Below are 52,956 nucleotides of genomic sequence, written 5' to 3'. Positions count from 1 at the left end.
GTGTTTATTGGGTTGTCCTTCAATTGGAGGCAGCTGCTTCTCGTTGCCTCTGATTGAAGGTCCTATTTATAGGGGTGTTTGTTCTATGGGGGTTTGTGGGTAGTTATTTCCTTGTTTAGTGTTTGTTGCACCTGACGGGACTGTTTGGAGGCATTTGTTTTTGTATACGTGTTTATTTTGTTTTTCCTTCTTCAAATAAAAAAAGATGAGTATACATTTTCCCGCTGCGTTTTGGTCCACTCCTTATGACAATCGTGACAGCATGGAATATAATATAAAAACAAGAAAAGCAATCTAACAGGGAGGCTCAACTTTTTAGTCTTATATCTCATAAATTATAGAAATGCAGAGCAAGGCTGTCCCCAAGTCCTGCCGTTGTTGTTGAGACATCAATATAAAATATTCAGTAGCCTAATCTGATTTACTCCTGAAAGTTCACACTGACAATAGAATATAATATCTTAGAAGCATGCCTTGGGTGATGCATGCACCATTTTCCTAGCCTGGTCCCAGATCTGTGCTTTTGCCTACGACATTGTCAAGCTAAATGTTTGGCATGATAGCGAAGACAGGTCGGCATCCAGGCTACCATTTTCCTATAATTTTCAGAAGAATAGATATGTATTACCATCCAAAACAGTAGCATTGAAATGTAGCCAATTCCTTTCAGTTCTTCTGTTGAGATACCATTTATCCCATTGACAGTTAAAGGGGTCAAAGCCATACTATTAACCACTGTGGAACACTTGCAATGAGCTGGAAGTCAAATCAGTCATAACAGTTGCATAAACAGTGACAGAGAAAGAACATCATGTGTGCGTGGTCAAAAGCCTCCGGAGTCCTCAGGGCATTTAACAGTAGAGGGGAGGTGAGATGTGTGTGTTTTAATAGATTTTATTTATTTGTGCAATTTTGTATTTGAATAGCCTCAACCCCCATGGCTAATGAGGGGTCTAATTACCTCTGATTAGCATTCTGGGGAAATAAAAACACAGAACGTTTCTGGAATTGCCATTTAAACGTCACATCTCCATATTTTTTTTATGAGCGATCATTTTACCACTTAGATTTACAATTTTGCTTTCAGCCTGACATATGAGCGGTCTACAGTAAGTATATTCAAAGATGTAACGGCTGTCGGGAGAGAGAGTAGACCAAGGCGCAGCGGAGTTAGTGTTCATCATGATTTTAATTAACGTAAGAACACTATACAAAACTGAACAAAAACACCACAGCAAAACAGTCCTGTTAGGAAATAATCTAACAGAAACAATTACCCACCAAACCCCAACGGAAAAACAGGCACTTATCAGCTGTGCCTGATTGGAAGCCACACGGCCAAAATCAATGAAACAGACAACATAGAAAATGAACATAGAACGCCCACCCAATGTAACACCCTGGCCTAACCAAAATAAAGAACAAAAAACCCCTCTCTATGGCCAGGGCGTTACAAAACAGTAGGACATTAACAATACATTATTTTTGTTGTTGTTGACAAATTCAAAGTGGGATTTTGATTTCCAGTGAAAAAGATCTCCCTGCTCCGCTCCCTCTGCAACCTGCCCATGGGACATGACAAGCCTGGACCCATCGCTTTCCCCGCTCAGTCCGCATCTCTGTGGAATGATGCAAATGATGACAAATTCCTTCATTCCTCATCATGCATGTGCAGCTAATCTGCGTAACACACAGGGATGGGCAGATCTTGGCACTTGGCTGAGGGCCAGGCTGACTGATTGATTGAATCCCAGAGGGTTGGCTCCGTCCCCTGGACTGTAACATGCTGCACCATCTCCTCAAGCAGGGTTCTATTGACTCTGATGCCGAACCCAAAGCTCCTCTGGTACGGAGTGATGAAAACACATTATTCCCATTAGCCACAGAATACGTCTGTCGATTCCATTCATATTACATTATTGTGTGGTTGGTTGTACATGGTGATTGACATGGCTGGTGATGTAAATCAAATTTATTTATAAAGCCCTTCTTTCATCAGCTGATGTCACAAGGTGCTGTACAGAAACCCAGCCTAAAACTCCAAACAGCAAGCAATTCAGGTGTAGAAGCACGGTGGCTAGGAAAAACTCCCTAGAAAGACTAGAACCTAGGAAGAAACCTAGAGAGGAACCAGGCTATGAGGGTTGGCCAGTCCTCTTCTGGCTGTGCCGAGTGGAGATTGTAACAGAAAATGGCCAAGATGTTCAAATGTTCATAGATGACCAGCAGGGTCAAATAATAATAATCACAGTGGTTGTCGAGGGTGCAACAGGTCAGCACCTCAGGACTAAATGTCAGGTGGCTTTTCATAGCCATTCAGAGTATCTCTACCACTCCTGCTGTCTCTAGAGAGTTAAAAACAGCAGGTATGGGACAGGTAGCACGTCTGGTGAACAGGTTAGGAATCCATAGCCGCAGGCAGAACAGTTGAAACTGGAGCAGCAGCACGGCCAGGTGGACTGGTGACAGCAAGGAGTCATCAGGAGTCATCATATTGTCTGTGTTTGTGTGTTTATATATATATATATATTTTTTATAATTTTTTATTTTTATTGAACCTTAATTTAACTAGGCAAATCAGTTAAGAACAAATTCTTATTTACAATGACGGCCTACCCCGGCCAAACCGGACGACGCTGGACCAATTGTGCGCCGCCCCATGGGACTCCCAATCACGGCCGGATGTGATACAGCATGGATGTGTGTGTGTATGTGTGTGTGTCTGTGTGTGTGTTACTTCATTTAATGTCACATTTTAGCTCATTGAAGTAAACACATGAGACGTATATCTCTTGCCTCAAAGCTTAACCAGGGATGTACAACATGTTTTTTAACAGGCTTTTTAATCCACAGATGAGGACACATATTCATCACCAGGTGGCAGTAGTAAGTCACAGAGCAGTTTGTGCCACATAAATTACAGACAAAGGCATTGCCTCATTCAGAATACTGGAGAGAGGCAATACAATTTTGCACAGAAAGTAACCATCACTTTAGATGCTATTACTGTTACTAACTGTTCAGTTTTGTAGTATTTGATCACTGTCATAGCCAGGGACCATTCTGTAATTGGAAACACAATCACTAATTCAAAATGTATCACGAATACAATTCTACCAAGACAGTAGACAGCTTCACTAGGGACATTTGTTTTGTCCAGGTGCTACCTAGCCTACATTTATCCAGACAGTATCAACTTGTGCTTGTCCCTCCAATTAATTCCTGTCCACGACCGGTCTAATTTCTCCCGACATGGCAGGACAGGGCTTGGCCTGTGATGAATGTGACATTAACAGGAGATGAAGCCGAGGAGATGCGACGCCTCCAGTCCAATAGTGGCATTTGTCCATGGTATGACCATCTTGAAAGAATCAAGGCTTATACTTTTAGGGGTTAAGGAACCTTCTGTCTTATGTAACCATACCAAGCATAACATATCGTTCTAATTACGCTGTCACTGATTTACTTTTACTATGTTACCTCTAGTCCTTGAGGCCAGGCTGGCCAGCGGCAGAGTTGGGGCCACTGACTAAAATGAATGACAACGTTGGCCCCGTCTTTGTTTCTCTGTGTGACTGCCCTGTGCCAAACACAGTCCCCAAACATGACCCATCTCACGTCAATTCAACGTCTGTTCCATGTTGATTCAACATCATTTAATTGAAATGACGTGGAAAATGTTTTGATTTAACCAGTGTGTGCCCAGTGGGACATTAACCCCGACAAATCTGTTCACATTATGCACAATGACATGTGATTATTGGACACAGAGGCCTCATATACCTTGGATTGTTGTTAAGTTCAATGCTAAGGTCATAAAGGCAAAACTGAGGGTGGCTATAATTCTATACCATTTAAAAAGAGAAAATGATTGGATGTGTAGGCTAGGCTATATATTGCTGCTCTAACGGCTAGCTATAGTTTGATTATGTGAGGTAAATTACACACAACATTTGGTCAAGGTTTTGCTATCCTCCCCTACACCAAATGTCTTCCTTTGTTTCCTCACAAACCTTTATGAAACCACACTGGCTACACCAAGGTTACAATAACTGTGATCTGTATACCTCTCTCTCTCTCTGTGTGTGTGTGTGTGTGTGTGTGTGTGTGTGTGTGTGTGTGTGTGTGTGTGTGTGTGTGTGTGTGTGTGTGTGTGTGTGTGTGTGTGTGTATAGCTTAGCCTAGCCTAGAATTTTAGGATCACCACAGTTTGTAATGAAGAAATGAAATAACCTTAAGCTCAATGCACTGCTGCACAGAAAATGGTTTCTATCTGACAAATGAGTTGGCTGTGGCTGGGGCAGGCTCAGATGGGGGGGGGGGGGGGTTAGGCTGCTTGTATCAGGCTGCTGGGATGCAGCTCATTCCCGGGTCATACATCATCCTGCTGACACATCCACTTAAATCAGAACCATTCACATACAGATGGAATCCTCTGTTTGATCATGGATCAGCCTATTGTTATACAATATATGCTCAGTGGAAGAAAGAGTGTGTGTGTGTGTTTGTGTGTGTGTGTGTTTTACATTTCCGCATTCCAGCCTGTGTGTGTGTGTGTGTGTGTGTGTGTGTGTGTGTGTGTGTGTGTGTGTGTGTGTGTGTGTGTGTGTGTGTGTGTGCGTGCGTGTGTGTGTGCGTGCGTGTATGTGTTTTAAAATGAATCCATTCCAGAGTGTTTGTTTGTGTGTGTGTGTGTGCGTGCGTTTGTTTGGTTTAACTATCCTTGTGAAGACCAGAAGTCCTCATAGGATAGTTAAACAAGGAAAATACGGACAGGTGGGGACATTTCGCCGGTCCCAACAAGGAAAAAGGTTATTTTAAGCTCAGGGGTTAGGTTTAGGTTTAGGTTTAGGGATTAAGGTTACTACAAGCTTCACTCCGTTGATTTATGTGTGTCCATGCGTTCATGCAGTGGTGGTAAAAGTTCCCAATTGTCATACTTGAGTAAAAGTAAAAAATATGTTAATAGAAAATGACTCAAGTAAAAGGGGAAGTCACCCAGTAAAATACTACTTGAGTAAAAGTCTAAAAGTGTTTGGTTTTAAATATACTTGAGTATTAAAAGTAAAAGTATAAATAATATCAAATTCCTTATATTATAAGTTAAGAATCATAAATTACCAAACCCGTTCTCAGGAATGGATAACATTAGAGATCCCTTCAGTCTACACAGATTTGGGAAAATCTGCATTTAGATTTTTTGCCACTAATTTCTGGAACAATCTGCAGAGTTCACTGCAGTTAGATGTGCTGGTGCCACTATTTTACATTATTGATTGAGGACCTCTATGTAGTTGAATGTGATTGCTTTTCTTAAATATGTTTATTTTGGTTTATTTTGTGCTGAATTATATTGTTTTATACACATATATGTGTGTTGTTTTATAGTTCTGTTTTTATTGTAATGTATACAGGGCTCTCTTGTAAAATAGATTTTTAATCTCTATGTGACTCCCTGTTTAAATAAAGGTGAAATAAATATTAAGCAAACCAGAAGGTACCGTTTTCAAGATTAAAAAAAAATATATATGGATAGTCAAGGGCACACTCCAACACTCCGACATCATTTACAAGCGAAGCATGTGTGTTTGGATGGTCTGTCAGATCAGAGGCAGTAGAGATGAGGGATGTTCTCTTGATAAATGTGTGAATTGGACCGTTTTCCTGGCATGCTAAGCTTTCAAAATGTAACAAATACTTTTACATGTCAGGGTTAATGTATGGAGTATAAAAGTACATTATTTGCTTTAGGAATGTAGTGAAGTAAAAGTAAAAGTTGTCAAAAGTATAAATAGGAAAGTAAAGTACAGATACCCTAAAAAATGATTTAAATAGGACTTTGAAGTATTTTCACTTAAGTACTTTACACCACTGTGTGTGCTTGAGTTGGGTGGAATTTTTGGAGCAGCAGACACCTTTTGGTAACATGATATCGTCTCCGGTCCCACTCCCATGCACAAGGGGGAGGTAGCAGAGTTCATTTGTTATTTCACTTTGTGAAAGCAAGGAAGACCTTCCCTTGTAGTACTAGCTAGCTGGCAGCCTGGCTAAAAACATAGCAAACTAGTGTATTCACTCTATCAGCTAAAAATAGAATGTCATCATGTTTTGGTCATGGAGAAAATAGCACATGGCTAGCAGGTTACACTATTTCACAATAGCCTATAATCACTAGTTATTACTTCTAAACCAAATTCCTTTTTGGGTGGATTCTTGTTGTTTGGTTTACTGTTTGAACAGTTGCTGAGATTATATATAGTTATCAATGCAAAATAGGCTACTTTGATGAATAGCCTATATAGCCTATAGATTAGATCAAGGAACCAAGCGACAACACGGCTGCGAAAGTAATGATATGGCACGTCTCCATTTTCAGGTAGTATAAAACTATGTACAATTCTGGAGAGTATTACAAGGAGCCGTCCCTTTTGTGACAAAAAAACGCCATTGCGACACTGCGCTATGCTCCGTACCTTCTGTCTCTCTAACGTGTTCCATCTCTGTAGGGAAATAGGATTTTGAATGGGAATCAATTGTTTGTTTGCCACAAGGATAGTGAAACAAACATGTGTGTGTGCAGGTTTAAAACAGATTCCATAAAATCTATGGTGGTCCTCTGTAGCTCAGTTGGTAGAGCATGGCGCTTGCATTGCCTGGATAGGGGGTCGATTCCTGGGACCACCCATACATAAAAATGATATGCACGCATGACTGTAAGTCGATTTGGATAAAAGTGTCTGTTAAATGGCATATACTGTATTTCTTAAGAAAAATCATCCAATATCCCGACGACTCTGGTTTAGTGTCAATACTAACTCGGAGCACAGAGCTCATTACCATCGGTGTATATTTGTAAGTCTCTCATGCATTGAGCCAGCATATCCCAGATGCTGTGGAGTCATCTGTCCTCCATGCCTCCCATGCCCCCCCCTGTGGTGAGGGGAAATCAGCCTTCCCACTGCTGTCACTTCTCTGATCTCTCCTCTCTCCCCAGCCATGTCCAGTCTCCTCCCTAGCCCTCTCCCCAGCCATGTCCAGTCTCCTCCCTAGCCCTCTCCCCAGCCATGTCCAGTCTCCTCCCTAGCCCTCTCCCCAGCCATGTCCAGTCTCCTCCCTAGCCCTCTCCCCAGCCATGTCCAGTCTCCTCCCTAGCCCTCTCCCCAGCCATGTCCAGTCTCCTCCCTAGCCCTCTCCCCAGCCATGTCCAGTCTCCTCCCTAGCCCTCTCCCCAGCCATGTCCAGTCTCCTCCCTAGCCCTCTCTCCAGCCTGCTCCCTAGCCCTCTCTCCAGCCTGTTCCCCAGCCATGTCCAGCCTGCTCCCTAGCCCTCTCTCCAGCCTGTTCCCCAGCCCATTACCCAGCCATGTCCAGCCTGCTCCCTAGCCCTCTCTCCAGCCTGTTCCCCAGCCCATTACCCAGCCATGTCCAGCCTGCTCCCTAGCCCTCTCTCCAGCCTGTTCCCCAGCCCATTACCCAGCCATGTCCAGCCTGCTCCCTAGCCCTCTCTCCAGCCTGTTCCCCAGCCCATTATCATGTTTGACCCTACTGTAATAGATGGATGGATGGATAACCCTAAACCTAAACCTACCTCCAGATTTGATTTGAACTCCCATGCGGTTGATTTGGCTGGGTGACTTTAAGTTGACCGTGTCTCCAGTGTGTTTGGATGAGGGGTGTCTCCAGTGTGTTTGGATGAGGGGTGTCTCCAGTGTGTTTGGATGAGGGGTGTCTCCAGTGTGTTTGGATGAGGGGTGTCTCCAGTGTGTTTGGATGAGGGGTGTCTCCAGTGTGTTTGGATGAGGGGTGTCTCCAGTGTGTTTGGATGAGGGGTGTCTCCAGTGTGTTTGGATGAGGGGTGTCTCCAGTGTGTTTGGATGAGGGGTGTCTCCAAGGTGTTTGGATGAGGGGTGTCTCCAGTGTGTTTGGATGAGGGGTGTCTCCAGTGTGTTTGGATGAGGGGTGTCTCCAGTGTGTTTGGATGAGGGGTGTCTCCAGTGTGTTTGGATGAGGGGTGTCTCCAAGGTGTTTGGATGAGGGGTGTCTCCAGTGTGTTTGGATGAGGGGTGTCTCCAGTGTGTTTGGATGAGGGGTGTCTCCAGTGTGTTTGGATGAGGGGTGTCTCCAGTGTGTTTGGATGAGGGGTGTCTCCAAGGTGTTTGGATGAGGGGTGTCTCCAAGGTGTTTGGATGAGGGGTGTCTCCAGTGTGTTTGGATGAGGGGTGTCTCCAGTGTGTTTGGATGAGGGGTGTCTCCAGTGTGTTTGGATGAGGGGTGTCTCCAGTGTGTTTGGATGAGGGGTGTCTCCAGTGTGTTTGGATGAGGGGTGTCTCCAGTGTGTTTGGATGAGGGGTGTCTCCAAGTGTGTTTGGATGAGGGGTGTCTCCAGTGTGTTTGGATGAGGGGTGTCTCCAGTGTGTTTGGATGAGGGGTGTCTCCAGTGTGTTTGGATGAGGGGTGTCTCCAAGGTGTTTGGATGAGGGGTGTCTCCAGTGTGTTTGGATGAGGGGTGTCTCCAGTGTGTTTGGATGAGGGGTGTCTCCAAGGTGTTTGGATGAGGGGTGTCTCCAGTGTGTTTGGATGAGGGGTGTCTCCAAGGTGTTTGGATGAGGGGTGTCTCCAGTGTGTTTGGATGAGGGGTGTCTCCAGTGTGTTTGGATGAGGGGTGTCTCCAGTGTGTTTGGATGAGGGGTGTCTCCAGTGTGTTTGGATGAGGGGTGTCTCCAGTGTGTTTGGATGAGGGTAAACAGTGGAGCCTGCTTGCCGTAGTAGTAGTGGCCCAGGGGAAGGGGCCTAATGTGGCCTGGGTGGTGATGCAGAGAGCTGCCTCTGGATCCCTGAGGGATATGAATGTTGATTCAACATGTGCTCAGCCTTGGATATTAAGTAATTGGACGTGGAGCAAATGTCAAGCGTTTGTTAATTTCGGTGTCATGCAGCTCCGGGTTTATGGGCTGTGATCAGACAGAGGGGTGAGTGGAGGGAGTGGAGGGAGCGATGGCTAAGGGGCTGATGAGGCGTGACCTTACGGCGGGGTGCTGAGGAGGAGTTGCTGCACACTACGCGGATACACCCCGGATCTTAGAGCAAATCAAGGTCTGCCGTAGTAGTTACAGCTGTATGTACCTGTTTCACACTGTTGTGTCAATCTGAACTGTGCTGACTCGGATTCTGTTTTCACATTGTCCTGTACAGCACTGTTCCAGCAACTATGGTGGATGTGTAACCAGACCAGCGCAGTACAGCTCTACTCGGTTCAGCTCGGCTAAACTCATTAGTGTGAAAATTATATTTTCAGTATACAGTACATCATACAAGGAGAATCTATAGCCAAAAGCCAATTCCACAGCCAATACCACAGCCCCTGATCCATCCATCCATCCATGCCAGGCGAAAGACAAGCTTTACCCTTCTCTATGTACCTTCAGATTATGGAACTGCATGCTTCTCCAGGTTTCTACCTCCATCTTCTCTGTTCAGTGTACTTTGAATGTGAACCCTGGTCTTCCTTTATTTCCCCCAGTTCAGTCTAATGAGTATCATCTCAGTCCCTGGATGCACCCTCTCTCTCTTTCTTTCTTTCTTTCTTTCTTTCTTTCTTTCTTTCTTTCTTTCTTTCTTTCTTTCTTTTTTCCCACCCCCTCTCGCTCTCTTTCTCTCTCTTTTCTTTCTTTCTTTCTATTCTTTCTCTCACTCTCCCTCTCGCTCTCTTATTCTCTCATTCTCTCTCTCTTCTTTCTTTCTTTCTTTCTTTCTTTTCTTTATTTCGCTCACTCTCATTCTCTCTCTCTTTCTTTTCTTTCTTTCTTTCTTTCACTCTCATTCTCTCTCTCTCTCTCTGTCTCTCTCTTCCTCTCTATCTCTCCTTTGTGCTGGCTGGACAGGTGTCTAACTGAATGATGAATGTCCCTGTTTCTCCCCATATAATTGGCTCCTGGCTGTTTGGCCCGAGTCTGGCTCAATGTCTGCCGGGGCGGCCACCTCCATCTGTCAATCACCAACCTGCTGCAGCCTGGCTGGACCTCTGATAGCTATGCTAATAACCAGCCCAACAGACGATTGGTTGGGACCTGCGACGGACCAAACAACCAAGCTAATCCATTACAGCTCTGACAGTAATAATCTCCCCCCAAACACAGGGTCCCGTGTGCTAAATGTTATTTGACCGTTCCTGTCACGTCTGCGCTGTCTGGGGAACCGGGCTGGATGATGGATGACCCGGACCAGAACCCCCTCTCATTCATTAACTGCTGTCTGACGCTGGGGCTCGTCTCGTTTTTGAAATTTGATGTTTCGTTGTGATCTTTAGATGACTTTAATTAAGATGTGTACCCACTATAACACTCACTAGAAGCATTGTAGGTGTGTGTGTGTGTGTGTGTGTGTGTGTGTGTGTGTGTGTGTGTGTGTGTGTGTGTGTGTGTGTGTGTGTGTGTGTGTGTGTGTGTGTGTGTGTGTGTGTGTGTGTGTGTGTGTAAAGCAAACCAGTTTAGGCACCACCTTTGCCCAATCCTGATAAGTCCATAACCAGTGACAAAAACCTTAAGGCCAGAACTACCGCAGCTCGTTATGTCACGCATCCCATGCAGTCCCTGCAGATTATTCTGTCAACGAGAGATTAGTGTGTGTGTGTTAGTATGTGCGTACTGTACATATGTGCATGTACTGTATGTACTGTACCTGTACTTGTGCATGTTTGTGTATTTCCCTGCATTTCATCTTAGCTCTGCCTCACATGTAAAACACGATCATAACAACAGGACATTGGTGTGATGAGTTATCGATGGTTACAATCGAGCAGCCTCGCCATCCTTACAAGTGGCGAGTGGATCGGCGGACATGTTTATTTTGGAGAGTAATTGCAGTACTGTGATAGATGTAATCAGAATCAAATGGCCTCACTTGACAAGGGCAAATCAACAGCTCCTGCACTCTGGGGCACACCCATTAACACCAATGGTTTATTTTATTTTCTCACTCAGCAGCTGTGGACTCTCACACTGGACCTTGGATAGAATTCCACTTCTCCGACAACCTGCATGAGAGAAATGTAATTATATTCATAAAGAGTCTTTGTCGAAAGGTTCAGAAAATCCAAGATTTAAAGAAGAAGAAGACTTTCCATGATCTGAAAATAAAATGTAGAACAAGATGTTAATTCAATAGTCCCAAGTCTTGACTTTTAAGTTGCAATTTTTTTTAACATTAACATTTAACATGAAAAGGGTATTGAGAAATGAAGTTTAAACTAAACCATATCAGAAACATGTCTTTGGAACAAATGCCTGTTTTGTTATGGTGCTCTCTCTGTGAAAAGGGAAAACGACCGTTCTGCATTTCTGTGTTGTCGGCTCCTGTGGAGATTTATGTGATGCGAGTGGTCTGGGCACGTTTCCTCTCTGTGATGACCCTGTCAGATCCCATCGCAGGTGGAGGGCAGAGGCATTTGTCACACGGACACGGCCGTGAGAGATTCTCACCACGGGATTTCATCCTATCCAAAAGAGGGGGAACTAATGTTTTTTGAGAATGGTGGTCACCCCTGACCCCTACCAGAGAGACTCTGTCTTGGGGCAGAGTAACCCAGAGAAGATGTAGAGATCAAACACAGCGGTACAGCACTACTCATCCAGGATCACAGAAACTGCAAACAATCCATGATTCAAGCTTGAGCCAAAATGGAGGAATCTGCTATATAATTTACTATGGTAAATGTAGAGATGAAATAGCCCCAGTCACCAGCATGAACTTGAGGCAAAATGGAAGAATCTACTGTGTATTTCACTATACGTATACACATATTCCTAGTGTCAATATCACCGCAGAGTGAAATGGTGATGGCGATGAACTACTCTGTGGATTAAGAGGGATAAGTTCCTGTTTATAAATACACTCTGGCCCAGTCCTCCTCTGGAGCCTTGTCCTCTGTCTCAACCCTGACTGTTCCCCCGTAGAGGCCCCATGTTACCTCTGTCTGCCTCGGCCATCCGTCAGGCCCGACCCAGACTTTGTCGTTGTAATGGAGAACCAGATGAGCTCAGCGAGGTCACCTGGTGCTCACACTCACTCCTATTTGGGGAGGGGGGGGGTTATGTGTGTGTGTGTGTTGGGGGGGATTGTGTGTGTGTGTTGGGTGTGTGTGTGTTGGGGGGGATTGTGTGTGTGTTTGTGTGTGGGGGGGGGGGGGGGTTGTCCTGCAGGAAGGGGGGGTCCTGGCTCAGTTCAAGAGTGTGCGTTTGTGTTTTTGTGGGAGTGTTAAGTCTTTGCTTCTAATGCATGCTGGGAACATATGGACATTTGATTAATAGTTTAATTAAAAGTCAAATATTGTGTAACACTTGAACTGCAAGGACCTGAAAGCTAGAACATATAGGTATGAAATGAATCATGTTCACCAGGTCAGTAAAACCCTATAGTGACCTAACGTCTGAAAATCTAAATGTGCTTTTTAAAACAACAGTCCTTCCCTGTAGTATTCATTTGTCTTTTCGTCATGGTGCCTTAGACAATATGCCTAAACAAATCTCACTTCTGTAGCTCTCTGCCTCTCAGTGGTTGCCCAATGACTTGACTGCTTGTGACAGTTGTAGCCAAACAGAGGGGCCGGCTAATCAAAATCATGTGTGTGTTTTGAGGTCCCATTGTGACCTCTGACCTTTAATTTCTCATTAATTTGCGCTGACATACAATATCTCATTTGTCAATGCTTTCCCCTATTCAGACTGTTCCGCATGTGCGATTAATTACGTTACACGTTGGTTGCTCATTTAAACATATGTTCAACCTTTTAGAGACAGTTATTAGCCTGCCAATGTATTTTATTTTCTGTTACATGAACATTATATACTATCCAGTGGAGGCTGCTGAGGGGAGGACGGCTCATATTAATGGCTGGAATGGAGTGAATGGAAGGGAATCAAACACTTGACAACCATGTGTTCCATGCCATTCCATTGACTCCGTTCCAGCCATTATTATGAGCCGTCCTCCCCTCAGCAGCCTCCACTGATACTATCACAAGTGTTACCACTGAAGGTAAACATTACCCCAGAAAGGGCAGACTATGGGTTTACTTTTATTATCAACAGAGACGCAAAACATTTAAAAGCTTATAATTGAATTACATACATTGACCTGATAGTACCTGAAGTTAATTCGAAACGAAAACGATAGTAAAGATTTAGGACTAGATATTGTAGTTTTATAGGCTAATCATGAGCTGCTGAGGACAATTAAATAGGTAGTAAATGTGTCTGAATGAAGTAGGGTTCCGATATGCCGGCTACAGTGTGAGAGCCTGTCACAGAGACTGGACAACAGTGGAAACTAAGTTGTCAGGTGAATAACTGGGACGACATCTGTCACTTTGATTGTCAAAGCAGCGTCCAGTGTTGCTAGATCACTGTCCAGCGTGCCTGTGCGACTTCTCCTCTCTCTTACCCTAATCTGAGTGAAGACTCTCATGTCCAAAGATCCCAGACGCAGAAAGACAGGGCTTGAGGGAGAGGCTGGACAGGATGAAAGGAATTCTAGAATATCATCTTAAAATGGAAAGGATGCTGATGTCAACAGACATATACTCTAAATGCAATATAAACATAAACACTTATAACAACAGAGACTGTTGTTAGGTAGCAAATCAATGTGTTCTCATCAGAAAATGTGACATTAATAAAATACCAATATTATGCACTCCTGTCCTTTTTCCCAATCCAGTGGAAAACTTAGCATATACTGAATAGCGAAATTAACAGGACATTCAAGTAACCATGGTGATCACTATTTAGTCCCTGTAGTACCATTCTCTCAAATAAAATGGCTGTTGAGAGATTACAGTAGTGTTACAAGCTGTCTTTCCTCTGAAGGGAAAGTGTTTCATTGGAGATATGAGGTCACCATTCACTACAGAATGATATAATAGTATCTCCCTGCTTAGCGCCATGACACATCAAGGTCGATACCAGAGAGAATGTTTAGAAGAGCTGACACATCAAACATCCCCATTCACCATCCTATAAAAATCCAAGCCCGACCGTCCTATTTCTGCCTTGCTGGCCCCTCTCTCAACTTTGACCCCTGACCTCTGGCATGTATTGCTATAAAACAGATGAGAGGCCTCCTGCTGCCCCACCTGATTTTCCTTGTCCCAAATATCCCAAATTTAAACACCAATCGTTCCCAGACAGGGAATTGAACCGGGGGATGAACATCTATCCATGTTGCAAGGAGTCTCAAAGAAATGCTTCAGAGATTCCGAGAGAGGAGATATACACATATGAGATTGTGTATGACAAGGCTGATTCAGGGGTCTGTAGCTATTACTCAGGTTGCCTTAACTGGGATCAGCGGGTTGGTGAAATGATCCAGGGGGTGAGGAGTAATTATATGCATCTAACAAAAGGTTTACTACTGGTGTTAGCCGAGTATGATTAGCAGGTGAATGTTGTCATTACTGCTCAAATCAATACATCAATCAATAAACCATTAATAAATACTGTCATCTATTGAAATATCCTGCCATGAACATGGGACCTATTTTTAGGGTATTTTAGGTGGATGACAGCGTCTTCAACTTAGAAGAGAAAAACAGAACCATCATCTTTTTTTGGTCACAAACCTGTTTTTTTTTATAACCCCTAACCCTGCACTGTTTTCTATAGCTTACATGTCACCGCAGTAAACGTGTCGACCCCCTGTGGATAATACCACATTTCCCGCCAGCGTCTTCCAGGCTGTATGACTACCAGTATAGGGCCTGAGCCTAGAGACCTCCCCAGCCTGTTCTGGGTGATGTCAGTCTGGATCTGGGACATGTGTGCCTGGCCTGCTGCCTTGACAGGATGAAGACATGACTGAACAGAGGAGTTGGGTGAGTAGGCTACGATTTTGTGAAGTAAAACCACCCGCATCACCTTCCAACCATCCCTCCATTCATTGACTGAGGAGAGAGAGAGGGGGACGTGTGTGTTGGGCAAAAAGGGTAATAGAGGGAGCGAGATCCTCAGATTAGAAATGACATTTGGTGATTTGGAATAAAAACATTTAGAGCCATTTCAGAGGGCACAGTCGCTGTAGCCATAAGAGCATGGCTATAGCGTGCAGAACATGTTGAACAGAGCGTGCACCTACTGTTCACTGTTCAATGTTGTTCTGCACGTGCAAACTTGTTGGAGAAAACACAGTGAACAGATAAACTTGGTGTTCATTTTCTGAGTGACTGTTTTCCAGATTTTATCATGCATCTATCTTTTCGTTAATCTTTGTCAATGTATCTATATGGTATAAATTAACTGGACATTTGGCCTATTAGAATCCATTCATTATTTACTTATTTCGGTTGTAGAGGCGCAGGTACCTTCCATTTAGCAGAACAGAAGAGTTGGCAGTATTCCATGCGCCAGAGAATGGATGTGTTCTGAAAATAAGAGTTCTCTCCCACGTGATGCTGCTTTCTGCGGGAGGAATGACCCATATTTCATGTGGATAGGCGCTTGTTTCCGGCACCCTTCAAAACGCATTTATCTACATCGGCGAAGGCTGCATGCGTTTTAGTCTGCTCTTTGTTTTTATGTACAGTACATGTGGAAAATGCATGGGGTATCTAGACCTATGCAGAGGATGTATCACAATGGGTTTAGCTTGGATGCCGACTCTAAATTTATATTTCTCTATTTTTCTGATGTGGTTTTGAACTCATGATCATCTCTAATTTAAATAATTAATGTCTTGGAATATTCAACCGTCCAAACTTTTTGTTGTTGGAGAAGCAGGTTTGGTTTATACGAATTTAAATAACACGACTATAAAGAAGGCAATGGTTGAACTTGTTTTATTTTTTATAATTTAATTAGGCCTATATGAAGTTAATTTACAGCTGTAAGATTACGAATTAAATAGCCTAACAAATAAATACATTTCCGTATCATGGATTAAACGAAAAACGAAAATACTACAATTTTTTTTATTTCGCATGCAGTTATCAGAGCTACAATATTGAAATGAATTTGATTTTAAAACGCACAAAGCTCTTAAATGCAATCCTACATTTAATCTTAGAAAACCAATGGTATCATTGATTAGTTATCTAAAATATTCACTGATGTGGAGGAATTTCTATTCGGTGAGAGATAAAAATATAGGCTAAATCTAAAAATAGCAACCGTTTCAAAAGGCATGATTATTACAGATTATACCTATAATAAGAGAAATATAAAAAACTACAGAAATAATTAGATGCCGTTCAAATAACACAATAACAATAATAATAATAATAATAATAATAATAATAATAATAATTTAAAGATAAAATATAAAACATATATATGAATAAAAATGAATAGGCCTAACGTGTATGCCTAACTCATAATAGCACATTTACCATTGGCCCATGAGTCTCTGCTCTCTTGCTTATGTAATTCTCCTCATCAATACAGTAGCACACCAAATCCGCACACTGGCTGACATTGATAAATGATCCAAGCAGCCCACAGCATTTTTTCTCAGTCCACCTCACACCCTGCATACAGACAGCAAACTAGTCAAACGAATATATCCTTGAAAAATAAGGCAATATCAACGAGTCTCATAATAAATCCATATACGAACGAATGTTTCTCAATCCACGTTTTGTTTTAGGCTACAAGACCCAGCTTCAAATTAATGTTTTGCTTTTTGCCGGAGGAGTGACATCATACCAATTTATTAGAAAATATATGAAATTCTCGTTGCTTCCACGGTTATTTTTGTGGCATATGCCTATTGTTTTTTTTAAAATAGTGTCTTGATAAAAACGACAGAGTGTGGCTTTGGGATTCACAGTAGCCTATCTCATATGTTTCGAAGCCCGGTAGGTCATCCATCATTCCTGCCAGCCTCAATCAATAAGAAATGGTCGTCTTATATCGTTCTATATCGACCAAAACTGTAACGTGACCTCGTGTGTGAATACGAATTGTTGTTTGTTAATACGAAGAAAAAAAATATTTACAAAGACATGCAATATTTAATAAATGTCACGAGGTAGCTAATATGCAAATGTCGCCCAAACAGCAAACCAAAAAAATGCATTCACTTCAGGTGTTATCCAACTGAATTAGGTCACAGGATCATATTATAGTATCAACTCAAGCTCTAACTTTTCTTTCTCTCCTCAAAAGGTTCTTTCTTTCACAGGAGAAATTGAATATGTGCCGAAAAAAGACTCTGAGGTCAAGTTTTAAAATGTGTTTTTATTTTGGTCTTTAGTGCAGAAACCCTTCTCTTCTTCCTGTGTGCTATAAAACTATTGTAACATGATCTAAATGGAAGTCGGTCCAAGATCCACCTTACCAGTATGACGTCACTCCATCAGCTCTTTAGTCTGATTTCAGGACAACACAGAACAATCCAAATCAAAACAGAATAATACAAATATATGAAATTCATTCAGTGCATGGGCAATAAAAGCAACTGGGCCACATTCAGAATACAAATAAAAAGAGGGCTTGTTTTTTTGTTGGGAGCTGGATGGAGTTGCCATCTGCAGTATCGGAGACAAGCTCCAGGCTGCAGACTCTAAGGCAATCTCTCTCTTTCTCTCTTTCTCTCTGTTCCACAGCACATAGGGGTGGGATTAGTGATAAACTCTCACTCCATAAACTAATGATCACAAAGCGCAAACATGGTTAAAACAGTCAAATGAAAAAGCACAAGTCTATACACCACAACAGTTATTAAAACTCTTTATCATCTTTTTAGATATTCCACAGTGGTTCAAATGGTGTGTTCATAAGATGAAGTGTGTGTATTTGTTTGAGTGTGTGTGTGTGTGAGAGAGAGGGAATGTGTGTTAGTGTGTGTGTGTGTGTGTGTGTGTGTGTGTGTGTGTGTGTGTGTGTGTGTGTGCGGGCTGTGTCAATATATCTCGGGCAAAGACTAAAAAGTTCTTGTCCCCATGGTTCACCATTGTAGAAAAATAAATAAATAATTTAAAAAAGAAAACAAAAAATGTGTCAAAATGTTGTTGAGGTCGTTTTAGCTTCCGTTGTTCATTCAGAAGTCTTTTTTTGTTTTGGAAGATTGTTGTTGTCTGCAAATGTTGTTGTTTCTGTTGTTGTTTATTAGTCTTCCCTCGTCTTCCTCTAGGCGTGGGGTTATTAAAGGTCAATGTGGGCGGCGTTTGTGCAGATGTGGTCCTCTATGTTCCAGTGGGGAGGTGAGGTGGGCGTAGTCAGATGACAGGTACAGGTGTGACTGGGGCGGAGTCACGCGCTCATTGGACCAAGCGGCAGGATTTTCCCTGAGCAAACCATGGAGGCCTGTAACACAAAGAAGGAGCCTGGGTCAGTCTCTTATACAAACATACCCTAACACACGTCAAATACAGAACCAAAATCTTATAAGGTAAAGACAATGCTATACATGACTGAGCCAGACATAGGTCTTACAGCTGGTACATACATTTGGACATTGCTGGTTCAGTGGTGTAATTCTTAAGGGATCTTTTAATTGACAAACGTTATGGCTCTGATTCCATTATGCATGGGATAAGTGCATTTTACTGCAAAACAACCCCACATGGAACCCTGGGTAAATGTACAGCCGTCACAATCAGCATACGGTCTTGCCACAGATTAAATGAAGGGAGGAGAACAGCCTCCTGTATTACACCATTACAGTAACCGGTCAATGATCATTCAATGAGAAATGATTGGATGAAATAGTCTCAAAATTATATTATTATTCAGCTTGAGTGAATAAGATATCTCTATGTGGACTGTATTCTAAATGTTGGCGCTGCACCCTCGCTGCTATCACCCTCATGCTCTTTGGACTTGATTAGCAAAATCAGGGAAATGTCGGGAAGGGAAAAGGGGCTGTGTTGGCGGAACTGGCACCCAGTGAAGATTGAGGCGAACGCGGGGCTCTCTATTTACATATAAAGAGCTCAATTAATCAAGGTAAGTGTCATTATAGCGTGGCTCATTGAGCAGTGGAGTGTGGGTGTTAAATAAAATCTGGTGAGCTCCAGTGCCTCCGGCAGGCAATACGTCTTGATTTGTGAACTGTCAGCAGGGCCCAGAGAGCTGGAGGGGGACCGAGGGAGTCCAGAACCCCACATTCTTAATCAGATTGAGCCCTGGAGAAGGAGAGGAGGATGGAAAGAAAAATTGATAAAAAGGAATGGAGAGAGATAGAGGAACAATGGAGGAGGGGGTGAGAAGGGGAGCAGATGAGGGAGAGAGGGTGAGCAATGTAGAGAGAGAGAGAGAGAGAGAGAGAGAGATGGAGTGATGGAGAGGAATAGAGGAACAATGGAGGAGGGGGGCTTGTGGGTGAAAAATGTAACAGGGGAGTGAGAATGAGGCTGTGCTTACTTCTCCATCTTCTTCTTCAGGCTTGCCTCGGTTGGACAGGGTTTACATGTAGTGCCACTGACCATCCATCCCCATATTCATTCCCATTCCACCCATTGGTCCTGCAGAATGAGTGACAGAGAGGGGAACTAATTACATGGTGCAATCACAGGTTCATATGACAATATACAATAATAACCCATGAATAGACAAACAGAACAGAAACAGATTTTAGGCTACATTGGTAGAAAGGGACAGATAACAGGATGAGAATAAAGGTTGCTTATTTACCGCCAGGCCGAATCCCCAGGTGTTGCTGTCCGTCGAGTACAAAGCCTCCCATTGGTTGCCCGTCAGGGCTGTATGCCGTCCCCTGGCCCACTGTGGATGTAACATTAACAAGACATGGGTCAGTATACTGTATACTACTAGATTATAATTATAATTATATTGGTCCGTATAGAGATATAATACTAGACTGTAATTCTATTTCTATTGGTCAGTATAGAGATATAATACTGGATTGTAATTCTATTTGTACGGGTAAGTATAGAGTTATAATACTAGATTGTAATTCTATTTCTACGGGTCAGTATAGAGCTATACTACTAGATTATAATTATATTTCTACAGGTCAGTATAGAGCTACAATACTAGATTATAATTATATTTCTATTGGTCAGTATAGAGATATAATACTAGATTGTAATTCTATTTCTACTGGGTCAGTATAGAGCTATAATACTAGATTACAATTATATTTCTATTGGTCAGTATGTGTCGAAGCCAAAAGACAGAAGAGATAAAGCATAAGAATACAAGTGGCGTTCAAAACATCCTCATCTACATTACAAAATCATACAGTATAGTACAATTAAAAATGACTATAAAATGACTGAGAAACAAAGCCATTGTATGTTATTAATTTGAACCAATTGAAATTGTGCTTTACCTGATCTGTTAGACTGGTCAATCATAGGCTGTACTATTCTCCTCCTGGCGTTGATGAACCTGGAGAGGAGGAGAGAAGGGAGAGAGAATTCAAACCAACATGGAATATACAGTACATGAAGCTTCTCCTTGGCTTTAGATCTCCTTTGCATTCATCTTCCTGGTCTGCTTAAAGGAAAACTCCACCCCAAAAACTATCTATTTGTCTTTGTTTCATTAGTCCATCTGTCCTTCATACGATGCATCATATGGGCCAGATTTCTGTATTTAGAAAGTTACATATCTTGAAAACTTCATTGTTGACACGCAAAACATTTTGGGACTATATCAATAATGGAGTAATGACATTTTTTTAAATATACAGTTTTTGGGTGGAGTTCTTTAAGATAATCAAAGCATTCAGCAATCAAACAGAATATGACAATTTCCTGCTCCAGTTTTACTAGTATTCCAATGTCTCGTGTCTTCAGGGATTAGGTTAATAATCGCTCTTATTCTTATTGACATGATCTGGGGTATTAGGAGACAGCCACATAGCTTACCAGATCTATTGATTTGGGTTTAGCCCCTTCAGCCTCAGGCTGTAATAAGGCTAAACGTTTGGCCAATTTCGGTCAGAGACGTATCACTGTATCCAACAGGACCCAACAGGACCCAGCAGGACCGGACAGATAGGTAAGCTAAGCATTCGCCTGCTTTGATAAGTGTATTGAAGTAGATCCATTAATAAAACTAATAGAATTCTTAACTCCTCGGGATTAGAGGTGCACGTCTATGTAATTAGGTGTGTTGAGAACCCAATATGGATTCTGGGATGGGGGAGGATTAATCGCGAGAAGCCAAAGTCAAATCATTTATTCCAAACCTGACCCCGTGTAAACTCAAAGTAAAGTGATACCTTTTAGATAACACACCAGAACTGTAATCTCGAAACCAAACCCCCCTGGATCTGTTCCTCTTTCCTCTGTGATCATTACATTGGACACCGCCCCCCTTCCCAAAATGGGATAAGCCATCTACAAAGGGGCCAGGTTGCCGGGCCTTAAATATGCTTTAATCCATCATGTCATACATGTAAAATGAGGCTGAGGGATTGTAAGGGGACGAGAGTGGGTGTACATCTCCCTGTTAATGTTTCCCAAACAGTGAAGATAGATTGAGTATGTTTAACACGCCCATTTTAGTTCCCTTTCCAAAGAGCTGAACATAGAATGTGCAGGCTTCGCCAAAAACATGGCTGTAGCATAGATTTAGATAGGAGCCTATGAGCCAGTCCTGGGAGGAGGTACGAAGGAAAGAAGGAAAGGAATAAAGGAGAGAATGAAGCACAAGGGTTAGGTTTAGGGTTAGCGTTAGGATTAGGGTTAGCGTTAGGGTTAGCGTTAGCTTTAGGGTTAGTGTTAGGGTTAGCGTTAGGGTTAGCGTTAGCTTAAGGGTTAGTGTTAGGGTTAGCGTTAGGGTTAGGGTTAGCGTTAGCTTAAGGGTTAGCGTTAGGGTTAGTGTTAGGGTTAGGGTTAGCGTTAGGGTTAGTGTTAGCTTTAGGGTTAGTGTTAGGGTTAGTGTTAGCTTTAGGGTTAGTGTTAGGGTTAGGGTTAGCTACTCACCAGTTGTTCACTTGCAGGATGGTGAGGCCTGTGTCCTGTGCTAGCTGCTTCTTCTGTTCCTCTGAAGGGTAGGGGTGCTGTGGTACACAGAGGACAGAAAAAACTACATCTTCAGTAAAAAAAAAAAAAACACCCAGCTTGCATTGATTTACAAACGATCATGTCTAGACAGAAACACACGTCACATACGACTAGGGGTTAGGGTTAGGGTTAGGGTTAGGGTTAAGGTTAGGGTTAGGGTTAGACAGAAACACACCTCACATACGACCAGGGGCTTTCCATTCACAACATAAGGGAAAGTCAAACTCAGGAAATGTAATCACGCCCAGTGATAGACTCACATCCACAGTGACCCTTGGCTAATATACACACAAGTCAATCTCTCTCGTTAGCATAAGCACAAGTGAACAACCAAGACTGACCACTGATTGGCCCCCGAACACTTTGGGCTCAAAGCGTGTGGCATTGTTTGACATTATTTGACATGATTTGACAAATGATCAAATGCAATACAAAGGAACACAATGGAGACCTTTGTTAAGGCCTGAATAGGGCCTGGCCCCTGTCCCCCTGTCTCCCTGTCCCCTGCCTCTCTGCTGGCGGTGTGACAGAGGGAGAAGGGCGGCAGATTGCAGACAGAGTTTACCCATTCACAGGGTACAGGGTGGTGGGCGCTGTCAGGGCTGCAGCCACCTCCTATGGTAACCGGGTGAGGAATGAGCTCGAAACAACTTCATTTTTAAACAGGTCTTTCAGTCACACACACACATAGTCGCACACAAAGTCACACACGCACGCACACACTCTCTCTCTCCACACACACACACACACACACACACACACACACACACATCACACACACACACACACACACACACACACACACACACACACACACACACACACACACACACAGTCGCACACAAAGTCACACACGCACGCACACACGCACGCACGCACACACACAAAGTCACACACACACACACACACACACACACACACACACACACACACACACACACACACACAAACACAAACATCTCTCTCACACACACACACACACACACACACACACACACACACACACACACACATAAACCGCAATGGTGGTGACAAAAGCCATTGTTGCCACAAGTGATCGTCATGGTGACCTCCCAGCTTGGTGTCTGACAGTCTAGTGACGGATGGCTCAGTGCTCCTCCCTCAACCCAGCAGAATATCTCTGTCTTCCTAAATAAAACCCTCTGCTAATGTCTCCAGTCCAATCCACAGAGTGTTGTCACATTGGGGCCTCTCTCCAATGTCTAACCCTTATCAGCTATGTTACTTTACTCAGGTCACCTGTCATTGAGCTGTGGTTAAACAAGACTTATTCCTCTGAGCTCCAACAGGGCCTTATGGTGGAACAAGACTTATTCCTTTGAGCTCCAACAGGGCCTCATGGTGGAACAAGAAGCATGGTGAACAAGACTTATTCCTCTGAGCTCCAACAGGGCCTCATGGTGGAACAAGACTTATTCCTCTGAGCTCCAACAGGGCATCATGGTGGAACAAGACTTATTCCTCTGAGCTCCAACAGGGCACATGGTGGAACAAGACTTATTCCTCTGAGCTCCAACAGGGCCTCATGGTGGAACAAGACTTATTCCTCTGAGCTCCAACAGGGCAATGGAACAATACTTATCTCGAGCTAAAGGGCCTCATGGTGGAACAAGACTTATTCCTCTGAGCTCCAACAGGGCATCATGGTGGAACAAGACTTATTCCTCTGAGCTCCAACAGGGCCTCATGGTTGAACAAGAAATTCCTTTGAGCTCCGATAGGGCCTCATGGTTGATCAAGAGCACCCTTTTATAGCTGTGTTTTGCGAAATGCAATGTATGTTTATTGTAACTAATTCAATACATTAGCGTTAAAAAGAGAGCTTCACAAAGATCTGTTTCAATCAGCATGTAAGTGGAGGTCTAAAACCAACAGTTACTGTATGACCATGCTAGTTGGCCAATAATGAATCCTAGAATGAATCTAAATCTTCCATTGCTGCTTTCTCTGTACCTTTGTAGAGGAGGATCTTTAGAGCTCCTCCTCAGAACAGGAGCACAACAGCTGAAGGCTAAGACTATCTAGAGAAAGACCCTCTCTCCCCTTCTCCGACCCCAGCCTCAACGGTAAAGTCGGGACAAAACATAATCCGTCTCCTTCACCCTCTGTGGCCCGATGAATGGCTGATCGCCTGGGTGTTGCAATGGGACCATGCAGAGGACATAGAGGGGCCAAACTCCCCCTTACACCATGTATACGAGCCACATCCTTCCATGACAAACACTTGTGCTTAACCAGTGAGGCTGAAAAGAGACAGGGAACAGAGAGGGGATGATTCAATTAGCCTTCCTTTCCTTCTTCTTTTTTGTCTGCCCAATCTAAAGGTTCTTACATCCTGTACAGGAGATGTGTGACAGATTTTCACCCAGAAAACAAATAAGGAGCTTTGAAAACATCTACGAGTGGAGAGATGAAAAGTAGAAAACCAGAGGAGAAGGAGGAGGAGTCAGAGACTGCGGCGCTGTCTATTGGGTCTGGAGATAAAAGGTGAAACTCTCCTCACAGGGGATTGGTTGGAAGTCGTTGGAATGTCAAATAGTCCTTCTGAGCCTGAACAGAGGAGTTGCATTCTGGGAAAGTAGTCTATTCTGTTTTTGTAAAACGAAGTTCAGACGCTCAGTATAGTGGCATCATTCCTAACAAGTGTTGTATAATGGAGAGTCTGCAGTTAGAAAACATACACTACTTGTCTTTTATACAGCCCACTGTTCCCTTGACCCCCAATTACTGTTTTTTTACAAATTTAAAATCACAGGGAAAATCATTCGGCAAAGCACTACAATGTCACAGACCAATACCCCTGTGTTGTGACATGACTGAGTGTTGAATGCAGTAACTTGTATTACTATTACCCCCAGGAGTACTTGGCCTACCCACATGGGGAACGTGGGAAGATTCAGAAGATGTCTACAAAACATGGGCCTCATGGTTAAATGCATGATAGTCATGACCAGTTGCACAAGAGGGTGTACTTTGGGCAGAGCAAGATGTGATTGGGGTAACAGAACCACCCCAGTAGGGGAGTCTGGTTAGGGCTGGAGCTAGGGCCAGGTCGGGCCTGCTGTCTTACCGTGAGGTGCTGGAAGAGCCACGCTCGCATTATATTGGTGGCCACTTTGGGGAAGATACCTCTCTTCTTCTGTCTCTTCTTGTCCAGGTCATCCTCGTCTCCTGTGCCCGGCGACGCCAGACTGTTGTCGAGGCCATCTCCTAAAACAGGAGAAAAAGTAGCCACAAGGGATATGTTAGGAGAAGTCTTTAACTTAGACACATCACCTCCATTCGCCAGAAACGCACACTGAAAGAGTAGCAGAGGTCTAGGGCAAATCAACAGCATAGCAACAGAAGATTCCACATCTTCCACATTTGCACGACCTCATCCACATTCTGCTACAGTTCTGGATAATGTAGAGGGGCATATACTGTAATGACAGAGCTCAATAAAAAATGATGAGCTGTTAATTCAATCTGAGCAGCACGTTTGACATGAAGTACTGACTGTTATAGCCAGGCTGCATGTTTGACATGAAGTACAGACTGTTAGAGCCAGGCTGTAGGCTTGACATGAAGTACTGACTGTTAGAGCCAGGCTGTAGGCTTGACATGAAGTACTGACTGTTAGAGCCAGGCTGTAGGCTTGACATGAAGTACTGACTGTTAGAGCCAGGCTGCATGTTTGACATGAAGTACTGACTGTTAGAGCCAGGCTGTAGGCTTGACATGAAGTACTGACTGTTAGAGCCAGGCTGTAGGCTTGACATGAAGTACTGACTGTTAGAGCCAGGCTGTAGGCTTGACATGAAGTACTGACTGTTAGAGCCAGGCTGCATGTTTGACATGAAGTAATGACTGTTAGAGCCAGGCTGTAGGCTTGACATGAAGTACTGACTGTTAGAGCCAGGCTGTAGGCTTGACATGAAGTACTGACTGTTAGAGCCAGGCTGTAGGCTTGACATGAAGTACTGACTGTTAGAGCCAGGCTGCATGTTTGACATGAAGTAATGACTGTTAGAGCCAGGCTGTAGGCTTGACATGAAGTACAGACTGTTAGAGCCAGGCTGTAGGCTTGACATGAAGTACTGACTGTTAGAGCCAGGCTGCAGGTTTGACATGAAGTACTGACTGTTAGAGCCAGGCTGTAGGCTTGACATGAAGTACTGACTGTTAGAGCCAGGCTGCAGGCTTGACATGAAGTAATGACTGTTAGAGCCAGGCTGTAGGCTTGACATGAAGTACTGACTGTTAGAGCCAGGCTGTAGGCTTGACATGAAGTACTGACTGTTAGATCCGTGGCCAGACACAATGCGCAGGCAGCAGCATTTTTATTTACCCACTGGGGAGCCAGGCCCAGCCAATCAGAATACATTTTTCCCCACAAAAGGGCTTTATTGCAGACAGAAATACTCCTCAGTTTCATCAGCTGTCCTGGTGGCTGATCTCAGACAAGAGAAGAAGCCGGATGTGGAGGTCCTGGGCTGGCGTGCTTACACATGGTCTGTGGTTGGACGTATTGCCAAATTCTCTAAAATGATGTTGGAGGCGGCTTATGGTAAAAAAACATTAAATTCTCTGGCAACAGCTCTGGTGGACATTCCAGTAGTCAGCATGCCAATTGCACGCTCCCTCAAAACTTGAGACATGTGTGACATTGTGTTGTGTGACAAAACTGCATATGAGTGGACTTTTATTGTCTGCAGCACAAGGTGCACCTGTGTAATGATCATGCTGTTTAATCAGCTTCTTGATATGCCACACCTGTCAGGTGGGTGGATTCTCTTGGCAGGGCAAAATGCTCACTAAGTTGGATGTAAATAAATTTATGCACAACATTTGTGAAAAATAAAAATATTGTACCTATGGAAATTTTCTGGGATCTTTTATTTCAGCTCATGAAACATGGGACCAACACTTTACATATTGCGTTTATTTTTTTGCCCAGTATAGATATTCCACAATTTGATAAAGACAAATGGTTTAGTTGTAAAAAAAAGAAAAAAAAGAAAGAAAAAAAAGGGAAAAATATCACAATAACAAAATAACAATTGTGACCTCATAGTTAAGGTATGACATCACAATAACATAACAAACCCCCTCACCTGTGAAGTTGAAAGCAGGGCGCTCCTTTTGTCTATGTGTGCTAAGGATGTTTGGGTGGATGGAGGGGGGTGTTATGGGGCTGGGGGGGTTGTGGTCATTCCCCCTCAAGCCCCCCATGTGTTCAGTGACCTAGCCTTCCCCTACCCCTTCCACCTTCACACCCCCCTCCAGTCTGTCTGTGTTGGATTGTCTGACTCACACTGCGACGCACACACACACACACACACACACACACACACACACACACACACACACACACACACACACACACACACACACACACACACACACACACACACACACACACACACACACACACACACACACACACACACACACACACACACACACACACACACACACACACACACACACACACACACACACACACACACACACACACACACACACACACACACACACACACACACACACACACACACACACACAAACACACACACACACACACACACACACACACACACACACACACACACACACACACACACACACACAACACACACACACACACACACACACACACAGCCTCTCTCTCCTACTGGCATTATTGTTTCAATGGGAACCTTCTCACGGATCAAGGCTAGAAGGCTCCCTTTTAAACTGAGATTTCTGCGGCTTCCGCCCCTGCCCTCGCTCCCCATTGCTCTTCATCACAGAACCTTCTGTGAACTCTCTCTCCCTCTCTTTCTCTCTCTCTCTGTCTCTTTCCTTCTCCCTCTCCGCCATTAATTGTGCATCAGCCGAGATGATTTACTTTTAACAGTGGTGGTTGTTTTTCTTGCCCTCGGGGCAGAGATGCCTTGAAAGCCTGCCTGGAGGGCATGTGAATAATGCATCTGAGAGACTCCTCCCCGGAGGCGGGACTGGAACCCTACTTTTCATAAGATTTGCCCTGGCATGTCTTTTTGTTTTTGGGGATGCATCAATCAAAGGGGCTTCTATATATGCACCCATAATCATGCATAAATATTTCAGCTAATGAATATTGCCATTAAAAAGGATGACTTGGACTGAGTGGGGTGGGAGGGGAGGGGAGGGGTGGGTTGGGGATGGAGGTGTTCTGACGGATGGTGTAGTCCAAGTCAAGGACAGGGCAGGTTGTTTGGCCACTGTCTCCTTTGCTTATGTGATGCTTTACTTTGTGTGTCCTCTATTCCTCATCCTCTCTGTTCATAGATGTTATAACAAGCTTTTATAACAGGTTTCTTTTCTAAGCTTTTGGTCTTATGACTGACACAAATGAGGAGGTTTGTTGTGGGAAGAAAGGTCTTGGAGGATGGTGTTGAAGAGATCTGTTGTTTCAGAGAGGACAGTTAATATCCTGTCTCACAGGCTAGGAGAGACATTTTGTTCAGAAATGCCTTGAGTGGTGAAATAATCAATAAAAAACGATACCTATCAATGACTAAACATTTGGGCTGGTGCGGGTGATCAAAATGACAAAAATCCATGTTGGTCATTTTAAATTAGTTATGTATCTGTTTCTGTACCAAATAACTGAAAACAATGGAAGAGAGAATGAGGGAAAGAATGAAAAATAGGAAGTCACCAGCACGGCCTAATTATATCTAAGGAGAGTCAACCCCCCCCTGCCCCCCTCCTCTCCTCCCAGCCCCCCTCCTCCTCTCCCCCCCAGCCCCCCTCCTCTCCCCCCAGCCCTCCTCCTCTCCCCCCAGCCCTCTTTTTTTTCCTGCTCCAGAGAGGGAAGGCCGCAGGGCAGATCCTCTGCTACGCTAATCGCTTCTGACTGTTCCCTGGCAACTCAGCCAATCTAAGCAGTGTGACAGTGCACTACTCTCAAAATCGTACCCGTGGAACGCTCCTCCCGTGGCCTAGCCCCCTCGCCTGCCTGCCTGCCTATCCCGCTCCCTCCCTGCCTGCCTACCCCGCTCCCTCCCTGCTTGCCTGCCCCGCTCCCTTCCTCCCTCCCCCCTGCATGCCTGCCCCAGTGTCTGCACTCGTGACACGGGGGGCTGCTGCCGTGGGGAAGGCTGGAGTACTGCCTCGGGCGCTTTAGGGAAAACAGCACCCTAAGATATGAAGAAGAGAGGCATCCTTGGCTGGCTTCCAACCCCCAACACCCTACTCTAAGCCCCTCTCTCTCCCTCTCTCTTCCTCTCTCAGTCTCTCCTTCTCTCTCCCTCTATCTTCCTCTCACTGTCTCTCCTTCTCTCTCTCCCTCTCTCTTCCTCTCTCAGTCTCTCCTTCTCTCTCCCTCTATCTTCCTCTCTCTGTCTCTCCTTCTCTCTCTCCCTCTCTCATCCTCTCTCAGTCTCTCCTTCTCTCTCCCTGTATCTTCCTCTCTCTGTCTCTCCTTCTCTCTCTCCCTCTCTCATCCTTTCTCTGTCTCTCCTTCTCTCTCTCCCTCTCTCATCCTTTCTCTGTCTCTCCTTCTCTCTCTCCCTCTCTCATCCTTTCTCTGTCTCTCCTTCTCTCTCTCCCTCTCTCATCCTTTCTCTGTCTCTCCTTCTCTCTCTCCCTTTCTCTTCCTCTCTCTCATCAACAACATCAGAGACCAGTGCTCCTACAATTAGGTATAAACTGGGAAAACTAGATGAGGCAAGAGAATCCACATGATGACATGTCCATATCAGATAAAGTGCAGGGTTGGCTATTAGCTAACAGAAGTGATTGCTGTATTCCGGCCTGCATCAGTGATGGGAACTCAATGCAGCCTGCCTAATGAGCTCACCTGGACCTGATCCATCACCAATGACACTTCTCAGCCCCTCCTGTTATTACCCATGATGGACACTGCTAAATGGGAGTTGTTGTCTGGAAGCTTTCCAAGACACTGGGAATCCTATATTGATGTTGATGAATAGATCTAGAATCGTTCCTCCCAGAGGCCTTTATCCTATTGATTTGGAGTGGTGATTGGTAAGGGCTGGATTAAGATGAACACTTCTAGTTCTTGTGCCTCTCTCCAAAGTTATTTGTGAGAGCATCTTGTCACAGGTTATATGGGGACATTAGCCTGCAGTGTCATTGGTATGTCACCACCAGCAGTTCTGGATTCCATTTTCGGGGGTATCCGGAGGAGACAAAAAGATGCACTGACTGCATCCTGTTTCTTCCCGCTCTGCATTCCCCTCTTTGTAAACGCTAGTGTACAGCGGCTTCACAGCAGCTAGTTCCCCTTGGTTTCCTTTTCTTTTTTTATGACGGACATTCCAAGCCCCGCCCCCAAAAAACATTCCTAGGATAGCTCATCCCTTTTAGAACTGTCCCTGTGCCCCATCTATCTGAGAGTCACTCCGGGGGAGGTGGAATCAAAGACATTCCCTTCTGCATATCACACAGCTTACAAGAAAACAACCAAAGACTGCATAAGCCAATGGGTTAGCGGTTAGCCACATGGCTAACATAGTCACTAAGCCATAACTACACCACCAATCAACCAACCACATATCAACTACCTGTGGTTGATACCAACCATACTAACCACAATTCTCCTCCATTAGATAAGACTGTAGGTTCACCCTTTTAAGGCTTTTATCATTGAACCACACAACCATGACTAATGTCCATTCGGACAATAGGAGCTCCCTCATAGTAGGTACTTTGAAGAGCATCAGTAATCTCCTAGCCAGGCCTGCGCTGCTGACGTAAAGGCCCCGCTTTGGCCCCCAGGTCCCTTCCTATGTTAAAAGTGTTTGCTTGCCTCATCCCCTTGAATGAGAAAAGGGATGGAAACAAGGGATGAAAACAAGGGATGAAAACAAGGGATGAAAAAATAGCAGAGTCCCCAGGAGGATTATGAGGAGCAGCAGGTAGGCAGGGAAGCATCAGATCCTGCTACCAGTGACTATAACTGGGACTCTGATCATTCTGGGGCTATTTCTCCCCTTTGTTCCTCCATACATAAAGTGGCTCTGTCCTTCCCAGCTCCACGGCAGGGGTTATTGTGCTTCCCCAGCCTCTATGCATTCTCTACCCAGGTCAAAAGGGCAGGGAGACATGGATTTTGGGTCCCCCCCCCGCTTTTGTTAAAAAAAATAAACATCTCCAGAGGAGCCAAGGAAAAAGCCATTCACACCATCCTTTTCCCCTCTCTTTGCTGACAATACAATTCACATAGTCAGTGTTACTGTGTTAGGGCATACAATGACATTAAACATGACATGGATACTAGGCTAAGTGAAATTCGTTGAACATGTTTTTCAGATAGTTAGGATAACGGAAGAAACTGAGGTAAAATCAGGAGGAATAAACTTAATCTTTGTTTCTGACTGTCCTTTCATCCTCTGAATTGCTCTTGTCTTGCAAAACATCCTGCCATTGTTTAGCTCAGTGCCCTGGCTATTGATGCCTGATGGGCAGAGGGTGGTAAGTTGCTTTAAAGTCTATTCTATTTTTACTGTGGCCATAGGAGAGAAAAACAAAAACAAGTCATAAAACCCTTATAGCCTCCAATGAGCTCATCACAGGCCAAATGAACAGCCGGCACACAGACAGAAAGCCAAGTAGGCTATTATACAGCAATACTGGACACAGTCATGCAAAACAAGTAATTGGCAATAATTACCCTCATCATATCAGATTAAACTTTTGAACTTTATCACCTGACCTGGATAAGTGATCCCTCACCATCAAAACCCAACAAACTAACTGATGATTCAACAACAACCTCTTATCTCAACATTATCTGAATGATAAGGATGGAGAAACAATAGCTGCTTATCATTATGATCTCTGGAGAGACTAAGTTTCATCTAAAGCCCACAAGTAGAGAAAAGACCATTGCCTTTGTATGAGGTCAGCACTGAGGTTAACCTTTGATATGGTATTGAGTCTAAAGAGAAGCTGTGGTTCTCTTACCGAGTTCGCTGCTGTTGTCCCCACTCTGGGAGACGTGGCCCCCGCTGGAGGGCCCCGGGGTACCCACGGATGGCGTGGAGTGGGCGTCATCCAGGTCTCTCCAGGACGCCGGGTTCTGGGGTCCACAGAGAATGTCATCAACATATCCCCCGTCCCGACCACACAACAGCAGAGGAGGGAGAGAACGAGAGAGAGAGCGAGAGAGAGGGAGAGCGAGAACAAGAGAGAGCGAGAACGAGAGAGGGAGAGGGAGAGGGAGAGGGAGAGGGAGAGGGAGAGAGAGAGAGCGAGAGTGCGAGAGAGAGAGAGAGAGAGAGAGAGAGAGAGAGGGAAAGAGAGAGATCACATTAGAGAACAGTAGATACAGTATGCCATCGCTGAACATCAATGTAACTCCCTAACACACACACATACACGCACACACACACACACAAACATACGCACTCAAACACACACAAACCCAGCCAATTTACCACAGCGCACAATATGACCATGTCGTCAATAAGAAAATAGAACATGTCCATAAAATCCATAATCCAATAATCCAACAATGTAAATTACCATTTTCCCTGAGACTGAGACGGCGGCAAAATAAAATAAAAAATTAAACGTTAAAGCTGATATTCAGCTACACTAGCTAATACTGTAGAGCCAAAGCAATCAGCACCAGAGCTCCAGCAACACTTCTTCCTTTCCTCTATCCTCCGGTGTCTTGACTGATTCTGAAGCCCAGTGGTCTCTCCGAACACCTATTTATTGGGCCATATATGCACAGGGACCAGGGTACTTAGACAGTCTAAAGCTGAGGGCCAAACAGCAGAGCAACCTCTTCAGCCTCTTGGCGTCAGCTGTTCGCCGGATGGCGCTCAGATGAAGAGCTCAGCCAACGACAAGAATAATCACAGCAACAATGGCAGCGCAGTGTGAATGAGGCCTCTCATCGAGCTCGACGAGCAGGCCCCCTTTTCCAACCCAACACACAGTAATTAGAAAGCTGTTTGTGTGGCGTCCCATTCAAAGTGCCATGTGTTTCCACGTTTATCAAGCTAATGAAGGGGGTTCTTTACTCACTCACACCCCAGCTGTTAAGATTACATTAATTACAGATACAGTGTGGTCTATCCTTCTTTAAAATGTATCGTACAAACTTAGATCCATAAAGGTAGAGAAGTTAAGATAATACAAATAGATAATAAATTATGACATCATAACTGATTTCAACTGATCTTCAATCACACATTTGTCATCCCTAAACTCAGATGAGTCTTCTTACTCTGTAAGTTTGTGATATAAACACGAATATTGAGCTGCTCTCTCTTGGATATAGGCTGGGTTGTGGACTCACTCAAACATTTCCAAAAGAGAGGCAGAGTTGGTGTGTCCTGAAGAGAACCAACATACTGTACTCATTGTGAGGTTTAGCTGCCTAGAACTGGCAGAGAGAACAGAGTTCTAAACTCCTGAAGATTTGTCATGAACTTCTCACACGTACAGCAAATCAAATCAAATCACATTTTATTGGTTACATACAAGCATTTATCAGATGTTCTTGCAGGTGTAGCGAAATGCTTGTGTTTCTAGCTCCAACAGTGCCGTAATATCTAACAAGTAATATCGAACAATTTCACAACAATACACACAATACGCACAAATCTAAAGTAAAGGAATGGAATTAAGAATATATATACACTACGGGTCAAAAGTTTTAGAACACCTACTCATTCAAGGGTTTTTCTTTATTTTTACTATTTTCTACATTGTAGAATAATAGTGAAGACATCAAAACTATGAAATAACACATGGAATCATGTAGTAACCAAAAAAGTGTTCAACAAATCTAAATATATTTTATATATTGAGATTCTTAAAATAGGCACCTTTTGCCTTGATGACAGCTTTGCAAGCTATTGGCATTCTCTCAACCAGCTTCATGAGGTAGTCACCTGGAATGCATTTCAATTAACAGGAGTGACTTCTTAAAAGTTAATTTGTGCAATTTCTTTCCTTCTTAATGCATTTGAGCCAATCAGTTGTGTTGTGACAAGGTAGGGGTGGTATACAGAAGATAGCTCTATTTGGTAAAAGATCAAGCCCATATTATGGCAAGAACAGCTCAAATAAGCAAAGAGAAATGACAGTACATCATTACTTTAAGACACGAAGGTCAGTCAATACGGAACATTTCAAGAACAATGAACATTTCTTCAAATGCAGTCGCAAAAACCATCAAGCGCTATGACGAAACTAGCTCTCATGAGGACCGCTACAGAAAAGGAAGACCCAGAGTTACCTCTGCTGCAGAGGATAAGTTCATTAGAGTTACCAGCCTCAGAAATTGCATCCCAAATAAATGCTTCACAGAGTTCAAGTAACAGACCCATCTCAACATCAACTGTTCAGAGGAGATCGTGTGAATCATGCCTTCATGATTGAATTACCGCAATGAAACCACTACTAAAGGACATCATTAATTAGAAGAGACTTGCTTGGGCCAAGAAACCAGAGCAATGGACATTAGATTGGTTTAAATTTTTCCTTTGGTCTGGAGTCCAAATTTGAGATTTTTGGTTTCCCACCATAAAGCATAGAGGAGGAGGTGTTATGGTGTGGGGGTGTTTTGCTGGTGACACTGTTTGTGATTTATTTAGAATTCAAGGCACACTTAACCAGCATAGCTAACACAGAATTCTGCAGCGATACACCATCCCATCTGGTTTGCGCTTAGCGGGACTATCATTTGTTTTTCAACAGGACAATGACCCAACACACCTCCAGGCTGAGTAAGAGCTATTTGACCAAGAAGGAGAGTGATGGAGTGCAGCATCAGATGACCTGACCTCCACAATCCCCCGACCTCAACCAAATTGAGATGATTCGGCGTGAGTCAGACCGCAGAGTGAAGGGAAAGCAGCCAACAAGTGCTCAGCATATGTGGGAACTCCTTCAAGACTGTTGGGAAAGCATTTCAGGTGAAGCTGGTTGAGAGAATGCCAAGAGTGTGCAAAGCTGTTATCAAGGCTATTGAAGAATCTCAAATATAAAATATATTTTGATTTGGTTAACACTTTTTTGTTTACTACATGATTCCATATGTGTTATTTCATAGTTTTGATGTCTTCACTATTATTCTACAATGTTGAAAATAGTAAAGAATAAAGAAAAACCGTTGAATGAGTAGATGTTCTAAAACTTTTAACCTGTAGTGTATATGGACAAGCATTGTCAGAGTGGCATAGACTAAGATACAGTAGAATAGAATAGAATACAGTATTTACATATGTAAACATATGTAAACATATGTAAACAAAACATGTAAACATTATTAAAGTGACTAGTGTTCCATTTATGCAAGTGGCCAGTGATTTCAAGTCTATGTATCTAGGCAGCAGCCTCTAATGTGCTAGTGATGGCTATTTAACAATCTGATGACCTTGAGATAGTTGCTTTTAGTCTCACAAGTTGCTTTTAGTATTCAGATAATTGTTTCTGAAATAACGCAAATGAGAAAGACTGGAAATGGACGCTAAAGTTGCCTTCACAACCACTAATCAACACAGCTACACAAACAGCTGTTGTTCTTCTCAAACATGGACTAGGCCCAAGATACAGAGTGGTTGGCATTCACATACACCGTTCTGCGTGTGCATTGCATGTGTCGTTACACCACAGGAGGCTGGTGAGAGGAGGACGGCTCATAATAATAGCCGGAATGGAGAGAATGGAGTGGTATTAACATAGAAACCACGTGTTTGATGTGTTTGATACCATTCCATTAATTTGGTTCCTTCAATTACTATGAGCCCGCCCTCCCCAATTAAGGTGCCACCAGCCGCCTGTGCCTAACACCCAGAGGACTACAGCCCATACATTATGCTGAAAGCCATGTGGCCCTGTATGGCTCAGATGGTAGAGCATAGAACGCTTGCAACACCAGGATTGTGGGTTTGATTCCCGGGTCCAACGGTACGTAAAATGTATGAAGCGTGACTGTAAGCCTCCTTGGATAAAAGTGTCTGCTAAATGGCATACATTATTATTATATTAGGAATACATTCACATACACTGTTCTGCATGTGGCCTAACACCCAGAGAAGTTCAGCCCATACATAATGCATTGGACAAAAGGTGAACTGGATCACGGGACAGCCAGCAGCAGAATGTCCTGTCAGATAAGTGAACCTTGAACAATGTTCACAACACGCACATACATACAAAGTGTGTTTGTGTCTACAACCACTGAATTAAGAAAATGCAAAATCATCTAACAATGTGAATACAATGAAATTAGATGTGGACAGTAAACACAATTTTTTTCTGATAGTCATGAGTAGTTTACTTCGGATAAACCTACTTAGTGTAAAGGACAGCAATCAAATATGAGGACTCTCCCCAACACAAAGTTCATGCCATTGCTCCAGTACTGTAGGGTTATTAAAGGAACCATGATATCAGAATTGACATGTGGGAGGAGAAAGAGCCCGTGTAGGGGGCACCCTATAGGCCCATGGATTGACAAAGACCCTCCTCTTTACCGACAATAGTAATCCAATTGGTTTAGCATTCAAGTGTAAAATCAAACACTAGTCCTCATAGCCCTCTTAGAGGGGAGGGAGACCCAACAGGACACATCTAGCTGTACTCTTCACCATGCAGACCCAATAATCATCATCATCATCACCACCATCATAATCACCACCACCATCATCATCACCACCATCATCATCACCACCACCACCACCATCATCACCACCACCACCACCATCATCTTCGTCATCATCCTCATCATCATCATCATCATCACCACCATCATCATTATATCATCATCATCATCCTCATCACCACCACCACCATCCTCATCATCAATACAACCACCATCATCATCATCATCCTCATCACCACCATCCTCATCATAATCAATCATCACCACCATCATCATCATCATCATCACCACCATCATCAACATCAACATCCTCATCATCATCACCACCATCATCAACATCATCATCCACATCATCATATCCATCATCAACATCATCAACATACCTTTGGTCCTGCCGTACATACCTACACGTACGCTACGGTCACAAGACGCAGGCCTCCTAATTGTCCCTAGAATTTCTAAGCAAACGGCTGGGGGTAGGGCTTTCTCCTATAGAGCTCCATTTTTATGGAATGGTCTGCCAACCAATGTGAGAGACGCAGACTCAGTCTCAACCTTTAAGTCTTTACTGAAGACTTATCTCTTCAGTAGGTCCTATGATTAAGTATAGTCTGGCCCAGGAGTGTGAAGGTGAACGGAAAGGCACTGGAGCAACGAACCGCCCTTGCTGTCTCTGCCTTGCCGGTTCCCCTCTTTCCACTGGGATTCTCTGCCTCTAACCCTTTTACAGGGGCTGAGTCACTGGCTTACTGGTGTTCTTCCATGCCGTCCATGGGAGGGGTGCGTCACTTGAGTGGGTTGAGTCACATACGTGGTCTTCCTGTCTCTGTTGGCGCCCCCCCTTGGGTTGTGCCGTGGCGGAGATCTTTGTGGGCTATACTCGGCCTTGTCTTAGGACAGTAAGTTGGTGGTTGGAGATATCCCTCTAGTGGTGTGGGGGCTGTGCTTTGGCAAAGTGGGTGGGGTTATATCCTGCCTGTTTGGCCCTGTCCGGGGGTATCATCGGATGGGGCCACAGTGTCTTCTGATCCCTCCTGTCTCAGCCTCCAGTATTTATGCTGCAGTAGTTTATGTGTCGGGGGGCTAGGGTCAGTCTGTTACATCTGGAGTATTTCTCTTGTCTTATCCGGTGTCCTGTGTGAATTTAAATATGCTCTCTCTAATTCTCTCTTTCTCTCTTTCTGTCTTTCTCTCGGAGGACCTGAGCCCTAGGACCATGCCTCAGGACTACCTGGTATGATGACTCCTTGCTGTCCCCAGTCCACCTGGCCGTGCTGCTGCTCCAGTCTCAACTGTTCTGCCTGCGGCTATGGAACCCTGACCTGTTCACCGGACGTGCTTGTTGCACCCTCGACAACTACTATGATTATTATTATTATTTATGAACATTTTAACATCTTGACCATGTTCTGTTATAATATCCACCCTGCACAGCCAGAAGAGGACTGGCCACCCCTCATAGCCTGGTTCTTCTCTAGGTTTCTTCCTAGGTTTTTGGCCTTTCTAGGGAGTTTTTCCTAGGGAGTTTTTCCTAGCCACCGTGCTTCTTTCACATGCATTGCTTGCTGTTTGGGGTTTTAGGCTGGGTTTCTGTACAGCACTTTGAGATATCAGCTGATGTACGAAGGGCTATATAAATAAATTTGATTTTGATTTGATCAACATCATCATCATCATCCTCATCATCTTCATCATCATCACCACCACCATCATCATCATTATCATCATTTTCATCATCATCACCATCATCACCACCATCATCATCATCATCATCATCCCCACCATCATCAACATCATCATCCTAATCATCATCACCATCATCATCACCATCATCCTCATCATCATCCTCATCATAATCATCATCACAATCATCATTATCATCCTCATCATCATCACCATCATCATCACCACCATCATCATCCTCATCATCATCACCATCCTATTCATCATCACCATCACCACCATCAAAATCATCATCATCATCATCATCATCATCATCACCATCATCATCATCCTTATCATCCTCATCACCATCATCATCCTAATCATCATCATCATCATCATCACCATCATCACCACCATCATCATCATCATCATCATCATCCCCACCATCATCAACATCATCATCCTAATCATCATCACCATCATCATCACCATCATCATCACCATCATCATTATCATAATCATCATCACAATCATCATTATCATCCTCATCATCATCACCATCATCATCACCACCATCATCATCCTCATCAACATCACCATCCTATTCATCATCATCATCATCACCATCATCATCATCCTTATCATCCTCATCACCATCATCATCCTAATCATCATCATCACCATCATCACCATCATCATCATCCTCATAATCCTCATCATCATCATCACCATCATCATCATCCTCATCATCACCACCACCATCCTCATCATCCTTATCCTCTTCATCATCATCCTCATCACCACCATCCTCATCCACATCATTATCACCATCATCATCAACACCACCACCATCATCATCATCACCACCATCATCAACATCAACAGTCTCATCATCATCATCACCACCACCATCCTCATCATCAACACCATCACCACCATCATCAACATCAACATCCTCATCATCATCACCACCACCACCATCATCATCATCACCACCATCATCAACATCAACAGTCTCATCATCCTCATCACCACCATCATCATCATCACCATCATCATCCTCATCATCATCATCATCATCATCATCCTCATCACCACCATCATCATCATCATCACCACCATCATCATCATCATCCCCACCATCATCAACATCATCATCCTCATCATCATCACCATCATCATCATCCTCATCATCACCACCACCATCCTCATCATCACCACCACCACCATCATCTTCATCATCATCCTCATCACCACCATCCTCATCATTATCATCTTCATCATTATCATCACCACCACCATCATCACCACCATCATCAACATCAACATCCTCATCATCATCATCACCACCACCATCCTCATCATCAACACCACCACCATCATCATCAACATCCTCATCATCATCATCCTCATCACCACCATCCTCATCATCATCATCATCACGATCATCATCATCACCACCACCATCATCATCATTATCATAATCTTCATCATCATCACCATCACCACCACCACCATCATCATCATCATCATCATCATCCACATCATCACCACCATTCTCATCATCTTCATCATCATCCTCATCACCACCATCCTCATCATCATCATTATCACCATCATCATCATCACCACCACCATCATCATTATCATCATCTTCATCATCATCATCACTATCATCATCAACATCATCATCCTCATCCTCACCACCATCATCATCGTCATCACCACAATCCTCATCATCATCATCACCATCACCATCATCACCACTACCATCACCACCATCATCATCATCCCCACCCTCATCATCATCATCATCACCATCATCTTCATCCTCATCATCATCATCATCACTATCATCATCCTCATCCTCCTCATCATCATCCTCATCATCATCACCATCATCATCACCATCATCACCATCCTCATCATCCTCATCATCATCCTCATCATCATCACAATCATCATCACCATCATCCTCATCATCCTCATCCTCATCATCATCATTATCACCATCATGATTATCACCAACATCATCACCATCACCAACATCACCACATCATCATCATCATCATTATCCCCATCATCATCATCACCACCACCATCATCATCATTATCATCATCTATCATCATCATCATCACCATCATCATCACCATCATCCACATCACCACCATCCTCATCACCACCATCCTCATCATCTTCATCATCATCCTCATCACCACCATCCTCATCATCATCAAAATCATCATCATCCCCACCACCATCATCATCATCATCATCATCACCATCATCATCATCATTATCCCCATCAGCATCATCATCACCACCACCATCCTCATCATTATCATCATCTTCATCATCATCATCACCATCATCATCACCATCATCCTCATCACCACCATCCTCATCATCATCATCATCCTCATCACCACCATCCTCATCATCATCATCATCATCACCACCATCATCATCATCCTCATCACCACCATCCTCATCATCTTCATCATCATCCTCATCACCACCATCCTCATCATCATCACCATCATCATCATCATCACCATCATCATTATTACCAATCTTAATTGATCTATTACTAATGTATTAGCTCAAATTAAATACATCAAACATTAAATTAAGGAAAGAATATAAAATAATATAAAATGTGCTTCCTAATAAGCACACATTGTCATCTAATTGTCATGGTCTCTCTCCCTCTCTGATAAACCTATAAAATAGATGATTTATACAATAGAGCTGAAAAAGGGGAACAATTCTCTCTCTCATTCCTCCTCTTTTTAAGAAGACATGAGAGCTCAACAAAACTTCCCTCAGTACACATCACCGTTAGCACTCATTTTTGCAGACATGTAGGTGCATTGAATTGCTTTTTGTTGATAGGTTACTAATACAATAATTGTTTAATAGTAACCAGTAAATTCAATGTGAGACCGTTTATTTTAAAAACGATTACATTTGTTATATATTAAACTGACTCACAATTAGGCTAAATTGCCCATGATCTTGAAATTATAGTTTTGTACATCGTAAACACCATGCTACTAGCAGCACCCCTTGCAAGAATTAGCACCAATATGTAATTTCGAAGCCTAGACACTCACGTGATCTGCTAGATTTGTGGAAGATCCCGTCAGGTCATCTAAATCGGATTTGCAGCCATCTCGGTCATCTATGACCAAGTCGATGGGCATTTTGCCTTTCAAACAACTGATGTACCGATGGCAGAAGTTGTCGCAGAGCTCGTGCACCTATTCAATGAAAATTCGTGTTAGCAGCACCCTTCCAAGATCTCGGTGCCACAGCCATGCGTAGGTCTATGTGTGTTAGAGGAAAATATTACACTTCAAGAAGTTAAAGCTATGCTATTATGAGTGATTGTATAACGTTCCTACAAAAAAATATAATAACAAAAAAGCAAAGAGTAAAGCATTAAATATAGGTTTACAATAAAACATAATTTACCTTCTCTAATTCTAAAAGATGAAATCGTAATACTTGAATAGCTTGGATCATCTGGAAAAAAAGAACATATAAAATGTAGTATTTAGTCATGCTGACATGTTTGCCTCAATGAATAGTAACTAGGCCTATGTTATAACACCATACATTAATGAATAGTAACTAGGCCTATGTAATAACACCATACATTAATGAATAGTAACTAGGCCTATGTTATAACACCATACATTAATGAATAGTAACTAGGCCTATGTAATAACACCATACATTAATGAATAGTAACTAGGCCTATGTAATAACACCATACATTAATGAATAGTAACTAGGCCTATGTTATAACACCATACATTAATGAATAGTAACTAGGCCTATGTAATAACACCATACATTAATGAATAGTAACTAGGCCTATGTTATAACACCATACATTAATGAATAGTAACTAGGCCTATGTTATAACACCATACATGAATGAATAATAAGCCTATGTAATAAAACCATACATTAATGAATGCACACTGTAGGCCTATACAGTAAAGTAGCCATAAGTTACAGTATGTTACAATGTATTTTCTTAATCAAATAGATGCTTTAGCAGAGCAATGGTTCCTAGACAGTCCCTGCTTTTGGGATGCCCAAGGCAAGGACCTCCGCGGCAACCCGCTGCAGAGTAGCAAAATAGGCCTTTAACTACGACTCGTCTGCGTTTCCTGTTGCTCCTTCAATGGAACGTTCTGAATTGTCGTGTTGTATTTAAACAAAGTGAAACAAGACAATATGACACGATTTATCCAGCTGCGCAATTGACGCGTAAAAAGTGGACATGTAAGTTAACTGGCTTACCAAATTGTCCACCTCTTGATTCGATGAAAATAACGGTTTTTCTGCACGTATCTATAGAGAAAACATCATATTAGTCTATTGTCTGCATACCGCAATCAATCAGATAGTCCATCAATCTATCAATCAATCAAACAGGCAAGCAATCAATCAAACAATTCATCCATCCGTCCATCAATTATCAAACATTAAAAAAAGGAAAATATGATGAACGTTTAAAAGCACAGATAATGGCTAAAGCAGGCTATACAAACCTCTATTCCTATCGTTATCTATATTTTAGGTCATAAAAAAGGGCTTATCATAAACCACAAGTACCAGTACCTGTTTTGCAAAGACAGCGATGTCTTCGTTGAAGGAGTCTGAGGAGCAGACATCGCCGCCCGCTACTCCAGGCTCCCTGGGCGTGCAGGTCGCCAACTCACACTTCTCAAACACCAGGGCGAGCAGAGGGAACAACGGGTGACTGCAACATGATGCAGACAAAACATCAACGCCAATTAGACCAGGAATGTTAAATAAAACGTTTTGTTTAAGTGGACTGTATTGTATTTTAAGGTTTCATGATCCGTGTCTTGTATTTGTTTTTAGCCTAGCATAGCTGATAAATGTGAAGTGTCTCCACTCAGAATAAGGGCCACAATCTTGAGATGCGTGCATACCCGTAAAACACATTATTTGCGCAAAATGTGGCATTGACATAAACTCGATTTACGCACGTAGCCTATGTCAAATTAGGATTTGGTTCTAATTTCTCGATAGTCGATAAATACCCTATTCACATCTAAATGTTATGAGTATAGGTCTAACAAGAATAAGAAAACCTAGCAGAGACAAATGTGGAATATTTCTGATGCGCACCCATAGATTTGATCTTTGTCTCTTTTTAACGCGTCGTTCACCACGCTGCCCATGCTGGGCATGATGTTGTGGGGTGCGTGGGATCCATAGTGCTGGGTTGGATGTGCAGTCGGACCATGGTTCAGGTGGTGGACTTGCGGAAGAGGCCGGGGAGCATGCGGGTCTCCATACATGGACGCCGGGAGTCCAACTCCGTCCATCCCAACACCATAGTGGGACAGTTCATCGTACTGGATGGAGAAAGACAGAGTTACATGTGAGAAACTCATGGACTGTCTGTTGGTATGCTTCTATCACGGATTTATCGTAGGCTACAGACATCCCCCAAACACAAGCCTTTACTCATGAGAATGACAGTGAACATTCATTTGATCAAATTTCCCATGCATGGAAAACAGAACAACTAATCTAATGCAGGGTGCAGACTGCTGAGAAAAGCTCAACGTGTAGGCTACTTGTATGTGGAGAGTTGAGATGTTCTCAGCCTGTCCAGATTACTTATGGGTAAATGAGGTTCGATCAACATGTATAAGAAATTATACATTGCAACTGCACTAAGGCCTACCCTTTGCGCCATCGACATGCGCCTGTCTTGGAGATAAAAAGGTAAGAAACAGGGAATGTGTCAGTCCGCAGAGAAGGTGGTCAGGTACTGTGAGTCCGCAGAGAAGGTGGTCAGGTACTGTGAGTCCGCAGAGAAGGTGGTCAGGTACTGTGAGTCCGCAGAGAAGGTGGTCAGGTTCTGTGAGTCCGCAGAGAAGGTGGTCAGGTACTGTGAGTCCGCAGAGAAGGTGGTCAGGTACTGTGAGTCCGCAGAGAAGGTGGTCAGGTACTGTGAGTCCACAGAGAAGGTGGTGTATAAAGTTGATGACTTTTACATCCACTTGAAAATTGTAATCCGCAGTGGCAATAAAGAAGAAACCCGCAGCAAGGTGAAGATGTGTTTTTTTCAACAAGAAAAAAAATATTACAATAGCCTAAATGGAAAAATCACCATAACGGATAAAACCAACTAGAACCTTCGGTCAAAAGTTTTTTAAGCGCATCAACAACTCGCATGTATCGGTCCTGCTGTCAATCACTGAGACCGGTTGTCAAGGTAATCTAAATACGGTGTACAGAGATTATTAGTTCCAGAAGGCAGTCTATTCCTCCAACGCACAGCTTTTGAATGAAATCTCATAAGAAAGACTATATCGATGCGTCGGTCCTCGTGGCCATTTCCTCTGGCTCTGAAACGTGAGGGTGTCAGCGAATGTTAGCAGGTTGTCTGTGAGCGCGCTTATAGGATAGACTGGCTCCACTGATCAGCGGGAGAAGGTGATGACGGAACCCGGAAAGTGGGAGGGTGCAACCAGTCCCATACTGCTAAATAAAGGGGATTGGAGCAATGCCTGTGACACGCCAGCGAATGTTGTTTGCATTGGATAAAGCAGAGGGTGACGCAAAATAACAGTCACCAATAAAGGAATTTGGTAGATGGCAATTCAACACTTTAACTATTCCCCTTGAACGTTACCGTCAAGAAAACTACATGTATTTGTTTTTAAATGGCCTAACTTGCCCAACTGTCTGATGCTTTTAACGCAAGGTGCCTGGCGCAAAAAGCCATGGGTAAAGTGCAGTCTTGAGAAGAGGTGAGAATGATAACCCTAAGGGTTTGGAGTATGGTAAAAATGACAATTATTTCCCCCTTTCTGTGGTAATGATCCAGGTAAAATCATAGGCGTACATCATGCGTAGGCTATGGATAGGCACAAAACAGGGGCTGAATTTCTGCGCGAATAGACCTCACTGAGCAGCATTGACATTGGTCACTCAGTCATATTTTTGATATGGCATACATTTTGCCTATACTTAAAATATTTTGGGCACATATTTTGGTCTATATGACAGATCGGGTGCCTTGAAGTAGGCCTGCTGGTCGAGCGCATAGTTTGTATAACGATGCCGTTAACATAGTTTACACGAACAGACACTGTATACAGTGGTCAGCGTATTGTGTCTGAGAATGTGGGAATGCTGTAGGCGTGTTGGCTCGAATTATCCCAGTCTCTCGGCGTTCCCTTCCTTGAAATGGACACCATATACTGTTAGAAAAAATGGTTCATTGTGGCTCTATATGTAGAACCTTTAGGGGTTCCGTGTGAAGCAAGCGAAATATCATATTTTGGTTACATTGAAAATAAAAAAAATTAAAGAGGGTAGCAAAAAATATATTTTTTCGACCAAAACTTGCCTTCTGGACCAACAACATGCGCATCAAGGAATGTATATGGTTTCCAGAGAGATACTGGACAGATACAGATAGATAGCCTTATTATGAAACATCCTGATTTGAAGGTAAGGTTTAGTCCAAGTAAAAATTATTTGGATACGGGCAGTTATGGGTAGTTATGAAATGCATTTATACATAATTATAAACGATGATTTACATAATAGGAAGATAGGCCTATTATTAGCCATATAAAATGAACTATCTCATAATACTTGTTTAACTTGACTGCAGGGAGGAAATAATGAACGCTTTTGAAGAACAGGAAAAGTAATGATAAAGATGTTGACATTGGAAATAGGTTTAAAATTACTGGAAATTAAATGTGCATTTTGTGTTAGTCAATCATTTACTTTAGAATTTTAAAAAATGCATGCAAAACAGTATATACAAACCCAAATAACAAAATATCAATATTCGCTTTATTATTAGATTGCAATAAAGAACAGACCTATATTTTTATTCCAATGACATTAAAGAAATTACATGTACATTGGAGTAAAACAAACTCGACATAATGACATAATATGGCCTAACGCATTTTGTTCCTCCCCTGAAGCTTATGGAGACAGGAATATGTTCGATTCCAATGTTTAAAACAACAGCAGCTTGGCAATGACAACATTTCTTCGAATGTTTGTTTAAAACGGTTCATACGCGGAATACAAAAATAAAAGGTCGGATCTTGGTAAATCTGTCCTCTCTGGGTAAGTATAGCCTACCTAGCCAACCAAAACAATGGGTTCGCGTCAACAAGAACATTACCTCACTTCACTGACATATGATATCAGACCCTCAACTTAAAAAATGTAAGCCTGAGTGCTCATAGCTGTCTGAAGATCTGTAGGTTAGTCCTATGGCTACCAACTCAAGGCCTAGAATGACAGACGATCTGACTCTTCTGTAGGCTACTCCAATTTCTCGGTGACGTTAGAGAATAATAGGAGTGACATCACTGATAAACCTGCCCTAACTTCTGAAGATGACACCTTATGAAACCAATTGGATCTGAAATGTTTACGAGGTTACTGAATTCCATTGCCATTTAGCAGCTTGAGGAAATTAGCCTCCCGACTTTTGAGGTTTGAACAATATTTTGTTTTAAAATTGTTAAAAAAACGTTTATATAGGTATATAACAACATGTTATGTTTAATTAATATTATCCATAACCTTATTGAAAAAATACAGACTACCAAGCAAAACATTCTTTTTATATAATTAATCATGCACAATGTTACCTTAACTTTGATTGAAATTGACAAGCTACTTTGAGATAAGCTCATATAAATTGAAATAAAATGAAGAAAAAAAACGCCTCACTTTTATCTTCATCATTACAAACACTGTGAGGAGGAACCATAAATACTCTTAATCAGGTGGTCATTTCTGTTCGCCCAAAAATGCATTTCATTTATTATTTTTTTCTGTGTTAAAAAAATCTTACACACTGACCTTTGATATTCTATGCTGGTGAATTACCAAAGGCATACATTTGAATTATAAATACCCTAACTATACAGAAATAAGCAAAACATTCACCATGCCTGGGGCTAAATTCTCCCATTGCACGTTATTTCCTACCACTCTCCTCCATTTCCTCTTCTCCCCATTTCTCCTCCTTTGTGTTTACCTCCCCACCTCCCCCATCCCACTCTCTCGCCCAGCCAGTGATCTGAACGCAGGCTGATTCAGGGTGTCATGCCTGTCTTAAATGTAATACATTACCATCTTCCCCACATCTGCGCATCCTCCAACCTTCCACCATGCAGAAAGCAAGGACCACGACCCACCACCATCCCTGAACCCCTCCCCCCATCTTCCCCACTTCCACCCCCCACCCTCAGCCCTGGTCTGCCTGCCTCTGTCACACATTATCCTGTGCCCCAGTGAGAATCATTAGCAATGTCAGGACTGGACAGGGAAAGGAGACCAGCAGAGACTGGGGTGGGGTGTGTGTGTGTATGTGTGCAGGCGTGTGTTTTTGCTGACATGCATGTGTATGTGTGTGTATGCTTGCATGCAAGCCTGTGTGTATGTGTGTGAGGCAGGGTAGTGCATTGGTAAGCAATGGTCTGTGTAGGGAGATAGCGAGAGATGGAGAGAGGGTGGGTGATGAATGGTAAACAGTATGCATGTGACAGGTCTCAGAGTTTGGCTGAGAGGAGCTGTTAGTGGAACTGTGTGTGGTGCTGTGGAGCTGTGTGTGGAGCTGTGTGTGGAGCTGTGGAGCTGTGTGTGGAGCTGTGGAGCTGTGTGTGGAGCTGTGGAGCTGTGTGTGGAGCTGTGTGTGGAGCTGTGGAGCTGTGTGTGGAGCTGTGGAGCTGTGTGTGGAGCTGTGTGTGGAGCTGTGTGTGGAGCTGTGTGTGGAGCTGTGTGTGGAGCTGTGTGTGGAGCTGTGGAGCTGTGTGTGGAGCTGTGTGTGGAGCTGTGTATGGAGCTGTGTGTGGAGCTGTGTGTGGAGCTGTGTGTGGAGCTGTGTGTGGAGCTGTGTGGAGCTGTGTGTGGAGCTGTGTGTGGAGCTGGTGTGGAGCTGTGTGTGGAGCTGTGTGTGGAGCTGTGTGGAGCTGTGTCTGGAGCTGTGTGTGGAGCTGTGGAGCTGTGTGTGGAGCTGTGGAGCTGTGTGTGGAGCTGTGTGTGGAGCTGTGTGTGGAGCTGTGTGTGGAGCTGTGTGTGGAGCTGTGTGTGGAGCTGTGTGTGGAGGTGTGTATGGAGGTGTGTATGGAGGTGTGTGTGGAGGTGTGTATGGAGGTGTGTGTGGAGGTGTGTATGTAGGTGTGTGTGGAGGTGTGTATGGAGGTGTGTGTGGAGGTGTGTGTGGAGGTGTGTGTGCAGGTGTGTATGGAGGTGTGTATGGAGGTGTGTGGAGGTGTGTGTGGAGGTGTGTGTGGAGGTGTGTGTGGAGGTGTGTGTGCAGGTGTGTATGGAGGTGTGTATGGAGGTGTGTGTGGAGCTGTGTATGGAGATGTGTGTGGAGGTGTGTGTGGAGGTGTGTATGGAGGTGTGTTTGGAGGTGTGTATGGAGGTGTGTATGGAGGTGTGTGTGGAGATGTGTTTGGAGGTGTGTGTGGAGGTGTGTGTGGAGGTGTGTTTGGAGGTGTGTGTGGAGGTGTGTGTGGAGGTGTGTATGGAGGTGTGTGTGGAGGTGTGTGTGGAGGTGTGTGTGGAGGTGTGTGGAGGTGTGTATGGAGGTGTGTGTGGAGGTGTGTGTGGAGGTGTGTGTGGAGGTGTGTATGGAGTGTGTGTGGAGGTGTGTGTGGAGGTGTGTGTGGAGGTGTGTATGGAGGTGTGTGTGGAGGTGTGTGTGGAGGTGTGTGTGGAGGTGTGTGTGGAGGTGTGTTTGGAGGTGTGTGTGGAGGTGTGTGTGGAGGTGTGTGTGGAGGTGTGTATGGAGGTGTGTGTGGAGGTGTGTATGGAGGTGTGTGTGGAGGTGTGTGTGGAGGTGTGTATGGAGGTGTGTATGGAGGTGTGTGTGGAGGTGTGTGTGGAGGTGTGTGTGGAGGTGTGTGTGGAGGTGTGTATGGAGGTGTGTTTGGAGGTGTGTGTGGAGCTGTGGAGCTGTGTGTGGAGCTGTGGAGCTGTGTGTGGAGCTGTGGAGCTGTGTGTGGAGCTGTGTGTGGAGCTGTGTGTGGAGCTGTGTGTGGAGCTGTGTGTGGAGCTGTGGAGCTGTGTGTGGAGCTGTGTGTGGAGCTGTGTATGGAGCTGTGTGTGGAGCTGTGTGTGGAGCTGTGTGTGGAGCTGTGTGGAGCTGTGTGTGGAGCTGTGTGTGGAGCTGTGTGTGGAGCTGTGGAGCTGTGTGTGGAGCTGTGTGTGGAGCTGTGTGTGGAGCTGTGTGGAGCTGTGTCTGGAGCTGTGTGTGGAGCTGTGGAGCTGTGTGTGGAGCTGTGGAGCTGTGTGTGGAGCTGTGTGTGGAGCTGTGGAGCTGTGTGTGGAGCTGTGTGTGGAGCTGTGTGTGGAGGAGTGGAGCTGTGTGTGGAGCTGTGTGTGGAGCTGTGTGTGGAGGTGTGTATGGAGGTGTGTATGGAGGTGTGTGTGGAGGTGTGTATGGAGGTGTGTGTGGAGGTGTGTATGGAGGTGTGTGTGGAGGTGTGTGTGGAGGTGTGTGTGGAGGTGTGTATGGAGGTGTGTGTGGAGGTGTGTGTGGAGGTGTGTATGGAGGTGTGTGTGGAGGTGTGTATGGAGGTGTGTGTGGAGGTGTGTGTGGAGGTGTGTGTGGAGGTGTGTGTGGAGGTGTGTATGGAGGTGTGTGTGGAGGTGTGTATGGAGGTGTGTGTGGAGGTGTGTGTGGAGGTGTGTGGAGGTGTGTGTGGAGGTGTGTGTGGAGGTGTGTGTGGAGGTGTGTTTGGAGGTGTGTATGGAGGTGTGTGTGGAGGTGTGTTGGAGGTGTGTATGGAGGTGTGTGTGGAGGTGTGTATGGAGGTGTGTGTGGAGGTGTGTATGGAGGTGTGTGTGGAGGTGTGTGTGGAGGTGTGTGTGGAGGTGTGTGTGGAGGTGTGTGTGGAGGTGTGTGTGGAGGTGTGTTTGGAGGTGTGTGTGGAGGTGTGTGTGGAGGTGTGTGTGGAGGTGTGTATGGAGGTGTGTATGGAGGTGTGTATGGAGAGGAGAGATGCTGCTGTGTGTATATTTGGATGCTTTAATGACCTCCTTGTTAAAGCATACTGAACATATAAAGTAGTCACGTATGAAGACTGGAAAGAATAAAACCACATTGTTTGTTTTGGGTTTCTTTAATATGAATTTATATGCACTGATACACAAATATTAGTAGTTTAACCATACAGCAGATTTTTTGTACATTTAATAATGTGCTATCAAAGGCGAAGAGTTGCTTATAAATCCCCAAACAGATTGTGAACAGTCAGCATGGGTTGTCCTATAATATAACCCACCAATAAGTCCAGCAATCTAAGGGGTTAACACATCATCTGATTATCAATGAGCACTCTGTGGGACTGAAAATATAACCTATTGCTTTGCTTCAGTCTGTTACAACACATCATTCCACGCAGTGCATATCTTTTACAGTGTCTGCATGTGTATAAGAGACACATAGGTGAGTGAGCTCAGAGTGAAGGTAGAGTTCTCACTAACCAGAAATCCAGACCATACCTATTATACAGTCCCTTGTAAAAGTATTTTTATTTCTTTTTTATTTATTTCACCTTTATTTAACCAGGTAGGCCAGTTGAGAACAAGTTCTCATTTACAACTGCGACTTGGCCAAGATAAAGCAAAGCAGTGCGACAAAAACAACACAGAGTTACACATGGGATAAACAATTGTACAGTCAATAACACAATATAAAAATCTGTATACAGTGTGTGCAAATGAAGTAAGGAGGTAAGGCAATAAATAGGCCAATAGTGGCAAAGTAAATGACAATTTAGAAATTTACACAGGAGTGATATATGTACAGATGAGGATGTGGAAGTAGAAATACTGGTGTGCAAAAGAGCAGAAAAACAAAAATAAATATGGGGATGAGGTAGGTAGTTGGTTGGTTGGATGGATGTGCTATTTACAGATGGGCTGTACAGCTGCAGCGATCGGTTAGCTGCTCTGACAGCTGACGCTTAAAGTTAGTGAGGGAGATATAAGTCTCCAACTTCAGTGATTTTTGCAATTCGTTCCAGCCATTGGCAGCAGAGAACTGGAAGGAAAGGCAACCAAAGGAAGAATTGGCTTTGGGGGTGACCAGTGAGATATACCTGCTGGAGTGCGTGCTACGGGTGGGTGTTGCTATGGTGACCAGTGAGCTGAGATAAGGCGGGGCTTTACCTAGCAACGACTTATAGATGACCTGGAGCCAGTGGGTTTGGCGATGAATATGTAGCGAGGGCCAGCCAACGAGAGCATACAGGTCGCAGTGGTGGGTAGGATATGGGACTTTGGTGACAAAACGGATGGCACTGTGATAGACTGCATCCAATTTGCTGAGTAGAGTGTTGGAGGCTATTTTGTAAATGACATCGCCGAAGTCAAGGATCTGTAGGATAGTCAGTTTTGCGAGGGTATGTTTGGTAGCATGAGTGAAGGAAGCTTTGTTTTGCGAAATAGAAAGCCGATTCTAGATTTAACTTTGGATTGGAGATGTTTAATATGAGTCTGGAAGGAGAGTTTAAAGTCTAACCAGACACCTAGGTATTTGTAGTTGTCCACATATTCTAAGATGGAACTGTCCAGAGTAATGATGCTAGTCGGGCGGGCAGGTGCGAGCAGCGATTGGTTGAAAAGCATGCATTTCATTTTACTAGCATTTAAGAGCAGTTGGAGGCCACGAAAGGAGTGTTGTATGGCGTTGAAGCTCGTTTGGAGGTTTGTTAACACAGTGTCCAAAGAAGGGCCAGACACTAGAGGAGATGGGAGACTCCACCTCCAGACTCCACCTCCACCTCAAGATTAGATGAGCGACTCCACCTCCACCTCTAGAGGAGATGGGAGACTCCACCTACACCTCTACTTCTATAGGAGATGGGAGACTCCACCTCCACCTCAAGAGGAGATGAGTGACTCACCCTCCTCCTCTAGTGGAGATGAGAGACTCCACCTCCACCTCTAGAGGAGATGAGAGACTCCACCTCCACCTCCACCTTCACCTCCACCTTTAGAGGATTTGGGAGACTCCACCTCCACCTCTAGAGGAGATAAGAGACTCCACCTACACCTCTAAAGGTCATGAGAGACTCAACCTCCACCTCTAGAGGAGATGGGAGACTCCACCTCCAACTCTAGAGGAGATGGGAGACTCCACCTCCACCTCTCAAGGAGATGGAAGACTCCACCTCCACCTCTAGAGGAGATGATAAACTCCACCTCCACCTCCCCTGCTAGAGGAGATGGGAGACTCCACCTCCACCTCTAAAGGAGATGAGAGACTCCACCTCCACCTCTAGAGTAGATGAGAGACTCCACCTCCACCTCTAGAGTAGATGAGAGACTCCACCTCTAGAGGAGATGATAGACCTCCACCTCCACCTCTAAAGGAGATGGGAGACTCCACCTCCAACTCTAGAGGAGATGGGAGACTCCACCTCCAACTCTAGAGGAGATGGGAGACTCCACCTCCAACTCTAGAGGAGATGGGAGACTCCACCTCCAACTCTAGAGGAGATGGGAGACTCCACCTCCAACTCTAGAGGAGATGATAGACCTCCACCTCCACCTCTAAAGGAGATGGGAGACTCCACCTCCACCTCTAAAGGAGATGGGAGACTCCACCTCCAACTCTAGAGGAGATGGGAGACTCCACCTCCAC

The 52,956-nt window shown here is 43.9% G+C and overlaps 1 protein-coding gene across 2 annotated transcripts; it reads right to left on the bottom strand.

The window, feature by feature from the left end:
* Window positions 1-17,204: 17,204 nt before the first annotated feature.
* Window positions 17,205-44,736, bottom strand: LOC106608173 (homeobox protein Meis2). 2 transcript variants are annotated; one of them, XM_014205957.2, is made up of 13 exons: window positions 43,993-44,736; window positions 43,428-43,657; window positions 42,891-43,032; window positions 42,570-42,620; window positions 41,730-41,780; window positions 41,369-41,515; window positions 31,927-32,041; window positions 25,058-25,197; window positions 21,886-21,962; window positions 20,283-20,341; window positions 19,622-19,711; window positions 19,352-19,452; window positions 17,205-18,292 (listed from the first exon to the last, which is right to left on the bottom strand). In XM_014205957.2, exons 1-12 carry the CDS (start codon window positions 44,008-44,010, stop codon window positions 19,394-19,396), a joined length of 1,179 nt encoding a protein of 392 aa, XP_014061432.1. In that variant the 5' UTR covers window positions 44,011-44,736; the 3' UTR covers window positions 17,205-18,292; window positions 19,352-19,393. The 2 variants fall into 2 exon arrangements, with proteins under 2 accessions (XP_014061432.1, XP_014061433.1); XM_014205958.2 differs by lacking the exon at window positions 17,205-18,292 and adding an exon at window positions 18,299-19,113.
* Window positions 44,737-52,956: the final 8,220 nt, after the last annotated feature.

This window comes from Salmo salar, chromosome ssa06 (genome assembly GCF_905237065.1).
Source record: "Salmo salar chromosome ssa06, Ssal_v3.1, whole genome shotgun sequence".
NCBI lineage: Eukaryota > Metazoa > Chordata > Actinopteri > Salmoniformes > Salmonidae > Salmo > Salmo salar.
The sequence above is the reverse complement of the archived record's forward strand: the minus strand, read 5'-3'. Positions and strand labels throughout refer to the sequence as shown.

Coding starts and splice junctions, on each gene's coding strand:
- LOC106608173 (XM_014205957.2), bottom strand. Junction 32,042..41,368: donor CCACAAATCTAGCAGATCAC/GTGAGTGTCTAG, acceptor TGTGGACCCCAG/AACCCGGCGTCCTGGAGAGA. Junction 25,198..31,926: donor GGACAACAGCAGCGAACTCG/GTAAGAGAACCA, acceptor CTCCTGTTTTAG/GAGATGGCCTCGACAACAGT.